This window comes from Cannabis sativa, unplaced genomic scaffold (genome assembly GCF_029168945.1).
Source record: "Cannabis sativa cultivar Pink pepper isolate KNU-18-1 unplaced genomic scaffold, ASM2916894v1 Contig3, whole genome shotgun sequence".
NCBI classification, from domain to species: Eukaryota; Viridiplantae; Streptophyta; class Magnoliopsida; order Rosales; family Cannabaceae; genus Cannabis; species Cannabis sativa.
The window spans coordinates 5,183,417-5,254,684 of NW_026870039.1; the positions used below are offsets into that span (position 1 = coordinate 5,183,417).

Genomic DNA, 71,268 nt, shown 5'->3' on the forward strand with positions numbered 1-71,268 from the left:
TATTGATAATGCTCTGCTACAGAAAGGAATCAAGGGCTAGATATCTGAACGGAAGGAGTCATTATATTCCGCTGCACCCAATGTAAGGTTTCTTAAACTTTATATGTGTTTATTTCATCGTTTTAGAAAGTTCATATTTAGGGTGTTAATCAACATACTTGTGAGTAGATCTAAGATCCTGGTAAAATAATTTCCAACAACATCAACCTGGACGCTGGGTGAGTAGGAAAACGTGTTAGGAATGTATTTTTTGATGCCTAAATTATATTTGGACATCTTTTGGCCAATTTCCATATTTTGGTGAAGTTAGTTACTAGTTCTCAGAGATGTTTTGTAGAAACGGGAGACTCGTAACTCCCTGATTTTCGAATAAGTCACTTTGCCATAAAAGTGAAAATATGAAGTTGTGAATTTGACTCTTTTGGTTTCATATCATAGCTCTCAGTCACTATGAAAAACTAAATAAATGGTCGAGACAGAATCACAATTGGATAAGCAGAACTCAACGCACAAGGCCATATGTTAATCTAGGTGCTAGGGGTTTCTTTTAGAGCTTCTGAGATGATGTTTTGAGACTTTCAAGGTTCTTGAACTCTAAGACGAGGTCTCCTACCTTGTTTTTGACCATTTTGGAGAGAATAGCCGAAGTAGAATTTGCATTTGAGTAATGAAAACCAACGCACCAGGTTGATTGTCAACCTGGGCACTGGCCAAGTACTAGGTCAACCTGGGTGTTAGGACCAATTTTGATGCCCTTATTGTTTTCTTTTTCTCCCTAAGTTTACTTGTATCTTTGTTATTTCTGATGACGGAAAGAATGCCCAAAACACTTTTTCGGAAGCAAGATTGGAAACAGCCGAAGTTAACAATGTTATCCTTTTTTTGCACTATGATGTGGCATCTAGCTAGATGACACGTGTCTTTCGTTTTCCAACTTGGGCAGATGGTTACGCTCCGAGAAGCCCCAAAGGATTGATATAAAGGTCCATATTATCCATACATAGCAGGATGTGTGGGCGGAGTCATCAAGGGACATCTGACCAAGCTCAATCGTGTGATCATCTCACATACATCGACCTAAGCGCTGAGTCCAGATTTAGGCTTCTTTGAAGTTTCGATTGCTCCCCAAAAATACGTGAATCTTAATCTTTGATGAAAATGGATAATATGCCCAGAAGACTTGTTGGAAAACTCCTCAGAATTGACCCAAGTTGACAAAATGTCAACCTGGATGCTGGGCCAACACCAAGTGTCAATATAGTCGCGGGTCCCTTGTTTTGGCCTCTAGGTTGGTTTGTTTATTCCTCGAAATCACTTGTTTTCCCATTTTTGATGAAGCCAAAGAAGATGCTCAAGTAAGATTTTCAGTTTGATGCTTGGAAGTAGCCCAAGTTACCAATTTGTCAACTTGGGTGCTGGGTGCCCGGGCACATAGTGCTTTGGGTGCTCAAAAATTAAAATTCTCTAAATCTAATTTTGATGCCTCAAATATGTTTGTGGTATGTCTAGTTCATGTCTCAGTACAAATTTTGACCCATTTTCACTAAGGCGGTCCCAAAAACTGAAACCCTAGTTCAGCTGTCAACTTGGGTACTGGGTGAAACCCTAGGTGCCGGGTTGATTTCTGTGGTGTTGTTTCGTGTATTTTCAGCTCCCAAACCTTGGACTTGGATGCTTCATGTCTTTATGGTTCAAAATACTAAAAGATAGTGAGTTGGAAAGAACTTGGAGGGATCCAAACACCCATTTTGGAGTTCTCGAAGTCAGCTTGGGCGCAGGGCTAGGGACCCCTCCCAAGTTGACTTGCTATGATTCGGGACTACTGAACTCTAAAATGTTATTTGTCTTGCCACGTGTCAAATATTGATGACCACGTCATCAGGGCTACTTTTGGTGTAAATAGATAGCCTTTTATTTCAGTTAATTTTCTGTTGCAATTTGTACCAAAGCAAATAGCATGTATCTATTAGTGCTATCCTTTTTAGTGTTTCCTATTCTTTTCTTAACTATTCTTGTATTGCTTCTTAATATAAATAATGCAACTCTATAATAGAGTAATTAACTTTTGCAAAACCTTGAGAACTGTCTCTCTATTTTGTTCTCATAGATGGTTTAGCATAGGTAAGTTCATTCATGGTATTAGATTGACATTGATGATTCTCTTCATGGATCCCTAAAAAAAAAATTGATTCCAACACCACTGCCACCACCCCACCACTGATCTGCCCACCACCACCACTCCTTATGCCCCTACTTCTACCATTTTTGCCTGGAATCCCTTCCAAAACACTCTATATTCTTCTCTTATGGTCAAACTCGATCGACTAAAATTGCTTACATGGAAATCACGGATCCTTTTGATTTTCATTGGCCATGGTTTGGATGACATTCTTCTTACAGGTATTCCTCCAACATCACTTCTTGTCACCAAAGCTCCAAACCCTGAGTTCACTATCTGGCAGCCGAAGGACCAGCTCCTCTTCAGTTGGTTTGATTTACCATGATTGAAGTTATTCTTAGCTCACTAGCTCAGCATGAGTCCTCTCACGCGGTTTGGATCACTCTGCAACAAACCTACTCCAGTCAATCTAAAGCATGTGTCCTACAAATAAAGTTGCAGCTCTCCACCCTTCAAAAGGAAAATATCTCCATCACTGATTTTTCTTACAAGATAAAGCTTCGTTAAAAGGGAAATATCTCCAACACTAGTTTGCCTTCAATATCCTTTTGTGGTGGGAATTCTTTTCCTTGTTCCTTTCTAGCTCAGTATTATTTTTTGAATTTTCTATCTCCTTGTCCATGCATTCAGCCACAAAATCTGCTAAGGCCTGACCTTTTATTGCTGTATGGGCTTGATAGGTAATTTTGTATTGTCCCAGTTCAATTTCCAATTTAAGCAGCCGGCCAGAGGCATCCAGATTTCATAAAAATTGGCATAAGGGCTGGAAGGTGTATATTCAGATTGAATAAGCTTACAAATACAGTCGTAATTTCCTTGAGGTTAGGACTAAGTAGTTGGTTGGTGTTATCCTAATCATTCCCTCCCAAGTAATGAGTTGGCAAAACTTGCTCGTTTACCCTGTGGCCCACAGTTTGACTTTGTGACCTTGGATTGGATGGCTTATTTCCTTGGGTTTGTTGAGTGTTTCTAGCTGGATGTTCTTCTAGCATGTACTGAGGTTCAGTGAGGATGTAGATATTTTTCCTTCAGCTTTGATCTTATATAATCAGAGTGTCCGCCACTAATTGTTGACTAATTATTTTATAGGCCCGCCCAATCAACACGGTATCCTGCCTAGAATGATACCCTCTTGTTGAGGTCTCATGATCTCCATTTGTTGATCCATCCACTTTTGGATTTGGCATCTTTGCCCCTCGAAAGTAAAATTTAGTGCTGCTCGGGTATCTTTCTGATCACGGTGAAGAGTGTTCGTTGCTCTTTCATCTACTTTAGAGCAGCTTGTAGATTCTACAGTTTGATGTCATCACAATTGTCCTTTGAGGATTTCCAACTGATGGATTTTTAGTACCAGGGGTAGTTTGCTCGACCTAAGTACTAGTGGTTATAGTTTTTTGCATGCCTAGAGTGAACCCGAGCAGAGAGGTTATCACTCCTAATCCTGTTGATTGAGGACCTGTCAGAGGCCGAGGAATAGTAGGGTCGGGATCCATCTTGACTGGATCTCTTCAATTTCTAGGAGTTTGCACATTAGGATTTTTGACCATTGGATCAGTTGTATCGTTTTAATTACCCTTCCTTGTAGACACAGCCATCTTTGCGTGTCCTGAAAGGATTCAAAACAATAATTGTATTCTTTTGCTCTCAATGAAAGCACCAAAATGTTGACTTCACTTTTAGACAATGACAATGAGTCAATTAAAGTGATTTATAAATAATAAACAATGATAATTAAGCAATAAGAGTACTAGTTTGTAATAGAGGTTTGACCGTTGATGGTGGTAATAGCCTATTTCTCTTTTTGTTGTATTGGCTTGTGAGAAGAGATCAAGAAATTCTTGATCTTCTTCGAAGCTCTTACAATGGTTTTATTAGCTTAAGTGCTCTATGGACTGAATGATTTAGTGAAATGGCTCCACTATTTATAAGAAATAATTACATTAGTTTGGTTTCCCAAAACAAATAAGAATAAATAAAAAAGCTTAATTACTTTCCTAAATAAAGGGAAATAAAATGGGAAACTAAGTAGTTTTCCTTTTCTCTCCAGTCGGTGTAAATATATCCCCCAAAATCAAGGATATAATTGTGACTTGAATACTTGAAGATTTATAGGGCGTATCTCTAATAATGATCCATTTTCATGTACTCTAATCGGTGTATGCAAACTGACTGCTAGTCTGATGATACAGCATACTATGTCCAAATATTCCCAGCTTCCTCTTCGAGTTGGTTTTTTATAAGTAACAAATCACTCTAGACAGTCTATCATGGAGCGTGTGCTATCCGCCCAGATTATGAAATCTTCTACGCATGTCACTTAGATGGATGCCACGTCACCATGTGTAGAAACTAGGATAACAAGTTTGTACCCCCTGAATTACTACTAACCTCTATACCATATCCACTCAACACCTCTAACATGCTAGAGTCGGTAGGGTTAGTTCATACTTATAAGTACAATTAGTTGTTATACCACATACACTCAATACTTCACATGTACTAGTGTTGGTAACACTATGTCGTACCCCCTTGTACTATATCACATAGACTCAGTACCTCCACCATACTAGTGTTGGTAGTAATAATTCATATAATCTAACATGTATACCACATGCACATATGTATATCTTTATACTAATCTTACCTCGCTTTGAATTCAGGTGTACTAGTCAACCTGAGTGGAAATATTGCTTGTTGAACAGAGGCCACATGTTAAATTTACGCAAAAATCAATAAGTGTTACTCTACACACTTTTAGAGACTTGAACTTAGAACTAGAAGTTTTCCTATTGATAAACAACATGGTAATACCCTAAAATATCAAGGAAACACAAAAACCTAGGCACCCGAAAAACACCCCAATCGATTAACTGGATCCCCAAATGGTTTACCATTTCCTGGGATTCTGCCTGGGAAAACAGTTCACCTTTTCTACAGAAACAGTGGATCGTTTCACTACAAAAACCAAAAACTCAAGTTTTCTAACTCAAATCCAACTCAAACTTCACCAAACCTTCCAGAATACCTAATAACACCAATATGAACATAACTTTAGCACTAAACACATCAGCAAGCCTCTAAATACAAATCTACCATTGTTGAGCTAAGTTTGAGTTCATAAACTCAAATTTAGCTAAACAACACAACAACAACCATAAGCCTCCCAAAACCATCACAAACAATCATAAATAGCACCACAAAAATAAAACCAAACCTCTCTAACCCTAACAGAGCTAATTGATAAAAATTACCCACCAAAACCAAACATTAACTTAAAATTCAAGGAAATAGAGGAGCTAGGGCTTACCTTGGGATTTCTTCTTCAATTAACACTTGAATTCCTAGCTGAAACTAAGCTTGAAATGGTTTGACAGGTGGAAAAAGGTCAGTGCTTCCTTTGGTTCTAAGGTAGCTGAGAGAAAGAGCAAAGAGATAAGGGTGGAGATTGATTTCTTAATTATAATTATTCTTAAACTTGATTTTCCTTTATTTTTTCCTAATATAATTAAGCTCAAATAAAATTCTTCTTTCTAATTATTCCACTAAGTGGGAAATGACAAAATCCACTTAAGGCTAATACTAAAAATGCCATTACTTCCCTATTAATTAACTTTAAAATCTTAGGGATAAAATGGTCAAAATCTGTAATCCTGCTCAATGCCAATATTCTAAATATGAAAATAACTTTTCTCCCTAATATCAAGATACTCAATCATATCTTAGTGACTCTATTGGTCAAATCATCGCATTCTACCTTTACCGAGCATAAATCATAAAAATATCAAAATTCATGTTATTTATCGAAATTTTTATAAACTAAATATTTAAGAGCTAAAGAAATGATAATTTGTAGAAATTAAGAGAGAAAGATTTTTTACATGGCTCAGGTGTTAATAAATCTTAGTCCACGAGTCAGTCTATTAGCCTCTATGGGCGGTATTGATGAATCTATAGTAATATGTGAAGGTCTACATATTGTTGTGTTGTACTATTAGAAATTGAGATAAGGTGTATGGGGTTCCATCTCAAAACTAATTGTCTTTATTATTTTTTTGGATCAGGACGTTAAAGGATTTTTTTCTTCTCTGATACCATGTTAAAATTGTAAGATGTATGGGGTTCTATCTCAAAACCAATTGCTTTTAAGATAGAATAATCCCATGATTCTTAACATGGTGTCAGAGCAAAAACAAATATCTCTAACATCCCCCTTCAATAAGAGCCACCAAATCTAAAAAAAAAATCGATCCAAAAAAAGCAGAACCAAAGTCAAAAAGAGCCACTTGTGATTCGGAATAGTGAGCCAAAAAGAGTCACCAAAAATCCAAAAAAACTAATCCAAAAAGTAGAGTCAAAAGAGTCACTTGTGATTCAAAGATAGTGAGCCAAAAAAAAGAGTTGCTTGTGATCGAGCTGTTCAAGATGTTAAGCAAAAAAATAACTACCATCTTAAGGGGGATGTTAGAGAGTCTCACATTGCTAATGTGTTAAAAGATAATAGAATATATAAGATCCACGATTTATACTCATTACATTACCATTGGTTTTAAATGAAACCTCATGATTCTTAACATGTACCGATACATCAGTTTCTCAAAAATATACTTCGAATTTTTTTTCATGATAGTGTTTATATTATAGTGATAGTGAGTCTCCAATCAATTTTTAAAAAATTTTAAATATGTTATAGTTCTAAGAAATTAAAATTCAAATATTTTGTTATATAAGTGCATTTTTTATACACTTGTAAAAGTAACTATTTTGAACTTTGTTTATTTAAAAGTTTTCAAAATTAATTAGGTGAATCTCATAACTATTTTTTTTAAAAAAAAAATTAAAAATTCCTTGTATATTTTTTGGAAGGTAATGTACAATACAGCACAAACACTAGACCTCTTCTATATAATATGTAATTAAAAATACTAAACATTAAAAGGTTTAGGAATTTGTAAATAGTATAATAATTAACAACTACCTAGACTTAATTGTTATTTTTTATATGAGAATTACTAAAAGGTACTATTAGTATTTAGTATTGTTTTTTGGTATCATACCGCTATTAGTGTAATTAAATAGCGAGTCTTATCTAATTTAAAAATAACTTTTAGAGAATATCGCTAACCAATTTTAAAGTACTACCTATGAAAGGTACTAAGCACCACTAATATCCAATGTTATTTTTATATTTATATTCAAGGAATTGATTTGCAAAAAATAGCTACAGGGATGAAATTGTAAAACCCTAATTAATATACTAACTCCATTGAAAAAAAAAACAAACATTATGTAGGGTAGTTAAGTTATGAGATAACTCACTTTAATTTGATCCTGTTTTGAGGCAGTTTTTCCGGGGACCAATATATAGGAACATAGCTACCTTATTTTAATCTCTTTTGTTATGTGGCTGCTGCCATTTTATATGACAGAGATTCTCATGTTGTTGTTTTTTTTTTTTTTTTTCGTTCTCTTTTTTTTTTTTATTATTATTATTTAGGTTAAAATGTAAACAAATAATTTTCCTTCTCAAATAATGTAATGAACATCATGTGATCGCATGATCACCACATCTAACTTTGTTTGGTGAATTTTTTATTGAATTGGGTAAGAAAAAATTGAGTTTATTACTTTAGTGTACTTGGGGAATTAATTTGAAAGTAATAATCTACCTGCTTTCAAATTTTTTGAATAATAATGTTTTAATATGAATATGATATAGAATAGAACTGTATATGAACTTTAATATTATTACTTTAAATAATTTTATATAATGAATGAACTAATTTGAACAAAATAAAGGAAAATGTTTAAATGGGTACAGTGAGTGACTGTGTGTGGCAGTCTGGCTTCAAATCCAATTAACAAACAAAACTTCTTCTTTTTTAGAAAATAAAATAATAATTAATTTAATAAATGGAAAAGCAACTTCGTGAGGCTAACTTGAGTTATTAATTTCAAAGATGGACCCCAAATATTTTTTTTGCCATAATGTTTGGTGTAACACATTTTTGTCATCTATATACAATTGGGCACACTTTGATCCCAAACTTAGTTTGGATAGAAAGATGAGTTGCCTACCAAACAAAAGAATATATTTATATATAAACATATACAAGTTCAAGGTAATTATTTAGTCATTGAACCTATAATATAAAGTCATTTAAATAAGGATAGGGATCCAGAAGAAAATCTAAGGGACCCACCACAAAGGGTATTGCATGTGATGTTGGTGGAGGTTGAATCCATTAACATTTAACAATTTAAGTTAGATCAATAATTAGCTTATTGATAGAGTGAGAAGAGAACCAATATACAATAATATTATTTATAAATTTTCTTTCTTTTATTTAACATTGTCTTTGATATTAAGAAGAAAAAAAAAAATATCTTATGGAAGCTTCTAATGTCTCTACCTAACACCTTTGAAAAAGAAAAAAAAAAGTTGAAAAGTGACCCCTTTTATTATTTGTGGGAAGGGCCATTTTTTTTTCTTTTGTATTTTGGATATTGTTTTGAAGTAGCTATCACTATTGTGTTATCTTTCTCATGCCCATCTATGTCTTAGATTGCTTTTTGGGAATGCAATTCATCTCTTTCTTCTTTGGGAGATTCTTTTTTAGCTATTTTGTCTTCCTCCATGATAATTCTCTTTTTTTTTTCTTTAATAAAAATACCCATTATTTCTAAACTTAATATAACATTAGGTTGGTAAAATCCAATATTTTGTATTATTGTTATTGTTATTTATATAATAAGATTAGGTGGATCATGGATTAGGACAAGTCTAGTTTTAGAAAGCATGGCTCAATTAGATTGGTCGTTCTGGTAAGACCCCAGTGACATAACAATCAATTAATTAGAGGTAGATGAAATTCGGTTGTGGCTATGACCCATTGACCTATAATTTTTGGTCAAATCATGAGCAAAAAAGCATGAACACTCTAAACTTTAAATTAAATTAATTTGGTGTAGACAGTTGGATCTGAAATATTATCACTTTTTTTAGGTCTAAAATAAAGGTGCATTTAAGTGATTAGAAACTGTTGAGATTTTGTGAGCCTAATCTTTTGAGTTCAGTTCTGATTTTCAAGATCTTCCCTATATTCATTGTATAATTGTTTTGGATTGTTTGGTTTTTTATTATTATTATTTTTTTCAATAACTACACAATTTGTCTTCGGAATTAAGAACCCTAGCTATATAGATAGAGATTCCTCTTCACAACAAAAAGATTTGCCCTTACATTCTTTTTATGCTCATTTAGCCCATTGGTCAGTAGAATGATTATTTGATTATTTAACAGGTGCCTAAATGAGTGTTTATTATTATTATTATTGTTATTAGGGGATTTTTCATTTTTACATTTTAAAACAGTTTTTTTTTTTTTGGCATTTTTATAGAATTCTACATAGAAATTCCTATTGTAACTAGCATTGCAATCTAAATTACAACAAAAAATCGTATAGAACCCCTACTGCAAATAGCGCTGGAACCACTTTAAAAACTCAAATTGTAAATTTGAAAAAAAAAATTAAAAAAATAGTATACGGGATAATTCTCCTTATTATTATTATTATTATTATTATTATTATTATTTAGGGCTTTTTTATTTTTAAACTTCAAAACAGTTTTTTTTTTTTTTTTTTTTTTTTTTTTTGCATTTTTACGAAATTTTACATAGAAACCCCTATTGCAACTAGCGCTCTAACCACTTTAGAAACCCAAACCGTAAATTTGAAAAAGAAAAAAAAAATAAAAAAACAGTATATGAGATAATTCTCCTTATTATTACTATTATTATAAGAAATAAAATTATCATAACAACAATAAACTTCATAATAAAAAGAAATGTATATATGTGAGCAATTTAGTAAAATTATTTTTTTCTTCTTTCTTCTACTGCAAAATTTTTTATTTTGATTTTGATTATTTAGTTTAATTAATGGTTAAGTATATATATTTAAATTTTATATGATAACTAAAGGGTTTTTTTTTCAATTTTAATAAAAAAAAATAACAGTATTATAAAAAAAAAAAAAAATTAGCCGGCCAAATAAAAAAAATTACACAAATACCTCTTACACACACACCTTCAACCCACAGTCCACGTTTCCTTGGATTGAAACATTCGTGTGATGCAACCTTCGGTCAACCACCCAACAACCCAACACAACTGAAATGAAACCCAACCAAAAAGAGAACCACTATTAATTCTAGTGACTTTACCTGAGAAGACGATCGTAATCAATCAAATTAGGGACTGTTTCGAATTCATGAAAAAAAGTGGAGAAAAATTACTACGAAACTAAAATTCAACCAGAATTCTAGTTTAATTAATTTGCATAAAACTAATGTCCTGAGTTTAATTTTTAGATCCATGAAATGCTGATCTCAAAAAATTAAACTGGAGTTTCCAAACAATCCAACCTAAGTATAATAAAAAAAAAATACATCAATACTATATATTGTAAAATATTTATCCTGGTACATTTTCTTTGTTTTCTAGATTTCTAATGGTGAATTTGTTCATATTAAATCACGAAGAGACATGTAGATAGAGTTACGTACGTGAAAACAATGTTGTGATTTTTAATGTTTCATAACAGTTGTATTACAGTTGCATAAACATTTTGCTAATAGTTATTTCTCCACATATTACTATTAAGGTACAAGTAATTATCGATTAGTGACAAAAAAATACTGACAAATATTATCTTACAGATACACATTCACATTTAACATTTTTAGTTGCAATTAAGTCGCACCTTAGTTAAATAATAGTTTTGCTACTACAATATCATAGTATTATAAAAATAGGGGTTAGATTGTCAAATATGCGACCTAAATAGATAAAAACGATTGTTGTAATATTGGTTTGTATTAAATATGAGGAATTATTAGCTGTTTTTTAAGTTTTATGTTAGTTGGCTCGCAACAGATATAAATGTTGTATTACAGTTGTCTTGAAGTTAACTTCTTCTTTCCTTTTTGGCCGTCGAAGTTGATTTTTTTTTTAAGGCAAAGACACCTTCAACTTCTTCTTCACTGGACGACGACCACCTTTAGCCATGTGGGGAGCAAAATCGAAGTCATCATCGTCGATGACTGGGCATTACTAGCCTTATTAACAACTGATTTATGATCCATTTTTGAAGTTTTTTTTGGCGATGAAGATGGAGAAGCAGAAGATGGTATATTAGAAAAAACTGATATAGGAGACAGTTGGAAGAAGAAGATGGCAAAGGTTATGGCTGGGAGGTAGTTTTGTGAGTTTTGAACGTGGATTTCAAAAGGGTATTGGCTGGAAGATGGTATGTGTAAGTGATATTTTGGTAAATAAAAGTTCATCAAAGATAAAATTATTTCTCACCCCTTATAGATGTATTTTTGTAAATAAAGTGTCAATTTGTATTTTTCATGTAATAATTCCATAATTAAACATATTATTTTATTTGCATTAAATATTTAATATGTTTATTGCTCATGTTAGATGATGGATAAATATATTAATATATCCAACAATTTGTTTTAAAAAATATAGTTAGTTAAAAATGTGTAAACATGTATATTTTATCTGAAAGGAAAAGATAATACAGACAAATTTTTAAATTAAATAGAAAAATATATTATTTCAATACAAAATAAGGAATGTACATAATTAACTTACTATAAATATAGACTCCAACAATAAAAATAAAAAAAATAATTAAAATTTGTACATAAAAATAAAATATTAATATGTAGTATTATTATAGTAATATTAAATATTATTGTAATAGAAAATATAATTATCCCTTATTATTATTAGTTGGAAAAGGAGTACATACACATACAAATACTTTTTAGAATACAAAAATGATTCAAACCTTCTTTTTCTCTTTTATCTTTTTGTGTTCCCTGTCACATAAAACAGTTTAGTTTTTCAAACAAAGCAGTTAAAATAATAACTTTTATGTACTGATATAATTTGAATAAATGTCAATAATATATGATCTCAAATCTAAATTTTATAATCTATTTACTTTATTATTATTATTATTATTATTATTATGGACAAAATTCAATATTGAATTGTATCAACGAGCATATATACCTCAGTTATAATATTAATTCACAAAATTTATTCCTCCTCTCAACTATTTTAATGAAGAAAAATAGAAATGTTACCAAAAGTCTCTCAATATTCATACGTATGCTCTCATATTAGGCACCGGCAATTTACATGATTCACGATTTTAATTAGATAAATTTTTATTTAATTATGATTTCAAACTTAAAGAAAAATCCTAAATATATTGTCAACTAGTACAATAAATTTTCCTTAAAAAGAAAAAGGATACCATTGAGGTGAGGAATGACAATGAAACAGCAGTTGTCTAATAAGGTGGTGCTAAACTGTTAAAAAAATATATAAAAATATATTATTGGGGTTGATAATATTTTCATTAAAAATTTGATGTGAAGAGAGTGAAAACCAAAAGTAGGGTTAATTGAATGAAGAAAACCCTGAAAGAAAGTGGTCCAAAGTCTTAAAAAAAACAGTTTGATATTTAAATTTACATAAGCTACTTCAAATTAAATAATTGGGATGTAGGCCAAAAGGGAAAGGAAAAGAGGAAAGAAATCTAGTTAGGGTTTCTATTCTAAATTAAATGGTATGGTAGGTTGGCTCACAGTTCAGATCATTAATGCTTGGAAGTTTGGTAGAAGGATGGTACTACGGACAGTTGTTAGTTCCTTCACGCTTTCTAAATAGTTTCTTCAATTATTAATTATTATTATTATTTTAAAAGAAAATAATTCATTTTAATTTCTATTTTCATTTTGCTTTTATTAAAGAAGAGATGATAGGTTACCCACCACTCCATCTTTTCCTGATTTCTCCTCCTCTTAGAGCTTATCCATTGCCCTCAAAATGAAATTTAATCCAACCCTTTATAGCAAAAGACAAACTACAAAAGAATCTAAGGCTTTTCATTAAATATAGAGAATAAAACCCAAGAGATTAGAAGAAAAAGATAATGAGTATGCCATAGGATAAAATACTTGTTAGAAAAAAAAAAGACTGTTTGTGATCCAAGGAAATCAATAAAGACTAGTTCTTTTGGAGAATCTTTTTAAGACCATAGATATGTTTTGTTCATGAAGTGAATCATTTGGACATTTTTAAAAGAAAGATATTAAAGAAGAAATAAGAAAGAAAGAAAAAAGCCATCATTTGTTTTTTGAAAGAGATTATATAGGAATTTGAAAGAAACACACTCATCAATTTCTTCTCTCTTATTTTCCAACAAGCCCGCTTGTTGTGTTGTATGTACTATACTATACTCTCTCAGGTATTGAGTCTTTTTTATCCACTGTTACTTTATATGTATCTATATTGGTACCAACAAAACCTTTTGAGGATGACAACAATAATAGAAAGAGAGAAAAAGAAAGAAAAAAAAAATCAATCTCCATTACACTTTTGCAGATTCATGATATTGAAAGAACAAGAGAGAAAGAAAGTATGAAAAAACAATCGATATTGTAACTATTGTAAGCAAATTTTAAAAAAAATTAAAAATTTTAAACAATAGGAATCAAACTGTACTGGTAGTGGTACTATACTATTATAAACAGCCATACAATTAGAGGGGAAAAGGTAAAAAAATAAAATAAAAATATATGAGATGAGAGCTTTTCAATGAATTAACAATCTTTTCCATTTTCTAAATTCTCTCCAATATTCTGTTATATGCTACATAAGAACACTCCCCCCCAACAAAATTCCTTTTTTTTTTTAATAATGATAGTATTTTATTATTAATAATAATTATTACTATTTCATTTCCAAGCTTCTGTAATCCAAAACACCAGATTTCAAACCCAAGAAATCATAACCAACACTGGTGCTTGGGTTATTGCTATCCATACTTGAAATTGTACAGCAACACTCTTTACTGTTCTGCAAACCCAAACTACAGGCGAAGCAGAGAGAAGCACCGCCGCTCTTCAATTGGTCAGGCTGCTGGCGTTGTTGTTGTTGATGCGGCGGATAAGGAGGGCTAATTCTTAGCTCAAGGTTCAGGTCAGGACACTGTTCTTGATGAACTGGGTTTAACAACAGAACACTTGTCGTTTTCTCTTCTTCTTTAACAACAGAAGCACCAAACGATATTGTGGTGGTTGTGTTGGTACCGGCGGTGGTGTTGGTGGCTGCGGTGGCGCTTGTGGTGGTCGAAGTATTAGTCGTCTCTTGACCTGACTCGTTCAGTGGTCGGTGTGTTGCAGGGTCAATTCCTCTGTTCAAAAGCTTTCTTCTTATGTGGGTGTTCCAGTAGTTCTTTATCTCATTGTCTGTTCTTCCAGGTAGTCTTCCAGCTATTAAAGACCATCTGTTTCAGAAATTTCAAGCAAAACCCATTATTATTTGAGTGGTGAAAAACAAATTTTTTTAATTTCAAAATCATTTCTTCGTGTGAGAAGGGGAAAAAAAAGGAAAAAAAAAAAGCTTACTTGTTTCCAAGGAGACTATGGAGCTTGATGATGAGTTCGTCTTCTTCTTCTGTAAAGTTTCCACGTTTGAGGTCAGGTCTAAGGTAATTAATCCAACGAAGTCTACAACTCTTGCCACACCTTAGGAGACCGGCGGCTTTAGGTAGTGAACGCCAGCAACCCTCGCCGTGAGCCCTTATGTATGCAATAAGTCGATCATCTTCTTCTTTAGTCCACGCTCCTTTGTTTGTGTGAGCTTTCTCACAACAAGGAGACCTTCCCATTGAGCAGGAGAAAGAAGAAATACAGAACTGAAAAAATTAGTTTTCTTTCCAAATTAAAAAATAAACACTTTCTCTTTTATTTTTTTCTTCTTTGTTTTTCTTTTTAGCAGGAGCGGTAGGAAATCTGGTGGCCTTGTTTTTTGTGTTGCTGAAACATTAAGGCCGGCCCTTGGGAGGACTTGGGGTCTGATTTTATAGGCTTTTGACTAAATAAGAGAGAGAGAAAGAGAGAGAGGAGTGACCCTAATTGCTTCTAGATGCGAGTTGGTGAGACAGGTTAGAGGGAGTGGCTGGTGACCTCTCTCACTTGATGATATTAGCTTCAATCATATAATAAGTTAAAGAGACATTAACTACGGGTAACCTCCAGGTAGGTGTAAAGTAAGGTATATTAAAGTACAGGCAAGACAAGGTGTGATTTCTGCCTTTTTCTTTTTCTTTTTTTTTGTCCCCTTTATCTATCTAATCTCTTTATATAGCCAAGTTATTTTAGATTACTAATTTTAAATCTCTTTATATATACACGTAGAATGCAATTATCAGCCTTGTCAATTTGAAACTATTATTCCTAATCAACTGTTTTGTAGAGAAAAGGTCTACCTCAATTTGTTCATAATATCTCTTTATTTTTTTCACTCTTAACTGGTAAAAGTTACCTAATTATATACCGGTTTCTTTTTTTTTTTTTTTTTTTACTTGGCATTGATTACAGTTTACATTGGCTTTACATAAGTCTAAGGATGTTGATTGAGTAATGAGAAGAGTGAAAAAGTTTATAAATTTTTAAGGCGTGGTTAAACTCAATCTCAAACCAACATGTGGTATATTAAATTTGAATAAGAAAATCATAGCTTTGCTTGTATGGTAATACTAAAAAGAAAAAAACTATGTTATTTTAGTAAGTTAGTTGTGGTGGGCATTTGGGAAAAGAAACGTTACAAGTGGTTTGGCTATTCTTATGCACAAGAATAGTGATGGTAGTTCTATTTCTTTATTGATTGATACACTATCAAGCAAGAGAGAGAGAGAGAGAGAGAGAGAGAGTTTCTAGAAGGTTTGGAAGTTGGGTTCAAGGCAGGATGATGATGAAAGAAAAAGAAGAAAGTTGGGAGATAGAAAAATAAAATAAAAGATAATGAGTAGTGTGGTTGTGGTTGTATTGTGGGCTTTGGTTCACCTTCCACTTTTCTTTTCCCTTCTTTTTTCTCTCTCTCTCTCTCTCTCTCTCTCTCTCTCTCTCTCTCTCTCTCTTTTCCTTTTTCTTGTTAGGTCTTGTGGTGCAAGTTTTGGCAACAGAAGTAGGGTTAGAGATTTCGGAATTGAGATTGATTCACCTTTTTGTTGTTATCTCCGTCCAATTTGCATATTATTGTTACCCACCATCACCACACACACACACATGCCATCTCTCTCTCTCTCTCTCTCTCTCTCTCTCTCTCTCTCTCTTCATAAAAATCAAGTGGATGGTAGGAGTTAAAGGATCATGGGCAGAAGTTGTTGTCAAAGGGGGGCTACAAGGAGGTCCACTTGTGTAATTATGTGCGTGTATTTCACCTACCTTTTCACCCTCTTTCTCACTGTCTTTGCACCACTTCTTGCATATTCTTTCTTCTCTCACATTGCTCTTTTTATAACCATGCCAATATTCACTAATTATTTATATCTATATTATACTTGAGAAAGTATTAAAGCTGTGTTTTCTTTTTCCAACCCCCCTAAAAAATACACCCATTTATTCAAATATTGATGGATCTAACATGTGGCAATTAAGTTCATTGATTGGTGCTCTCCCATTTCAAATCTCTCACATGGTTAGGTTGGTTGGCTTGCACTTGAGATTATCCTAATAAGTGTTATGTATGTAGTGATAACATTACCAAGCTTTGTATAAGGAAAAATAATGTGATATGGAATTTCAAAAATTATTAAGTTTTGAAAAAAAGAAAAGAAAATGAATAAAATTCGTTACGTAAATAGGTTTAAGGGACACGAGAGCATGGCTCTAATTGGCAATTATATAAAAGAAATAGCTAAGTCCAGCCCAGCAACACGTGTGGATCATGTGCTTAGGTATCGAGGAAGAGTCGTGGGGACAGTGTTTGGTACTACAAAAGACTACTCCTACCTACCTCTTTGCCTGTCTTCCATGTGTGGTCCTCCCAAAACTTTTGGCTTTACCCAAAACTACTCTGATTTTTGGCTGAACCCCTTTGCCCTTTGCTTTTTGGCAGATAACACTTCTCACCCTTCATCTCAGTCTTTATTGTTTGGTGTCATCAATTGGCATTTACACCATCTTACTACTACTATCTTCTTCAAGCTGCCTTATTTAGAAATTTTTACTTTGTTATGACTTCAATTAGAACATGACTTGGTTAAAAACTTGATTAATTGTAAATAACATTCTTAGCACACACTTGGAGAATCAATTTTTTTTTAGTGGGTTAGGGAAGAAAGAAAGAATCAAATTACTTTTTAGGTAGGGAAACTTTTTTAGTAGATGTACCCTACCTACCATGACTATGAGTCATAAGATATTTTTCTGTACACCCAAGGAAAACCATTAACATAAATACATAATTGTCTTCTTTTTTATATGAAAGTGATTAAGTACTCAAGGAACAAATGATTATTTTTGCTCCATTATGAGACTCAAGCAAATTGTGAAAAAGTATATAATAGCTCTTGGTTTTTCACAACATGATTAATTACAGGAATGACAAGTCTATTTCATTCTTTTGTGAACTTCGTAGAAGTAGCTTAGGACCACCACAGCCGCAGCAACAGCAACCCCTACTGCACTCTGTGCCAGTATTATGCTATCAGTTGCATTAACTTTGGAGCTAGAGGAACTTGTAGAAAATCCAAGCTCAGAAAGCTTCTTGTGTGATTCAGCATAATCTCTGAAAAATGCATCCTCATCCTAATAATAAAAGTCAAATTTTGAGGATGTAGTTTATTCAAAAAGTAATAATCATAATCGTGTAGGTGTAGGTGTAGGCTGTAGCTGCTTTATTATAAATGATCACATGGTTCACCTCAGGAGTGAGTGAACATCACACTTGATTTAAATCTTACTGTACATAAATTAAAAAAGAGAGCTGCTAAGACTTTTTAGGTGGGCTTCGTATCAACTATGAAGTTGACCCAATAAAAGCGGCTTACCTTAGCATACAGCTCAACAAAAGGACGGAACTTGGGATCATCCAGAAGAGCTTTATCCGTTGGAAGTTTCAACAACCACTCTGAATCTCCTTTCAACAGCTCACTGGTACCAACAAAATAAGTTTTTTTTTTTTGAAAAAAAAAATCATTAACACTATTTAGGGCTTTGTACCCCAACTTGGGTTTTCATTAAAACAGTAACTTGTAGGTTTAACTTGAATCTTACGCAAAATATGAGTTATCAAACTTCAGAGGCTCATTTGTCCATGGACCATCAAAACCAGATCTCTCCGGATGTGCTCTTCCCTGTTGAAAAAATAAAGATTGAAGGAATTATTAACTATGCCAAATGAGACCTACATAGGTGAAGTGAAAAACAATACCAGTGTATGGCCGCCTGACAGGGCAACAATATCCTTATCCGACAGGCCCATTCGGTAAAAGATATCCTTAAGATGGGATGCCCCTGTCACATAAAATTCCCGCCAAAAGGGAAAATAATCTCAGGTGGTAGTAGTCGAGCATAAATATGAAAAACATACTATGCTAAAGACTTCCCAGTGCTATAGTACATTAGCAATGGCTGTCCAAAGCATTAACAAAAAAAAAAAGATGGGATAATGGTTTTATAGTATATTTGTGGTGTGACCAAACAAATTTTCTGTCTAGTTCTCATTTTGACATACCATCCTATAAATTGTCGTTAAACAGAAAACTTTCCACAGATGAATCCATGGCTTCAGAGGTTGTGAGAATTCCTTCTGCTTTTCAAGCAGAAGACACTATTAAAAAGAAACTAGATACGACCTACCACACCAGTTAGAATATATACAAAATGGGCGTCTTTATAGGCAAGTGTTCAAGCTCTATTTCAAGATTTTTGGTTGTAAATGATACTTTAAATGTGTGACACCTTTTTTAGCATCTGGAAGCCGCCCTTCCTTGGGAGAAATTCTTGAATCCTAATGAAAAATCATGAAAGACAGTGATACTTAAATTAGCTTTCTTTGATAATTATTTTGTAAGGACTATATAATATGACTTATATTAATGTTATGACCTTAAATAGTAGTAGTATACCTTTCTGCCGGGCACAAAATCAATGGTGGGGCCTCCGGTGACCTCGACTGCAACAACACCAGCAAGCTGAAAAACAAAATTGTTTAAAGGAAGTTGCCAAATGAATTTCTAGATGTCCATAGATTAAAGAATTCCAGATAGTTTTAGAATATGATTTTGAAGAACCATTTTTTCTTAGTGCAATTTATGTTCCTTCTCATTTTGGACTACTTAACCAAGAATTATAAAGAATATAACTTTCTTCCTCTTAATGTAATCAACTATAAGGGCTTGAGAGAAGAACAAAATAGTCAAAGCTTATCATCTTTACACACTAAAATCCAGAAGCTGGAAAGGAATTCACCAGTTGGGTCAATTCAGTTGTTACTAAGAACTTTCAGAGTTTCTAAGATGCAAAATTTCTGATTTACTAATGCTGATCTTTTCCTTTATAGTTTCTTTGGGAGGAGAAAAGAACCTTATTTTGTCTGTCCAAATGAAGGGTGTCAAAACCTTATCTAGCAAGTTGGACATGTAATAAACTTGAACGGTAAGAGTGTCAAAACCCTATTTGGTTAGTCTCCCATGTAAGAAACTCCAATGTTGTTCCACTGAGAAATAACTATAAAGTTGGCTGAGATCTAATACCAAAAACACAATACCAAGTATTCCTATCATTCTAAGATTTAAGTACAAAAAATCACCTGATATAGGTCAGCGTATGTTACTTTTGGATGTTTAGACTTCACTTCTTCTGATATCAGAAAGAAAAAAAAATACTTATCAGATAACTAAGTGAAGAAAAGCTCCATTCAATAACACTAACATAAAAACCATTTTAATCGTCCCCCATAACGTGAATCTGAAACATGACCCACAATTGATTCTCTTACTTGCCACAGTGAAGTGACTCTTGACAGTTATATGAATGTTTATTATCAAGCAGCTCATGCCTCAAACCCATAATATGCCAAATAGGTCGATAAGCTTTTTAATAGTTAGAATTATCTTATCCGACTACATACACAAATTGCTCAAATTACTCAAAGACTTTTATTGATTAAGAAGCAGAAGATTACATCCACGAGCATTCGAGAGGCTTGTACTCTACTATTTCACATTTGAGAGGATTGGACTCTCCAATAATCGAGATAATTCTATAGAGTTCTTTCACAGCCCCTAAAAATCTCCTCCTCCCACATATATGGTTTACAATAATCCCTTCCACATCAGCAACTTACTAAAACTAACCCAATACAGCTTACAGACTTAAAAAATTATTAAAGCTATGTTTGGAAGTTGGATTTTTGTGAGGAGAACAAAAAGGTAAGAAAAATGTAGGAAAAAAAGTGTGGAGAACAAAAAAAAAAATAAAGCAATTTTTCATGTTTGATATGAAAAATTTTGTTGAACTAAATGTTTTTCCATACAATTTTTCTTTCCATACCAAATATGAGAATATATTATTTTTTATTTTCCACTTTTTTTTTCTTACATTTTGCTTACCATTTTCTTTCCATGCCAAAATCCAACATCCAAACATAGGATAAATGTCTTAAAAGTTAAAACAATTCTAGTAAAGCCGAGTTGGCTTTCCTTCTATGGTACACAAATCTGACCAGGGGCTTATCATAGGTTCTACTTTCTTTCTGTTCCTTTTATTTACTCAACAAATAACAATACAAGATAGAGTCGCAAGTCAAAATAAGAAACGAAAACAAGCATAAATAATTAATAAAATGAACTTCCCAAATAATAGCATGATTACAACAATAGCTTGTTATGAATAAAAGAAATAAAAATAATGGACAATCTAATTCGGCTTGTTTGGTTGGAAAATGAGGCATTATGATAAAGAGCCTAAAATGTAGGTACTTTACTTAATAACCACATGAACACCATATCTTTCATAACCCAAAGCCAAGCAAGTAACAATCATTCATTCAAGCCATGAAGAACTACAATTGATGAGCTATAACATGTATCAGAATAACTTTTTGAGATCAAAGTTGGTTAATTTAATGTTGAGTATTGCTAATAGCTATTGTTGAAGGCATACCACAAAAATCAATAGCTTTCTTCAATCCATTATTGGAACCGTGATTATACTCTTCTTCAGTCCTAATCGAACCATTTGGCCCACCGGTTTTCGTTTTCGCATCGTAAGTGCCAGCATCATGCCACCTGCAAATTCCAAATAAATTTCGTTAAAAATAGTTAAAAACAAAAATTAATTTTCTATCTTATACTTGTGATTACACAAAACTTCATTTCCTTCTTGGGATTTTTTTTTTTACGGGAAACAAACAACAAGAGAGAGTTACGCTAAGCGGAGCATAATTGGGGCGCAGCTTCTGGCGGAAATAAGGGCACGGAGATCACGACGAGCCTTGTCAATCTCCTTGAGGTAGCCGGCGTCAACCACTGGAAAAGCCATCGGAGCAATCAACGGAGATCGAGGACAGCACCGACTGAAGAAGTGATGAACTTACAGTTCCCTCCCTGAACTCACCGAGTCAATGCAAGTGACTTACTGAATTTTGTGTTTATACACCCTGAGCGAAATAGAAAAATGGGAGTTTTTTTATTTTATATAAAATATTTGGTGCTTTGCTAGTACAATATACTCATATTAAAATATTAAAATGAGCATTATTATTGGCCACCAGTACCAATACTTTTTATAAATGGTAGCATAAGATTAGTTAAGCAATATAATCTAAAAGTTATTTTTTTAAGTTTTAGAGCACCTACTACTTAATTACACCAATAGGGTTATAACACGAAAGAAGGTGCTAGACATTAGTAGTGCCTTTTAGCAATTCTTTTTTATAATAGATGCATTGATATTAACTTGATTTTGACGATGCGGGATCGGAGGATGGATACTAATATTGGGAGACTGATTCCGATGCGAAAATATTCCTACTAGTGCTAGCTCCTCATATACATGGAGTACTCGAACATAGTAATAGAGAGGGGTAACGACTATGGAACCTCCAAGAATCGTAACTTGAAGGGAAGCTGTGACACCAAAGGATACTAGGCGAGATGGTGCTGGTGCTTCGGACCTACTGGTAAGTGACTACTAGTGGAAAAGAAAGAACAACTATTTAAGTAAACCATAGCTAGTCCGTAGGTCCGTTAAGGAAGTGGAACGAAGCCAAAGCTTGACTTTACTAAGCAAGCGAGAAAAGCCCTTTCTACGTTAGCTTAAAAATTCGCTAGAATAGCGGGGAGGTTTTCCACATCATATTGATGCTCCAAGAGCTCTAAAATTTCCTGCAAGCAGTGTGCAGCAGGAAGTCGCAATCCATCTTCTTTTCGCAATTCGCAGATGAGATCGGCTACTTTGTTTTTGCAATCAGTAACCCATTGGGATTCTAGTAGACCCTCGATGGGCAATTGCCTCGGCTAAGCTTACTAAAAGGGGTTCCAATCTCTGGAAGCTGTTCTCAATTCGTCTCTCTTCTAGAGCCTTCACCTTCTGCAATTTTTGAATCTGTGATGAACGAAGGGTTTTTTTCTATTGTATCGTCGCAATTTTCAGTTTATTCACTGATATGAAATTGAGTGAAAAAATAAGCCTTAATGACGAGAGATTCCTAGTCCAAGCTAATGAAATTTTCTTATGATGAGAACCTCATAATAACATGTCTTGGATCGAGTAATTCAATATGAACATGTTTGGTAAATTATAAATTTTTAAGTATTTCCCAAGATTTTTGAAAACAAAATAAGATAATAAGAACTGAAATAATAATGGACAGAGAAAGTATAATAAGCGACACACAGGTTTCTACGTGGTTGGGCATTAACAAATCTTAGTCCACGAGTCACTTTTATTCAGTAATGTATAACTTATAATAATCTCTCAAGTACACATACACATAGTGTATATTCGTATATTCGCCTGAGCAAAAGTACGTAAGAGAATTCAACCCCTAATCCATGAGATTAGTTGGGTATTTATAGTGATTGGATAATTACATTAGTGTTTCTCCTTTTCCCTCTATTAGGGAAGTTTACAACTGAATAATGTCCATGGGCTCACTCAGGAAGTCCAGCCCATGAAGGATACAATTTGTTGACTAAGAGAATCGGTCTTGAGTTGATCAAGTCAAAACTGTATCCGATCATAATGGGAGAATATTCTGAAATAACTGCATTGCGCTTGTTATGGGAGGTTTCCTCTTTACTTGCGATATGATATTATTTCCCAATTTGACAGCTGTTGTTTCCTTATTTATAGGGGAAACAAATTGGGAAATCGAAAGAGTCTTCCAGGAATGATGCATCTTCCCCCTCCAAGCTCATGACTCCGAAACTGTCTTCTGGGCTCGATTTGTTGAAGGCGAAAGGTATCCTGAGCACGGAACCAAGATAACTCTCAGAAGGACACATCTGGATGGGCTTGGCTCACTTTTTCCATTATTGAGGGTCCCACTGATGGGTCTGGAATGCTGATATGGAATCCATGTGTCCCATTCTGGAAACGCGGATAGCATTTACCCCCCCCCCCCTCCAATTTTTTAGGATGCTGCTCATGATGGAAGCTTGCTCTGATCTCTTAATCTTGACATGTGGATATTAGAGGAAGAAAATAATAACTCTTCCCAAGTTACTTTGACCATGGAAGCTAACTTTCGTGTGATGATGGTGTGTCCACGTGGCAGTCGAGCATAAATCAAGGCATAGTTATCGAAGAGTCATCTTCCAGGAACGATTATATTTCAGCAGTTGTTCACTGACTGGCACAAAAATCGAAAAAGGAAATTCCCATCATTACTTCACACCTTGATTTTGAAAGGCCTTAAATGCAGAGATACTCATAGATCTTTGGTCTCCATAACCGTTGGATGAGGATTACACTTCATTCTGAAAAGATCGTGGCCATCCACTCCTTCCTCACGTGGATCATCGTCTTGGGGTATAAATACCCTTTGTAACCTTCAGTTACCACTTTTACTTTCTCTTTCAAATTTTTAAACTCTCAAATCGCATCAGACTCCCTACCATCCTTAAAGCTTCGAATCGCATTCAAGGTGAATCATCTTGGAGGACACAATAGATTACTACCTTCGCCTATTGCTAAGAATTAGGGCTCGAGAATATCCCCATCTTCCATCTCTAATGATCAGGACTGCTACTATAGAGGAAATCACAAGTCTGGACTTTGGAAAGGAAATTGACTCGCTGATCACCTCCGTTTCTCGTCTTCAAGAGAGGTGTGGTCATCTTCCTAAGCTAAACCCAACAACAGTCACCTTAAACCTCCCCTTGTCTTCATCAGATATGTCCTTTTTATTTGTGTATTGTACTTTATGAACTTGTCGCTTTAATTTATATATGCATGCTCTGTCTAGGGATGAAATTAGGGTTTTCCCGTCTGTACAAACACCACCGTAGGTAGGTCTAGGAGTTATAGATTGCTTTACTTCTCGAATTTTGCATTTAGGAATTTCATCAGATGTGCTAGCCTAATTTTCGCCCAAAATCCTTGAGGTTTTAGGTCAAATTCCAGTTTGTGTCGTTTCCCTTTGTACATTGTTCTGGGTTTCAAGTCTGGAACGAATAATTCCTCGAAACTATTGTTTCTAAGTAGCATGTCTAGTTGGGACCTCCCCAAGCAGTTTATAGGGGGGGGGGATGATATTTAATTAGACATATTTTATTAAATATGTAATTATTTCGGTAATGAAGTGAGATTATGATCTTACTTAGGGTAATTAGTGAGGATTTATTAAATGATTATATAAAGCATAATTTATTAATTATAGAGATTATATTGAGATATGTGGGTATCGAGGATACCATATTTAAAATAAATATATTTTTTGGGCTTGGCGACTATGGAAACTTGGCGATGTGGTCAGAAATGTCACGACACTAATGGATGGATTGAGGTTGACAACCCTGGCAAGTCAAGAAGCTAACATTCAAATGAGCTTCAAAGAAGTACTCTTTGTAAATAAAAACCGCAATCGACACAAGACATGCATCGTCGATCTTGGAAGGAAAAATGGCCCCAGCTCGCTATTGAGATCATTGGAACCAAGCTTCTATCGAGCCAACTCCAGAAACAATAATTAAAGACGTGTTTAAAACACGATCATTTTGACCCAGTAAAAGCAGGAAAATCATATCTATATGATTTTCAAATCATAAACTGCATTTACACTACGTGATAAGTGATCAAATCTTATGATTTTAGGGATGATTGTTGTAAACATATTACAGTCAACTTTGTAATTAACTGTCTACTATGCAATTATAAATAGTGACAAAGAAGATCAAAAAAGAGATGAAAAAACTCATACAAGAGAGGTCCTAAAAAATAATCAAAAATCTGAATAAGACTGACTCGTGGACTATGCGGATTTTTAACTGCAAAACCAAGTAAAAAACCCTGTGTTCATATTTTTATTTTTACAGCTTATATATTTTCAGTGTGAAATCACTACTATGAGGGTCAAATTTGGTTAACGAAAATCTGCGTTAACACTTTGATCCCCAAGATTAATTGCCCAAACACAGTCAAGGATTTTAGGCTAATTGCTTGTTGCAATGTTATCTATAAGATTGCAACCAAGTTTTTGAGCTCTAGAATCAGGAAAATCTTACATGAAATAATATCTCACTCACAAGGTGGCTTTATTAAGGGGAGATTCATTGGGCACAACATAATGATATGTCAAGACTTGGTGAGACATTATGGAAGGAAATCCAACAAACCAAGTTGCATGATTATATTAGATCTTCAAAAAGCGTATGACACTATTGAGTGGGCTTTCATTGAAGAGATGTTGACAGGTTTAAAGTTCCCTAGCCCTTTTATTGAGCTCATTATGAATTGTACTAAAACCCCTAAATTCTCTCTCATGTTCAATGGAACCTTTATGGTTTTTTTTTTTTTAAATCTAAGAGAGGGCTTAGGCAGGGGGATCCTATGTCCCCTTTTTGTTTGTACCGGGCATGGAATACCTATCTAGGTTAATGAGGAAGATAGGTGAGAAGGAGGATTTTCACTATCATGACAGATGCTCGGATCTTAAGCTAAATCATTTAGATTTTGCTAATGATGTACTTCTTTTTTGCAAAAGGGAGATTAGAAGTATAAGCTATATGCTGCAGGCCCTAAAATTGTTTTCCCTAACATCTAGATTATACCCTAATGCTAATAAAACTACAATATATTGCAGTAATATGCAGCAGGACGTTATAAACTAGGTGTTGCAGCTGTCTAGTTTCACAAAACATGAGCTGCCTTTTACTTATTTGGGGATCCCAATATGTTCAAAGAAAATCTCAAGGAAAGAATGTGAGCTTTTGGCTGAGAAGATGACTGCTAGAATCAAAAGTTGGAGCTTGAAAAATCTGTCTTTTGCAGGGAGAATCACTTAAATCAATTATGTACTAGTTGCTATCCAAGCATACTGGAGTCAAATGATGATCATGCCAAGGAAAATTCTGAAAAGCATAGAAACAATATGTCAAGATTTTCGTTGGAAACGACAAGCATTATTTCATGTAGTTGGAGCAGTTGCTTGGGAGGATGTTTTTCAACCAAAATCAGCTGGTGGTTTAGGCATTAAAAAGCTTGAAGTGTGGAACAAGGTTGTAATGTGTAAATACATATGGGCCATTGCAAACAGGCAAGAGAGTTTGTGGATGAGATGGGTCCATAGTGTGTACATTAACAGGAAGGACTGGTGGAGCTACTCTGCTTCTGTCCATTCCAGTTGGTATTGGAAGAGGCTAGTAGCTTTAAAAGAGCATATTAAATCACTATATGATCTTACAAGTTTTCAGGCACAGGTATATAATATTGCAGCAGTGTACAAGTTGATTTGCCCTCGTCGAAATATGTTATATTGGAGTCATGAAGTATGGGAAAGATTGAATATTCTAAAGCATAGTGTTATACTATGGTTGGCAATGCTTAACAAGTTAAAAACTAAGGATCGACCGGTTAAGTTTGGCTTGCAACTGACTGAGAATTGCAGCCTCTGTACAGTGCAAAAGGAGAATAGTCAACATCTATTCTTTGATTGTAATTTTGCTGATCAATGTCTTCAGGAGGTTAAGAAGTGGTTGTCTTGGAATGCAAGGTCCAATAAGCTCCCTCAGCTTGTAAGGTGGATAGGTAAAGCAAAGATTAGTAAGTTTAGGAAGCAAGTGCTTGCTGCAGCAGTGGCTTCTCTAGTTTACAGCATTTGGGAGGCTCGAAATAATATCTTTTGGAATGGAGGGCAGTTAGCTGCCACCAGATTACTTGAAGATCTCAAATGGAAGCTCAAAGTCAGAATCTCCTTGTTTTTACCAAAGAAAATTGCATGTGTAGATAGAGATTGGTTTCTTGCATTATAAGAATATACATACTTAGTTAGAAAAGAAGAGGAAAAGAAAATGTATAGATTAACTTGAGGCTCCGATTTTGGAGTACTTTTAGTGTGTAAAAATTTGATTTGAGCAATACAACTTCTTGATTTATCAAAAAAAAACTCTATCAAAAGCGTTACTAATATCAAGTTTAAGAGCTGCATAACACATTCTACCATTAGTTAATAAAATTACATTAAGCACATTATATTTCATTTGAATCCAGAAAATGAATAAATATGTTAATTCCATTTTTGGCATATTTAATTGACAAAAATATTTTATTATTTAATGTATATTTCGGCTGGCATATATTGATTTGGTTTCCATATTTGTGTAAATCAAACTTGAAAGGAAAGTTGTCTAGCTTTCCTATTTTTGGAAAAAAGGTAAAAATGGTAAGTTTGGTTACCCATTTCGTTTTTTATCTAACCAGCTGTTATTCTGATCTTGTGTTGAGTTTCCCATTTTCTAAGATCAGGTTTCTTGAAGAGAAAACCGGAGCTAGACTTTCCTTTTCTATAAAAGGAAAGTTGTAGTTACTGCCCACGATTCTGTATGTACAGAAACGGAAATTCCTGGACTGATTGAAGAATTATTTTAGGGAAGTTTCTAGTGGGTTGAGGTCTTGTTCAGACCGAATGTAAGCTGTCTATGAGATGTATAATCATTATAAATACATCTTATAGCTGCTAGGTTTTGTATCTCTTTCATACACTTAGAATTGGTTTCATATCTTAAAGAGTGTCTTTGTTGAGTACCTCTCTTGGTACCTCTCTTGTATCTTTGAATTTCATTCATATCTTTAGAAAAGAGAGTCTTTGATTTGTAGAGAAGAGTTGTTCTACTCTTACTCTGTTTATTTGTTGTTTGTATTGTCTTGAGTCTGTATTCAAGTCTACAACGAAGAAGAACATCAGTGCACCTTCGGGAGAAGGGTATTACAAGCTTTCGGGAGATTGCTTTTGAAGTCTTGCATCGGGAGGATACAAGCACACAACCTTCGGGAGATGGTTGTATAGGCTTTCGGGAGATAGCCTTTAAGCCTTGAATCGGGAGGATTCAAGCACTCTTCAAGGTGATCAAAGGGAGTTCGAGCTCTTGGAGTTTTATCAAGATTCGGTTAGTAGGTGGAATACATCAAGCTTGCGGCATACAATAAGAGGGAGTCTATTTATGCATAAGTCAATTACTTTGTATTTTTGATACCGATCTAATGAATCTTATCTCTGGCGTGGCCCCGTGGACTAGTAACAATCTGAAAGGATTGTTGAAACCACGTACAAAAATCTTGTGTGTTTTTACTTTTATGCACTGTTTGTTTTTCTGGGTTTCTCTGGAGTTACAGAGTTGCATTACGTAACTACGTAAAATCGTTTTCGATACCGGTTTATTATTCCGCATTTAATTAAACATTTAATTAAATAATCAAACTGGGAATATTAAAATACGGAATTTCAATTGGTATCAGAGCAAGTCACTAAATTCTTAGTGAGATCTTGAGGTTATTCCGTTTAACTTGTTTTGTGTGAGATGTCTTTGTTTGCAGAAGGAAGTTCCATCTCTAGACCTCCTCTATTGAATGAGTCTAATTATCCTTATTGGAAGGTCAGGATGAGAGCTTTCATCAAATCGCAAGATGAGAAAGCATGGAGAGCTATTCTTACAGGTTGGTCTCAACCTACTGAAAATGATGAAAAAGGTAATACTCAGGTAAAATCTGAACTCAGTTGGACCACTGAAGATGAAAAAACTGTCTGGTTATAATAATAAGGCTTTACATGCTATTTTTAATGGTGTTGGTGAAGGTTTTATTAAATTAATCTCATCTTGTGAATCTGCAAAAGAAGCATGGGAAATCCTTCAAATTCAATTTGAAGGTACTGCTGATGTAAAGAGATCACGATTTACCATGCTTCAAACTAGATTTGATGAATTGAGAATGTCAGATACTGAAACTTTAAATGATTTCTATGAAGATTTATCTGATATTTCTAATGAGTTTTTTGCCTTGGGAGAAAAACTAGATGAATCTGTCTTGGTTCGAAAAATTGTTCGAGTTCTTCCCGACGGAGTTTGATACAAAATTGCTTGCAACGGAAGAGGCAAAAGATTTTGGCAAAATGAAGGTTGAGGAACTCATGGGATCTTTAAGAACCTTTGAGTTGAATCAACAAATCAAGAAAAAGAGTAAGCAAAATCTCTCGAATGAGAAAAGCAAAGGTATTGCCTTTAATGCTTCTGAAAATATTGTTTCTGATGATGAAAATAATGATGAAATGGTTCTATTGGCAAAAAATTTCCAAAAATTCTTGAAATCTGGTGGAAATAAAAAGTTCTTTTCAAAGAACCCAAAAGGTAACATTTCTGGTAACATTCCCTCTAAACCTTTTCCATCTAACAATAAAGGTATTAAATGCAGAGAATGTGAAGGTTTTGGTCACACTCAATCTGAATGTGCTAATACCTTAAAGAAAAATAAAAAGGGATTGAATGTTACTTGGAGTGATGATTCTGAGAGTAGTGAGGATGAAAAAGAAAAAGTTGTCCTAACAAGTGTTTTGTCAAGAAATTTGCAGGAAAAAGGAAAAAGCATTTGCTTGAACAATATCCTGATCAATGACAACAAGGAAGAATCCAGATCCGAATCAGATGAGTCAGAAATTGATGAGGATTCCATGATTGAATCCTACAAGGTAATGTTTGGTAAGTGGTTGGAAACTAGTGCTGAAAATCGCTCCCTGGTTAAAGATAATAAAATTTTGTGTAACAACATTAATGAGTTGGAAGATAAACTCAAATGTTGTGAATCTGAATTGTCCTTAAAAGAGTCAAAAATTATTTCTTTAACCAAGGAAATTGATAACATTAAAAAGAATGTTAAAATGTTAAATCCGAGTTCCACCATCTTTGAAAAAATTCAAAAATCGCCAAACCAATCATGCTGGGCTGGGTTATGTTCCAAATCAACCTGTGTCTAATACCACTAATAGTTTTGTTTCTGGAAGAACTGTTTCTACCTCGCAGGTCTCTGTCTCGACAGCAAAGCACTCTGTTGTTACAGAAAAGAAGCAGCACGGTAAGTTTGACAACTTCAAAGGGAAAGGAAGACGTTTCATTCCTATTTGCCATTTTTGTGGAGTAAAAGGTCACATTCGACCTAAATGCATAACCATGCATAACATGTTTAAATCTAATTACATTGGAAATAAACATGTTTTACAAAAACAAAAATGGGTTGTCAAAAACAAATGCTTGGTAGGTTCTACTTGTTTTAAAACTGTTGCTTCTAACATGTGGTATTTTGATAGTGGTTGTTCCAAACACATGACAGGTGAAAAAGAATTTCTTGTGAACATAAGACCAATGGACTGTGGAGAAGTTACATTTGGTAACGGTCTTACTGGTAAAGTTATAGGAATGGGAACTCTCAAGTTCGAAGGGCTTCCTAAACTAAAGAATGTCATGTTGGTTGAAGGACTAAAAGCTAATCTACTTAGCATTAGTCAGATTTGTGATCAGGGTTATACTGTGAGCTTTGATAGCAATCATTGCTATGTATATAATATTCTTGATGAAATTGTGTTACAAGGGCTGCGATCTAGTGATAATTGTTATACTCTCACTACGCATGCCACTTGTCATTCTGTCATTGAAAATGTTACTGACCTATGGCATGAAAAACTTGGTCACATTCACTTTAAAAATCTGAAAAAATTATCTGTTTCAGGGATTGTTCGAGGATTACCTAAATTAGGTAAAGAGTCATTGGGAAAATGTGGTCCATGCCAGTTAGGTAAGCAACTGAAAATTTCTCACAAGAGTGTCCCAGATGTGAATACTTCCAGAGTTCTCGAACTCTTGCACATGGACTTAATGGGTCCAATCCAGGTAGAAAGCTTAAATGGTAAAAGATATATTTTTGTTTGTGTTGATGATTTTTCTCGATTCTCATGGGTGGATTTTTTGAGAGAAAAATCTGATACTTTTGAAGCTTTCCAAACTCTGTGTTTGAAATTACGAGTTGAAAAAGATTGTAACATTGGCAAAATTGTTAGGATTAGGAGTGATCATGGTAAGGAATTTGAAAATACCGTATATGATGAATTTTGTAAAGCTAACGGTATTTCTCATGAATTTTCTGCTCCTAAAACTCCTCCACAAAATGGAGTGGTTGAAAGAAAGAATCGTACTCTGCAGAAATGGCTAGAGTAATGTTGAATAGCAAGAAGCTCACAAAGCGCCTTTGGGCCGAAGCCATTAACACTGCTTGCTATACCATCAACAGAGTATTCTTGCGCCCAGGTACTCACAAAACACCATATGAAATCTGGAAAGGTAAGAAACCAAATGTAAGTCACTTTCATGTGTTCGGATGTAAGTGTTATATTTTACGAGATCGTGATTACATTGGTAAATTTGATTCTAAAAGTGATGAAGGTGTTTTCTTAGGATATTCCACAAATAGTAGGGCATATCGTGTGTATAACATGAGAACCCAAACTGTTATGGAATCTGCTAATGTTGTTGTTGATGATCTAAAAGATTTTTCTGAGTTTTCCACAGAAGAACAGATTGAAGATTTGCTTGAAAAACCTGTTGCTGAGGAAAAGGAACCTGACGAAGCTTCAGAAGCGATCGTCGAGGTTATCGTGCAGAATCTGTTGCTACGTAAAATCCAACAACAAAAGAATGCGAGTATCCTTTAAATTCAATCACTGATCCAATACAGAGGGAACCATCCTCCAGGGTTAAAAAGAATCATCCTTCGCATCTCATCCTTGGAAACTTGGATGAGAGCATGGTTACAAGAAGAAAATATGCCAATATAATTCAATTTTTATGTTTTATTTCTTCTTTAGAACCTAAATCTGTAAAAGAAGCTTTAATGGATGAAGATTGGTTTTTAGCTATGCAGGATGAGCTTCATCAGTTTGTTCGAAACAAAGTCTGGAAAATGATTCCAAGACCACCGTTTGTGAACATCATTGGAACCAAGTGGATCTTCAAAAATAAGAGTGATGAGTTTGGCACTATCATTCGAAACAAGGCAAGGTTGGTTGCCCAAGGATACACTCAAGTTGAGGGTGTTGACTTTGATGAAACATTTGCTCCAGTAGCTAGACTGGAATCGATCAGGTTACTTCTTTCCATAGCTTGCATTCTTGGTATTAAATTGTATCAAATGGATGTCAAATCCGCTTTTTTGAATGGGCTGTTAAAAGAAGAAGTGTATGTGGAACAACCTAAAGGGTTTGAGGATCCACATTTTCCTGATCATGTTTATAAGTTAGACAAGGCTTTGTATGGTCTAAAACAAGCACCACGTGCTTGGTATGAGCGTCTAACTGAATTCTTGCTTTCTCATGATTACAAGAGAGGAAATGTTGATAAAACACTTTTCATCAAAAACATTAATTACGATGTGATTGTTGCTCAAATATATGTTGATGATATTGTGTTTGGCTCTACTTCTAACTCTGAAGTGCAGGTTTTTGTTTCCCAAATGCAAAAGGAGTTCGAAATGAGTATGGTAGGTGAACTCACTTATTTTCTCGGTCTTCAAGTGAAGCAATCTGATGAGGGAACTTTTGTCACTCAAAGTAAGTATGCGAAGAATTTGGTGAAAAAATTTGGCCTTGAAAAAGCCAAACATACCAACACTCCCATGAGCACAACTTTGAAATTAAGCAAAGATGAACAAGGAGTAAAGGTAGATCAAACTTTGTATCGAAGTATGATAGGAAGTTTGCTTTATCTTACTGCTAGTCGTCCTGATATTTGCTATAGTGTTGGTGTTTGTGCACGTTATCAGGCTAATCCCATGGAATCCCATCTTGCTGCTGTGAAAAGAATCATTCGCTATGTAAATAGCACTATTGATTTTGGGATTTGGTTTTCAAAAGACACTAATTCTAACCTTGTTTGCTTTAGTGATGCTGATTGGGCAGGTAATGCTGATGATAGAAAAAGTACTAGTGGTGGATGTTTCTATCTTGGAAACAATTTGGTTTCATGGCATAGCAAGAAGCAAAACTCAATCTCTCTGTCCACAATGGAAATTTGAGTACATTGCTGCGGGTAGTTGTTGTACCCAATTGTTATGGATGAAACAAATGATGGCAGATTATGGGTTTGATTTGAAAACTTTAACCATTTTTTGTGATAACACTAGTGCTATAAACATTTCTAAGAATCCTGTTCAACACTCTCGCACTAAGCACATAGACATTCGTCATCACTTTATTAGAGAGCTTGTGGAAAATAAAATTCTTGTCTTAGAATATGTTGAAACTAGCAAACAAATTGCAGATATTTTTACTAAAGCTCTTGACTCGGTCCGATTTATTTCTCTAAGGAAATCCTTAGGGGTTTGTACTGTTTAATGCTTTTATTTTTCCATAATCCTTGATATTTGAGTTGTCTTAGAGTTCATAATGTCTTGTCTTTGTCCTAGAAGAAAATTTCAACCTTATAAGAATTTCAGTCACTATTTTATTGCTAATGTTGTAATATTATGATGTCATACAGGTTTGTCAGGAAAATTGTCCACTCCTCACAGGAATATTCAGGTTCATCAAACAGTGTTATGTAAGCTACCATTTTCGAATTTTGTTGTTCAAAAAACTGTGTATTCAAGCTCCATTGGATGAATAGAGCTACCTATCTCAATGTGTGAAAGCCATCTCTGAGTAAGTTGGAACTATGTAATTAGGAGTTATGTAGAAGATACGCTACCATTGAAAAGGGCTACCATTGAGGTAGTGTGACAGCGTCTCCTATGGGTACAATTTATCAGAAAAAGTCTTTTTGACAAATTGGGCAATGTTCCCTGCTTACACTTTCACACACTAATGCTTGACACAGTTTGTGGTAAAATTTGTTTATTCTCGAAAATGGTGTTATAAAGCTATTACATACTGTTTGATGTGCTTTAATATTCTTGGTGATGGAGTCAATTTTTCCTGTGAACCGGTATGACCTCATTCTATTACTTCATTAGTTTGATAAAATAATTTCTGATTATTCTTATGAGTTTGATTTTTTCATCAGGGACAAAGACAAATGGACACTGTGAATTCTAGTTGCAAAAATATCAAGGTTATTTTATTTTTCTGTCTTTTAATCAAAAAAAATAAATAAAAAAAAAAAAAAGGGGTTCGTGATCGAGTTGTCAAGTGAGCTTTGTTAAAAATGTTGTTATTTTTTTTGTTATGTTTCATTATATTCTTAGACACAATTTTTGCTCTTAAGTGGTGATTAGTGACTGTTGTGTCTTGGTGTGTTCTCTTGTTTATTATTTGCATTTTTTTTCTTTGGGGGGCATTTATTGAAAAAATAAAAGAAAAAGGGGGGCATTATTTTTTTTCGAAATTCTTTTTCGAATCCTTGTATATATTTTTTTTTCTTTTATTTTTTTTACTTTATGGAAACATGTTTTAATTGTATTTATTTTAGAATGTTTCCTTTATTTGTGGAGATTTGGTCTTTTTGGTGTGTATAGGAAACTTGTAATTAAATAATTAACTATTTGTTGGTTTCCTTTTTGGTGGCAATTTCGGTTTTGGTAAGGGGCTTTAAATTCTTAGATTTTGTGGGGATTGTTGGTTTCCTTTTTTCATTTAAGGAAACATTGACCAAACTTTGAAAAATGTTTTTTGGTTTCCTTTTTCCTCTCCACACGTGGGTCAAAGGTAAGGAAGTTCCTTCCTTTTCAGTTTTTTTTTAATTTGGGCATTTAAAATTGGAAGTTATATATTCTCAACTCCCCATTATCCCACGATCACATCTCTCTCTTCTCTTTTTATTGTTTTCTCTCAAAAGTCTAACATTGTTCAAAGTAAGAGGGTTTGTGTTCTAGGGTTTCAAAGAAAAAATGGCCAAAACTAAGAATGCCCAACCATCCAAGAAGCCCATTCGTGGCTCTGCTTCTGCTTCACCGGTGTCTCCACCTGCGCCGCCTGCTCCAGCAACCGGAGCTTCTGGTTCGTCCTCTGCTCCGACGAAGTCTGCCAAGAAATCGAAGACCCAAGCTCGAAAATCAGTGGCAAAATTTTCATCTCCTCTTGTTGGTGCCTCGCCTATTGCTTCTCCAACACCTGGGTTGGGTGATCATGATGAATCCCATTCATCCGATCACACATTGTCGAAGTCCTCTTCTTCGAATGGTGCTCCTAATGTCGATCAAGCTTTGGTGACTTTGCCCACGGTGAGTTCTCGAACAAGGTCCAAGGTTTCCACTCCTTCAAAGCCTCAAGTGGTTCAACCTAAAATTGCTTCCAAAGGGAAAAAGGTGGTTTCTTCATCTTCAAAGGGCAAAAATCTCAAGGAGAATCCCCCTTCGGTCTCTTCCTCGGATTCTGAACCAGAAGAAAGTGAGGAGGATCATGATTCAGAGGGCTTGTCCGATTCAAGTGAAGAATTTGTGCCCAAAGATCTTCCTGTTGTTGATAATTCTGGATCCGAGAGTGAAGAACCAGAAACTGAACCTGTCACTACAGAATCTGCTCCAGTGCCTCCTGCTGTTCCAAAGAAGGACAAAGGAAAAAGGCCCATTGTCTCTAATCCTGTTCTTCCACAGAAAAGAAAGAGGCCCTCTGGTATTTCTCTTGATAACTTCAAGCCTCACTCTCATTATTTTTGTTATAATGATCATGCTAGAGATATGAAATTCTATGAGAATAGGAATTTTACTGTGGAGAAAAATTTTAATGTTATTGCTCATAAGCCTTTTGGAGTGTATAACATGTTGAAAGAAAGACAATGGGTAGATACCTTGATCGGTTTTGATGGGTATGTGGATAGAATTGTGAAGGAATTTTATGCTAACATCACTGATGAGTTTCTCGATGAGGACTCTTTCATGTTTGGCAAAGTTTTTGTCAGAGGACACTGGTATTCCTTCACTGTGAAGGATGTTGCTGAGGCTCTCAATTTGCCTATGGGAATTGAGCCAACTGATGTGGAGTTTGATCGTCAAAAGGTGTTCGGTTATCTCTCTGGTGATAATGAAATTGAACTCTCCGACACCATGCATATGTCTCAACTCACCTATCAACATGCTGCTCTCATGAGGTTTGCCCTATCCAATTGGTTTCCTTGCTCCAATCCGGTAAATGTTTCAAATGAACTTGCTTTCTTTTTATATAAAGTTTCAATTGGTGCTAAAATTGATTTGGCTGACATGATTTGGGAGCAAATTGTCTCTCTTCGAAAAGGTAAGAAACCTAGGCTCAATCTCATTTTTCCTCACTTAATCTATAAAATTTTATCTGATCAAGAGGAATTGATTCTTGAGAATGAATCAATTGAGATGCCTGCTGTTGGAACCACTTTCAAAATTCCTGAGAAGCCTCCTCAAGGAAAAGTTGCTCAAAGAAAGGCTCGGTCTGCTTCTCCTGGTCTTACAAATGATCCTGCTGTTGGATCTGCTTCCACTTCTGCTCCTGCAGAAATGGCAGAATTCAACTTGCGTTTGGGAAGAATGGAGACCAGTCAGGCCTTGCTTCTTAGGAAGATGGACAGCATCATGAAATATTTCCGACCCAATGATGATGAATAAGTGGTTCAATCTTTTATCTTTTGCTTTTTATTAATGTTTATTTGAACTTATGACTTTGTCCATGTTTGTTTTTGTTATCTTTGGCTCCTTGATAGACAAAAAGGGGGAGTAGTATTATTTTTTGGATTCATTGAACTTTTTGTTACAACTCTGGACCCTTGGTTTTAGGGGGAGTTGCTTGTTTGTGGTTTATCACTTTTCCGTTTAAAAAGTTGTGTTCTTCGGTTTGCAAGCTTTTCCGTCCAAAAAAAGTTCTTTGTTTTATGTGTTAGAGAGCTTTCATGCAGGGGGAGTATTTTCTATACTCTTGTATCTTTAAAAAGCTATTTGCTTTGGTTTCTAACACTTGATGCAGGTTTTCTCATAATAAAATGTTTTGTCAATCAAAGTGCCAAAGGGGGAGATTGTTAATTCCATTTTTGGCATATTTAATTGACAAAAATATTTTATTATTTAATGTATATTTATTTGGCATATATTGATTTGGTTTCCATATTTGTGTAAATCAAACTTGAAAGGAAAGTTGTCTAGCTTTCCTATTTTTGGAAAAAAGGTAAAAATGGTAAGTTTGGTTACCCATTTCGTTTTTTATCTAACCAGCTGTTATTCTGATCTTGTGTTGAGTTTCCCATTTTCTAAGATCAGGTTTCTTGAAGAGAAAACCGGAGCTAGACTTTCCTTTTCTATAAAAGGAAAGTTGTAGTTACTTGCCCACGATTACGTATGTACGAAACGGAAATTCTGGGTGATTGAAGAATTATTTTAGGGAAGTTTCTAGTGGGTTGAGGTCTTGTTCAGACCGAATGTAAGCTGTCTATGAGATGTATAATCATTATAAATACATCTTATAGCTGCTAGGTTTTGTATCTCTTTCATACACTTAGAATTGGTTTCATATCTTAAAGAGTGTCTTTGTTGAGTACCTCTCTTGGTACCTCTCTTGTATCTTTGAATTTCATTCATATCTTTAGAAAAGAGAGTCTTTGATTTGTAGAGAAGAGTTGTTCTACTCTTACTCTGTTTATTTGTTGTTTGTATTGTCTTGAGTCTGTATTCAAGTCTACAACGAAGAAGAACATCAGTGCACCTTCGGGAGAAGGATATTTACAAGCTTTCGGGAGATTGCTTTTGAAGTCTTGCATCGGGAGGATACAAGCACACAACCTTCGGGAGATGGTTGTATAGGCTTTCGGGAGATAGCCTTTAAGCCTTGAATCGGGAGGATTCAAGCACTCTTCAAGGTGATCGAAGGGAGTTCGAGCTCTTGGAGTTTTATCAAGATTCGGTTAGTAGGTGGAATACATCAAGCTTGCGGCATACAATAAGAGGGAGTCTATTTATGCATAAGTCAATTACTTTGTATTTTTGATACCGATCTAATGAATCTTATCTCTGGGCGTGGCCCCGTGGACTAGTAACAATCTGAAAGGATTGTTGAAACCACGTACAAAAATCTTGTGTGTTTTTACTTTTATGCACTGTTTGTTTTTCTGGGTTTCTCTGGAGTTACAGAGTTGCATTCTGTAACTACAGAAAACTGTTTTCAGTACCAGTTTTATTATTCCGCATTTAATTAAACATTTAATTAAATAATCAAACTGGGAATATTAAAATACGGAATTTCAAAATAGAAGAAAGTATTAACGATATCTAGAGCTTGTGAAATTAAAATTTGTTGACTTCTTATTAAAAAAAGAAAAAAATTGTTGACTTCATGTTTGAGTATTTCAATTTTTATAGCAGTAATTATTAAATAATTTTTTAAAAAATAATAATAATAATAAAAGATTCTCTAGGTGGCGATAAGAATAGGAATGAGAATGTGAATAGGAATAAGAATGGATTAAATTTTAAAATGCATAAAAAAAAATTGATAAAAAAATCATTAAATTTTTTCTCTTGTTACATTGGAATGGTCTTTCCTTCCTTTTTAAAATGGAATAGTCATTCCACCAAAATGGTGGAAAGAGCATTCCATTAGAATGTCATTCCAATATTTTTTTTTTTTTGGGAGTGATTTGAATCAAACTATGACAATCATCGACGCGGAGGAGCTTCCAATCAACAAGCTAATTGTCAAGCCAAAGATATACAAAGTCAGAATATGAGTCACTCCACACAAATCAACTTATATAAGACCAAGTTATCTCATAAATTTAGACAAAATAACTTTAGAACACCTTCAAGAGGCATCTGATATAAACAACCAATTAGACCAAAACTACTTACAAAATAAATAGATATAAAAATGTGGATTAGCACATTATACAACGATAATAATGTAAATTTTTAAATTACGTATAAAACACAATTATTATTTTAACGAGAGAACTTTTCTTTGAAGTCTTTTTTCACTCAGCATGTCACCATTATATAGATACTAATTTGTTATGTCCAACTATTAGAGCAAAGTCTTGTAAGGTATAAATATACTAGTCAATTAAATCTGCACCATACATAAGATTTGAGAGATTAATCAAATTTAATAAATCAAATCTCAACTAAAATTAACTATTTTGCCAAACAAGATAACAGACCCAATTTGCTAGCAAAAAATGATAAAAATAATGATATAAAATAAAAGAAGAAAATTCCTCAAAATTATTAAATATAATTAAAAGTAAGATTTAAAACTTATTGGTGAAAATCTGTAGTAGCACTCTTTAAGGTTGTAATCACTATCAAACGAGCCAACAATATACAGTAAAATAGCCAAATAATATGGTACAAAAAAACCAAATAAAATGGTATAAACTAGCCAAAAAAAATAGCACAAACTATAAAAATAAGCCACAAACTAACAACAATAATAATTTTGAATGTAATCCAATTTTAATGAGGCAATAACATATTTAATGAATTTACAAAATTAATTAACAAAAAAAAGCTCGAAATTAAATATATTAATAGCTGATAATATCAATTAAATACTAAAATATTAACTTAATAGCTTAATAGCCAAGTAATAAATTTATAAGAAAATAGTATAACACCAAAATAAGATATAAATCTACGAGGAAAAACCTAAAATAGTAACTTAATCACATAATTAAATTAGCCAAAATAATTGCACCAAAAAATAAATATTTAAGAAGAAACAGCCAAAAGATAATATATAATAATAAAGTATCAAAAAATAAATTACCATTATAAAAATCTATTTAAAAAAATATTCGTACTACATAAAAATGTAAAAGAAAAACGTAAAAAATATTGTTAATACTCATATTTATAATAAAATTAAATACAATAAAGTCAGAAGATTATATATTACTAAATATATATTTGAGATAATACCACTATCATAATAAAATAGGATTATTCCTATTAAATACAAATAAAAGACTACAATCAATTTCAATACTTTAAAATGCAACTAAATAAAAGAATGGAATGAAATTTATTTCTTTTCCATCCCATTCCATTTCATTACTTCTAACCAGACACCACCTGCTCAAAATAGAACTAATGGAATCCATTCACATTCAGGAAGTTCGGTTTCATATGAATAACCCGTTTTCTTTTCCATCTCAATAGTCAATAGCATCATAATCAATTCATCATCATAATCAATTCATCATCATCAACAACAGTTTTAAATGTTTACTGTTGCAATTAGCTACCAAACTCCTCAACATCATCATTATCATCATGTACATATGAACACGAATATCCCAAATAAACTAACGTGTATGTATTGAAAAAAGATCAAACATGAAAATAAGACTGAGCCTTGTCAATCACCATCTTCAGACACAACACTATGGATGGACCATTACAACACTGAATACAAATTAACTGACTTCATGACGATGTTCTCCATTGCAGCTCAATCTGGATTCGACCATTCTTTGAATCTATGAGATGATATCTCTCATTAATTCTTTTGTTTGAAACGACATCTGAAAGACTAATATCAACATATCCCAGACATTCCTGATTCACAAGAACAAAGACAAAAAATAGTCATTTCACTGCCTAAAAACACACCCAACAGCTGAACTTGTTCCTGAATGTTTTGCGTCCAGAATTAGATCAATAAGAGAACTTAATAGTTCCCTATCTTTCAATTAACAATATTGTCATGCAAATTACACTTCTGGAAGAAAAAGAGAGAAAAAACAGAAAGAATGAACATATGCATATTGGAAGTTAACTAGCATTTGATTCTCTTAACAGCGTTTTGATGCAACCCATTATAAGACGAGTAGAATAGAATTCATGCCCATGATCCATTTTCTAGAAACTTCACTGAAAAAATTTATATAAATATATAATTAAATATGTGTGTCTGCACACACTAACCTTTGGATGTAGTAGGCCCATTCTTGATGAGGTACTGACTACTTCTACATGCAATTTGTCATTAGTAGGAGGCTCATCAACCATGAACTGGAACTCTTCATCCCACCTTGGATCTCTATTTTTCTTCATAGGCTGTGACATCATCGAAGAAGTTTGAAAGAATCATTAAAACATTACCATGATATGCTTGCACACTATTTGTTGAGCATATAACATTGTTTTCTGTAAATTCAGATTTTAGAGTACTAACAGTTTATCCACATTTACACTAAAGTAGATATAGAACTACCTATCACAAGTTTATTACAAGAAATCTTTTTATAGATATTAGAAGGGAAAGTTAAAATGGCAGATGTGATTGTACCTTGGTCCTTTTCTCCTCCCCTCTAAACAGAAGTCGGACATGTGGATTAGTATGGTGTTTTCCCTCAACCTCTTCAGCTTCATGAACTGTGACAACAAGTAGTCCTCCACCAGTAGGAGTTCCATCAGGAGCATTCTGTACTGTCTGAGTATCTTCATAGCCTTGTGGCATCTCATCTTCCTTGAAAGGTTTATATGTTAATTCCAGAACAAGCTGTCCACGTGATTTCTCATTTTGAACATCATTCAACTCCATAGTTTTCAGGAGGTCAAGAGTAAGAACTTTTGTCTCTTCAGGTTGAAGTTCTTTCAATGGAACTACATTCATACCCATTTTGTCATGTTTTCCAACCTTAAAAAACAGAAAAGGGAGTTAGACAAGGAAAATAGAAAACAACAACATAATTGTTTAGAGGTACATCAAGATAAAGTAGTACCTGCTCCCAGTCATAAACAGTAAACTCTAACACCTGGGTTTGTGGGTCTTTCACAACCAAATTAAACTCCTCATTCCATTCAGGGTTCAAGTTCTTTTGCTTGACGGTAGTCTTCTTTGATGGTAGCTTATCTTCAGTGAGCTTAAATTTGACATAAGGGTCTGATGCACCAAGGAGATCTTTCTTTTTCAGCTTCATTGCCCTTACAACCTTCACGGTTAGAATTCCAACAGGCCTCTTTGATGCCCTGCAACAATCGCATCAATTATTCACATCAGATAAATCATTTGCCACAAACAAAATATCAGGATAATTCAGAAACCTACTTTGCTGGGTCAACAATTGGCACATCAAGGGTTTTGGGCCACAGGTACATGTTTGCAACTTGATCCTTAATGAGTTCCTGCAGAGAAAACCGCAATCATTGATCACATCACTAACTAGTGAAGCAAAACTTCCTATAACATCTAAGAAACATAATGACTGAAGCAAACACCATACCTATATCCAAACTACTCATGGATCAAAAAGGAAAAATGTGAGGAAAGAAAACAGTGGACAAATCAATGAGAATACAATTTTTAGGCACAAACAAGTTAAAAGTATGGCACCTGGACAAATCTGTAAAGGCCGGGTATTGACATCAGATCAGCCCCTGCAAGCTTTAACCCAAAATCAACATGCGGCTGATAAAAATGACAGAAAAAGCTGTTAGAAGAAGTATCTTGGCCTTTAATGGTGCTCTAAGAACTGAATCAATCCAATTAAAAAATTTAATGATTAAAGGTATTTAAAAATTGTGAACTTGTGAGTCTTGAATTATTTAGTTTGGAACACTTTTATGTCTAAAAATATCTAAACAAGAAAAACCTGAGCTAAACTTTTTAAATACATACAATACAACCTTATCCATAAGAGACACGTATATATTCGCAAAACAAGGAAAGCTTGGAACCAAGGGCTTCAGAGTTATGCGTGGAGAGGCAAAGACTTGCAAATCTACCACCTGAAATGAAAGAACAAAATGTTAACATGCAGCAACTCTACCCCACTGTCATGCACTCAAAAGTAAAATTAACAGAAGCATGGTGCTGAATAGTAGGATAAATCAATAACCTGAACAGTTGCTTTTAACCCAAAAGCCTTAACAGCAAGAGTGATATTAGGGTTTCCAGCCCATTTTATTGAAGGTTCCATAATCAACTCCTTTTCCTCAGTGGTATACACTTTCATACCTGGAGAATGTACATTTTGAAAAAGAAAAAAGTCAAGAGGTTTCCATAATCCAAATACATTTATGAAGCTCTTATTTCCAGCCATATACTATAAACAAATCAAATCAAGGATACACAGATAAACTATACAAACTTTACAAAGATGCTCAGCATATTTTCTAACCTTGAAAAGTTGGTGGTAACGACCCTAGAGTGAGTGTTTCAAATTCAACAGACTCAATCTTGTATTTAGGAATTTGCTCAGCAATTATGGGCTTTGCAATAGTCATTGCAGTCTTGCAAATGGCCTGCATAAGAAAACAGAACAAATTGTTGACACAAAGCTCATTAAATGATATGAAAAGATAAAATGTAGAAATAATTTTACAAAATAGCAAGAAATAGAAAAATACCTTGTCAAGATAAGGCCACATATATTCAATGAACTTGTTTAGCCAGTCAACCTTCACCCAAAACCAAAGCAACAACAAGAAAGGATATGAGAGAATGTAAAAAATGCTAACAAAACTAAGATAATGTTGCAGCAAAAAGAAGCAGCATACTCGATCATAGTCTGGATTTTTCACCCAGAGTGGAATCTCAGGGAACATGCGCTGCAATGTCTCTGAATCTTGCTCAACCAAAGGACGAAGTACAGGATCCTGACCAGTCCAAATGGAATTAGTTACACTTCGAAAGACAATGCAGACAAACAAATATGCGATCGTCAAATATCTGCATATTGCAGCAGAATTGACATTCCTTTTTCAATTCTCTTCTACAATATTCAATTGTCTTTGGTCATAGGTTTCCAAAATTGCAAATGTCCTAGTTCCATATCTCTACACCTTAATTCCTATAAAAAATTCATACAAATATACTACATTCCTTGTTCTGATAGAAACAGTATACGTTTCTTTTGAAATCCTAAACTGTACCATGTTTTTCGTTGGCCATGTGCTTCTTTCTAGGTTCCTATATGCATTGTCCAAATTACCAAACTAAAAACTTAAAAGACAACAAATAAATACTAACTTTCTCTCAAAACCAAATTCATGTTGAAAGCAACATAAGGAACAAAACATGTATACGCATAGATAACAAAATAGCCAACAAGGCTCCCTCGTTAACATTTTATTCCAAGTTATCTCAGAGCTTCTTAAACATATAATTCCTTGTGAAAAAGGCCAATTTTCACAATAATATAATCAAGAAAAAAAATCAAATCACAGCCTTTTCGTTTCTTGAAACCGTTCTATTTGGTTCAAACAAATTTAACATTCCAAACAAAGGCCTATAAAATAGAGAAAGAATAAGAACCTTAACATCGCTGGGTTGGAAATATATGAAGAGAAAATACCCAGCAACGAGACCGATAGAAATCCCAACTCCAAATCCACAAAAACCCAACACAGTACTGAAAAAACCCATCTCGAATCCAACTTCCAATCCTAAAAGAGCGAAGCACAATTTTAAATCAAGCTTTTCTTCTTCTTCTTTCAGAAACGTTCTGAATGTCCCATTTTTGCGAATCCCTCGATCTCTCAGATCACTAGCGAGTTTAAAACCAAATATAAATAATTAAAGATAATATTAAATTAAATAACAAATAAATATTTATCGGAAAACTACAAAAACTAGTTGTTGTCACTATTGATTATTGGAAAGATATATGTGGAGAGAGAGAGAGAGAGTCATGAAGACAGGGACGTATTAGAAGGCAAAGAATCGCATTAAATAAATAAATAATTAATTAAGAAAATTAAACGTAAGAAAACGTATTTCCATTTTTACAAGCTTGGCCAGGGTGCATGTTATTCTTTGTTTAATTGTTTGGAACAACACCACCCTTTTCATCTTTCCTTCATTAATTCATTACCATTAATTAATTGTTTACATTAATTACTTATACCCGTAATGAAATTAATTGTGTGTTTCTTATACCTCGGTAAATAAATAAATGTCATTTTATGACAAAAGTCTGGTAAATATATCTATTGATGTTGACTTACGATACCACGAATAGGTCTTGGAAAGGTGCCACGTGGCAAATCCGAGTAGAAACCCTTTTTCTCTTATTACAGAACTGTCATAGACATTGACTGCTACTTACGTACTTTCTTCAATATTTATAAAAAGATCGTTGTGAGTGGTTTCTCATATTTTATACTATTTTTTTCTTTTTGTTATTTATGAAATTATAATGTGTTAGATTTTTTTTAGAAGAAAAATTTTTTTTTTTTTGAAAGAACTTGTGCTTTATTAAAAAACATAGAGGCTTTATTAAAAAACATAGAGCAGTACAAAGCAAATAAAGCTATAAGCTATATGGAAGGTAAAGAACCATTCCAAACTAACTCATTATCTAATCCAAGACCAAGCTTAGCTAAATTATGAGCAAGAACATTACTTTCCCTAGGAACATAAGAAATAACTAGCCTCGGACTAAAAGATAACAAGTTCTTGACATTAACCAATACATCATCCAACACATTATTATTCCAATTACAAGAATTAAGCTTTTCTACTATTGATTTACAATCCGTTAGCAAGACATCTACAGGGAGAGAAATCATCTGAGCCCATTGAATTGCCTGGAAAATAGCCTTAGCTTCAGCAACAGCAGGCGGCACCAATCCAGGGAAAGGAGTAGAAAACCCAGCTTTGACTGCATTATCAGCATCTAAAACCACCACTCTGATACTATGCCTCCGATTAGCTGAGTCAATGGCTCCATCTGTGAATATTCTAAGCCCTGTAGAAGGAGGTAGCTGCACTTGAGTCGAAGGAGATGCAGATTGGGAACCTGTGACATGATGTTGCTGTGCATCCAAAAACTTAAAGAAAAAATTAAGACTCCAATCATACACTTCTTTTGGAGGAAAAGTGTACTGATTATGAACAAAACTATTCCTTTGATTCCATAAAGCCCATATAAAGCAAAACAAAATACCAATATCATTTTTGTCCAATGTTTGAAGAAGACCAAGAAAAAACTCATCAATATCCAAATTTTTAAATGTATCATAATAAGCAGCAAACCTGGAATATCGCCAAGCTTTCCTGACCCTGGAGCAATCTAGCAAAGCATGCTTAATAGTCTCATTGTCCATCTTACAAACAGGACACAAAGAAGAATTAATCACACATTTTTTAAACAAAGAAGAAGCTACAGGGATTGCCTTAGACAACAAACGCCAGACAAAAAGTTAAACCTTAGGAGGGGCAGTAGAAGACCAGATTCTTGTCCAAAACTTCTTAGAATCAGAAAAAGAAGAAGAAGACGGAAGGTCCTGATTAGAGAAAGCCAAATGATAAGCAGACTTAACAGTGAAACACCCAGAACTCTCCTTTTCCCAAATCAGCTTATCATGACCATAACTTCCAAAAACAGGGACCGCAAGAATATCATGGACCATGGACTCATCAAAGCAAGACTGCAATTTACCCACATCCCAAGTTCCCGAATCAGTAATAAAGAAGGACAAAGAATGGGAAGAAGGGGGAGGATTATTTGAAGTAAAAAACTTGAATCTATTATTAGGAAGCCAATGATCACCCAGAGTTTGAATCCCATACCCATTAACCACTTTCCAAATAAGTCCAGAAGCCATCAGGTCCCTACCCCATAAAATGCTTCTCCAAGAAAACGAGGGACTATGACCAGGGACAGCCTCAAGAATAGAAGAGTGTGGAAAGTATCGAGCTTTAAGGATCAAGCTAAGCAAGGAATTAGGGTTTTGGAAAATACGCCAAGCCTGTTTAGCAAGCATGGCTTGGTTGAAGTGCACAAGAGACCTAAACCCCAAACCACCCTTAAACTTAGACTGACAAAGAAACTTCCATGATTTCCAATGAACTTTCCTAGTTTCCCCAGTAGAACCCCACCAGAATCTAGCCATCGCAGCCTCAATTCCCTTACAAATTTTAACAGGAAGCCTAAAACAGGCCATAGCATAAGCAGGAATAGCCTGAATTACCGCCTTCAAAAGAACCTCCATTCCAGCCCTAGAAAAACACTTAGAGGACCAACTTCTCAGAACAGAAGCAACTTTATCACAAAGATAGGTGAAAGAATGATATTTAGATCGGGTAAGACACTGAGGAAGACCTAAATATTTACAACCAAAAGGCCGATCCTCAAGGTTAAAAGTTTGAAAAAACAAAGCACGAATATCTGGTTCAGTGTTAGGAGAGAAAAGGATAAATGACTTAGAGAAATTAATGACCTGTCCAGATGCCTTAGAATAAATATTAAACACATCCTGAAGAGCTAGGCAAGAATTCCTATCAGCAGTACAAAACAAAAGACTATCATCCACAAAAAATAAATGAGAGATAGCAGGAGCATGTCTAGAGATAGCAATACATTAAGAATATGAGCTTCCTGCCGCATTCTAAGAAGAGAGGATAAACCTTCCGCACAGAGGATAAAAAGATAGGGGGACAAAGGGTCTCCCTGTCTAAGACCTCTCGAAGGCTTAAGAGATCCATAAACTTCACCATTAAGAAGAAAAGAAAGATTAGTAGTAGTAAGACATTTCATAATTAAGTTAGCAAAATTGAGAGGAAAGTTAAAGTGGAACATAAGACTTTCCAAAAAGTGACATTCAACACGATCAAAAGCCTTAGCCATATCAAGCTTAAGAGCAGCCCAGCCACGTTTACCATGCTTTCTATTATTGATGGCATGAATTATTTCTTGGGCAATAAGGATGTTATCAAAAATAATACGCCCAGAAATAAAGACACTTTGAAAAGGAGAGATAATGTTATCCAGGACTAACTTAAGTCGATTCGCTAAAACTTTAGAGATGACTTTATACATAGTAGTACAAAGGCTTATAGGCCGAAAATATTTTAGAGAACTGGCATGCTGCTTTTTGGGGATTAAAGCAATAAGAGTAGTATTAATATCCAAAAAATCAACACCCTTATTTAAGCAATCTAAAACCGCATTAACAAAACTAGCTCCCAGAGTATTCTAATTTTTTTGATAGAAAAAAGCATTTAAACTAGGGGTGTACATCAAACCGCTCAAACCGCCCGCACCGCAAAAAAATGCGTTTTGAAATTCTTCGCGGTGCGGTTGCGGTTTGAATTTTTCCCAAACCGCGCGGTGCGGTGCGGTTTGCGGTTTTGAATTATTAAACCGCGATTCAAACCGCACCGCACCGCATCTTTTAAAATTTCAATTTTTATATTTATTTTATTAAGCCCATACATATGAGCCCAACCCAAGCCTATAAATCTTAGGGCAAAATCCATAACTCTTCACAAACCCTCTCTTCTTAGCAACAAACCCAAGTCCATACATGTGTATTAAAATTTGGAGTTGGAAGTTTGTGTTTGTTTTATTTTTAATCTATTGATGTAAGTATGTTAGTTGTACATTTATATTGTTGTTAGAACTTAATTAGTTTCAAGTTTGTTATTTTGATTTAAGTGTGTTGTTGAAACTTTAAAAAGATTATTGATTTATTGTTGTTGTTATAACTTTTATTAGTCTCAAGTTTGTTGTATTTTCTTAAGTGTTTTGGAATAATTATATTAATGATAGTTTAATTATTTTATGATTATTTCAAAAAAAAAAATTGTGATAGTTCAAACCGCATAAACCGCAAAAACCGTACCGCACTGCATCATTTTTTGCGGTGCGATTTTTGCAGTTTTTTAGTATCGCGGTGCGGGTGCGGTTTGGAAAATTAGAAAAACCGCATGTGCGGGTTGGTTTGAAAAAATGGTTAAAAACCGCACAACCCGCACCGCGAACACCCCTAATTTAAACCATCCAAACCAAGAGCTTTATCCCCAGAGAGGCTAAAAACCGCTTTTTTCACTTCTTGAGTTGTATAAGGGCTAGCCAAATAATCAATATCAGACTCATCTAGGGGAGGTCCTAAACAGTCTAATATTTGATTAGTTGCCTCAGCATCACAACCCTCAGAACTGAAAAGATTGGTGAAAATAGAAGAAAATATACCAAACATAGCCTCAGGATCATTGGTGCTGTTACCAAGATCATCCTTTAAATATTTAATAGTATTATTCTTCTTCCTATGAGAAGCAAACCTATGAAAAAATTTAGTATTCTTATCACCAGCTCTAACCCAATTAACCCTAGACCTTTGCCTCTAGTAGATCTCCTCTTTGTAAAGAAGAGCATCCAGCTAAGACTGGAGATACTGAACTCTTAGAGCAGACTCTCTATTACAAGAAGCAGAAGCTTGAAGCCTAGCAATCTCCTTTTGAGTATCCTAAATTCTAGATTGAAACATCACCTTAGTTGATTTATTCCACGACTTTAAAGCTGAAACACAAGCATCTTGGCAAAAAAGGAACTCACTAAAAGCATTTTCATGAGAAGAAGCCCTAGAAGAATTCGTCCAAGAGTCATTGACAGAATAAAAAGTAGGGCTTTGAAGCCAGATGTTTTCAAATTGAAAACGCTTCCTGAAAGGGTGAACTCTAGACACATTAGACTCAATAAGAAAAACCTTAAGAGGACGATGATCCGAGCCATAAAATGGCAAGTGATGCAGATTAGCATTAGGGAAAGGTTCATCCAAGATTCAGATCCAGAGCCCAATCAAGACTTTCATGCACAGAACGATTATGCCAAGTATACTTATCCCCCTCAAAAGAAAGGGGAGAGAGGCAGTACTTATCAAGAAAGTGGGCAAACCTCTCCATATCATTATGATTATAATAATTACTCCCTATTTTATCATCAAAAAACAAAAAACTATTGAAATCTCCCATAATAAGCCAGGGAAGATTTGGGGCATTAGAAAAAGTTTTTTCCAAGAGATTCCAAGTAAAAAAAACGATTAGAAGCAATAGGGGAACCATAATAACCAGTAAAGTGAAACATTTCATTATCATTAAAACTAATATTACAGTCTATATGATTGCTAGAGTAGGATAAAATATTTACATATACAGTAGCCTTCCACAAAAGAAGAAGTCCACCTCCAAAATACTTCCTAGGGACTTCAAATCATTATCAAAACCTAGAGCTGCTCTAACACGATCCACAGGCATAACAGGCAATCGGGTTTCCATCAAAAAAACTATATCAGGGCAGTGATCCTTAACAAGCAGGGAGAGCCTCTTGAATGCACGTGTACTCCCCAAACCACGTGCATTCCAACTTAGCACACTCATTTTTCTGGTTCCAAGTTATCAGCAGCAAGGGAAGATTCCTCTTCTCTATCACCAGCACGAGCGCGTTTCAGTTGGGACCTCATAGAGCTTTCAACCACAACATGATGTGGCTGGAAGGAAGGTCTCTTAACTCCAGAGGCAGAAGCTAAGCCCTTCCCACGAACAGTAGGGTCAGGAAGACCTTGAGAAGAGTTAGCACCCATAGCAGGATCACCACCAGAAGAGGAAATCTCAGAAAATGACACAGGATTAGCAGGGCCAGTAGAAGAAACATGCATGTGGTCAACTGGCTTGTCAGCCACAATTAAGGAATCAGTGGAATAGGATGTAAAAGCTGAAGGCCTCAAGGATATGTCAAAGTTGGGGGCGAGTAGACTGTGAAGAAACAACAGAGAAGTTGGGGTTCAAAGGAGTAGGCATCATAAGCACATCAATAGATGGAGGAGAGGCAAAAGGACCAGTGAAGTTATCATTAAGGCTGAGAAAGGAAGGGAAAGTCATAGTTTGATTAGAGAAGTGCTGGGGTGGCAGATTAAGGTTGACAGGTTGGTAGTTGACCATAGTAATGGTTGGAGGATGGGGATATTGGAAAGGCTGAGTCTTATCTGTGATCTTTTCTTTGCCTCTAAGAAGGATGTTATTGTTGGAATTATTTTACCAGGATCTTAGATCTACTCACAAGTATGTTGATTTAACAACCTAAATATGAACTTCTAAAACGATGGAAAATTAAACACATAAAAGTAAGAGAAATCCTACATTGGGTGCAGCGGAATATATGTCTCCTCCCACTCCGATCTCTAACCCTTGATTCCTTTCTGTCGCAGAGTATAATCAAGATCTGAGCCCGAATGTCCTTCTTTGTTGAATCTGAATTCTACACAGCCTTCCTCACTATGATTGAGGTATTACTTGATGTGTGTGGGCACTACTCTATCACTTAGAGAATTTTGAAAAACAGAGAAGGTAGAGAGAGAGAGTGTGGCGGCTTGGGCAAAGTTTTTGTGTGAGAGAAAATTTTGTCAAAGTGTTTCCAAAAAAAAAAACTGAAGCCTTTACCTTCTATTTATAGAAGACCACATAGGGTTATGGTTGAATTACTTGGCATTTAAAAATTGAAAAATCAATTGGAAAAGGGAAGCAAAGTGGCCGGCCTAGGCATTGTGGAAACAAGGCTTTCCACTTTTCCAACTTTCCTTTTCCTACATTGCTAGTTTCTTATTTTGTCAAAAACTGCCAATTCCTTTATTCAACCACATAAATATCAAATCTAATTATTTAATAATTAAAATTAATTATCAAATAATATATTGTCATTTATTTATTAATAATAAAACCAATTAAAGTTTCCCAATTAATAAATATACCCTTCAAATTCTCTATTTACTGTTTTGCCCTTAATAAGTGATAAATTCTCAAATAGACACAGTCTAACTTGAGAATTATAATTGATTAATTAAAATCAATTAAATGAGTCTTACAAGTAATATTGTCTCAACTAGTGAGGGGATCATGGGTCTGTATATCCGAGCTTCCAATAAGCATATCAATAATTTACTACTTAAATTCACTGACTTATTAATTCTTCGTTGAATCCACGCATAGAACTTAGAATTGCACTCTCAGTTATATAGAACGCTCTATATGTTCCACCATATAGACACGTCATTAGTTATCCATTGTTATAATCCTAATTTGATCAATGATCCTCTATATGGATGATTTACATTGTAAAGGAACTTAATTACCGTAACACCCTACAATGTATTTTATCCTTAAAACACTTAACCCTGTATAAATGATATTTCAACTAAGTGAAATGAGTACTCCACCATTTATCTTCGTTTGGTTAAGCTCGAAGGAAATCATCCTTTGCTTACTATTCGCCAAATAGAAGCTATAGATTCCATGTTTATGTTAGCGCTCCCACTCAATTGCACTACCGTGTTCCCAAAATGTACGTATCACCCTAACCCAAAAGTAGGCTTAACTAACAAATCAAAGAACACGAATAATACTCTTGAGATTGAACATAACCATATCAGGATCTAGATCATTTGATCTAGGATCAACTTAGTGATATTGAATTGAATAGATATTACGGTAAGTTTTATAAATCTATTTCAAAGTTCAATATTGGTCCATTCCAATGCATACACCATGCATCCAACCCGAGTTTTACTTTAATCAATGTTCTGGAAAGAACATAACATTTCTCCAAATGCAAGTAAACTCTGTTGTAGATTGTCATATCAGTAAAACCCAATGTTCTGATAAATCTAGGAATCCTTTATTCACATAGTCATGATTACTTTCCACTGTGTTGACAACACAATAAACATGATCAAGTATGTGAAAAGGGTTTGAATGAATTTATAAATCAAATAGACAAACAATTGATAAGGTGAACCAAAACATACACAAATGAATGAAAAATACTTCTGTTACTTTATTGATATTGAATAATCTGGATTACATTGAAATGAGGTTTTATTTAGGGCATAAAACCCAACAGTTATAGGGGCACAAAGGTTCAGTTAGAAGCTCATCACATCTCTGTAAGAAAGCCACACAAAATTTTTTTGTATGATCTAACTTCCCACAGAAAAACAGAAATCAGGCAGGCGCTCATACTTAAAATCAATCCACTTAACAAACTCATGCCCCATCCTAATAAATTTAATGTTCATACCCCTCCTAACAGGCAGGTTAACATCCATAAGAACTCTCAGACGCAAATAAGGACCAGTGCCCTCCTTAATGGTGTCCTTATCAACCTCAATAAGGTCACCAATCTCCATAGCTATAAATCTAGTAAGATCATAAGACTTACACATAAAAGGAATGTCATACACTTGAATCCAAAAGGGTACATAATGGAGATTATCAGGGGTAAGAGGGAAGGAACTATCTGGTGCAGCAAAGATAGTAAGACACTGGGCAAAATGCCACGATTGACCCTCTAAAATTCTACCCTTATCCCCTTCACAGTCAAAGGAGACAAGAAACATGCCATCAGCATGCTCAGACACAGTAATAGGGAAACGACATTGCGATGACCAGATACCCGAGAGAGTTTTCATCAGAGAAGGCCTATTGTAAGGACGAATAGTATGAGTTTAAGAAGAAGACTAATGGGGGCAGGATCAAAACTGGAAGAACCCGTATCATAGGTGAAAACAGTGGACTCATCAGGGGGAAGAACAAGGGCATTAGAAACATTATTTAAAAACTCATCCATGTCAACAAAGAGAGACAACAAAATTGTATAAGCAGGAATAAACAAGGTGAAAGGAGGGTGATGAAGAAAATAGTACCTGAGTTTGGAAATATATATAAAGAACCAAAGGGCACGGATGATACACCAGAGAACCGCCCTAGTCACGTCTGAAGTCGCATCCATTGAAGCCGTAATGATGAGAGGAACCTGAAGGACTTTGGGAAACCAGTCGTCCGCCTCCAAATTGCGATATTCAAGGGGGTTTTTCTGGGTATGGATATGGGAGATCAGGAGTAAATGGCGAGAAGACAAAATGGAATGATGAGAAAATTTAATTAGAGAGGGCAGAAGGAAGGGTTTAGAGCAATTAATGCTCTGATCAAATTTAATGGGATGTGAAATAAAACCATAATAACCACTAGAGCATTTATTACATAGGAAAGATGGGGAAGTATGCAAAAAAGGATAGTTGCAATAAGTCAAACCACCACTATACCAGTAAGGGTGGACGAGATCCTCCATGAGAGGAACCAAACACAAAAGGAACGAGAAGATGGACCGCATACCTGCTAGAAGGCTCCAGAGAGAAAAAGCTTTTTTTTTTTAGAAGAAAAATTATGTTATGATAAATTTAAGAAATGTCATTAATTTACATTAGGGCTATTTTCAAAAATAGAAAAATTATTAAGATTATGATAAATATGGCATAAAAAGTAAATGCCACTAAATATGGCATTATCTAACCAATCAAACTAAAAATATGGTTTTTTTAAACATTAAAAAAAAAATCTGAATTTAAAATTCATAAAAAATAAAAACTTAATTAAATTACCATAAAAAATATTAAAATTCTCTTCATATTTATTTTTTTAAAAAAATAAAACAAATAAAACTATAGTGATCGCCGAAGTTGTCACTTGTGCCAGAAAAGTCACCGGAGTTTACTGTCGGCACCGAAAAAGTTGTCGGAGTAGCCGTCGGTGCCGGAAAGTCACCGGAGTTTCTGTCGGCGCCGAAAAAGTCGTCAGAATTAGCATTGTCCCTAAAAAAATCACCAAGAAACTAGTTTCTTGATAAAGAGGTTTCCTTGGAAACCAATTTCTTTGTGATTTTTCCGGTAATTTTACCTGTGGACGATGCCAAGTCCGACGACTATTTTGAAGTTTGATGTCGGTGCCGAAAAAGTCGCCGAAGTAGTTGCCGGTGTCGGAAAAATCGCCGGAGTTATTGCCGGCATCAAAAAAGTCGTCTGAATTGGTATTGTCGCCAGCAAAATCACTAGAAAAATCACCAAGAAATTGGTTTTTTCATCAAGAAACCGGTTTCTTCACCAAAAAAGTGGTTTCTTCATCAAGGAACTAATTTTGTTACACAACAATAATAAAGATTATGAAAACAAAATAAAAATGATATACACTGAAAATAATTGAAACTAGTTTCATCAATCAACCAAATAGAGAAAAAAATACAAAAAAATCACCAAGAAATTGGTTTCTTGATGAAGAAAAAAAACCAGTTTCTTGGTGATTTTTTCGGTAATTTTTCCGGCGACAATGCCAATTCCGACGAATTTCCCAGAGTTTACTGTCGGTACTGAAAAAGTCACTGGAGTAGATGTCGGTATATTAGTCAATAGAGTTGCTACCAACGCCAGAAAAGTCGTCAAAATTGCCATTGTCGTCAGAGAAATCACTGAAAAAATCACCAAAAAACTGGTTTCTTCATCAAGAAACCAGAAACCAGTTTCTTGTTAATTTTTCCGACGACTATGCCAATTCTAATGACTTTTCCGAAGTTTGTTGTCGGTGCCGGAAAAGTCGCCGGAGTAGCTGCTAGCATCAGAAAAGTCGTCAGAATTGGCATTGTGAATGGAAAAATTACCAAGAAACCGAAACCGAAACCGAAATCGAAACTGAAATCGGTTTCTTTAAGAAGAAACTAGTTTCTTGGTGATTTGTTCAGTGATTTTTTTCGGCGACAATGTCAATTCCGACGAATTTTCTGGTGCTGGCAGCAACTCCGGTGACTTTTCCGGCACCAACCATTTTCGGGCACCGGCAGTAAGCTCCGGTGACTTTTCTGTCATCAATAACAAAGAAAACTTCCTAAACAAATGAAAACATTAAATATGGGATTTGAAAACCTAATTACATATATATGGCATATCAAATACCCTAAAAAGACCTAAAAACAAAAAAATACCATACCACTTGGTCAAATTTAAATATGTCATATTTATCATAAAAACTTTTAAAATCTTATAGTAAGTGTAATTTCCTCTTTAACGACAGAATAAATTAGATTCATAATGATTGGTGGGCTTGGACACCAGTACCCACCAAACTCAACTCATTTGAACCATTTACTACTTCGCCCGTTACCACATCATTCCTCACATGGACCCCATCAGTATCTTCCAAGGCCGTTCTTCTCCTTTTCGTGTCAAGAACCAAAAAACAAGCCTCCTCATTAATATCTTCAGATAATCCCTTATGTGTTTGTTTTATTAATATATAAAAAAATACAAAAAAATATTCCAAGTAGATTCAAAAGATATTATTAAAAATATTTATTTATAATGTATGAATTTAATTTTATAATAAATATCAACTAAAAATATTTAAGTAATTTCATAATAAATATTTTTAAATTTTAAATTTAAATTTCTATTTTATCTTTTTAAATTTTAAAAATATTTTATTTATTAATAATAACTCAAAAAAATTATAAAAAATAATTTAAAAAACAAAATATCTAAAGCAACTCACAAAAATAAATATTTAAAACTACCGCACAAAAAGCAGTTATACTAACTAGTTATTTTAATATGCATATTTTAGATTAGTGTTTCTGAACACTTTTTTTTCTGAAAATGGAACAACTTACTTTTAAAAATAGTTATGTGTTTGTTTTTGTAAATTAATATTAAAAAAATAAAAAAAAACCAAAAAATATTACAATTAATTAGATTTAATGGATATTATTAAAAATATCTATTAATGATGCATCAATTGTTTTTTTTTGTTTTACACTTCAAATATTCTTTTTTTTTTTTTTTTGTATTTTTTAACGGAACAACTTAAAACACAATAAAAATTCATATAACAACCCATATAAAATCTACCGGAGCAACCCAAACCGTAAATGTAAAAAAAAAAAAATTAAAAAATATTTTATTTATTAATAATAACTCAAAAAAATTATAAAAAATAATTTAAAAAATAAATATTCAAAACTACTGCACAAAAATCCGACAATATACCTAGTTATTAATATGCATATTGTAGATTAGTGTTTTTGAACAGTTTTTTTTAGAAAATGGAACTACTTTTTTAATTGAGCTTAAATTAGATTTATATTGATAATTGAACTTTTAAAAATAGTTACTAAAATACTGAGGACAGTATTTTGAAAGAAAAAAATCCAATATAAACACACAGTGAGTACTTTTTATAAAATATGGATGTAAAAATTGAGAAAGAAAAACAAAAATAGAAGTGAAAACAAATTGTCTTCAACAAATTAAACAACATAAAAATTCAAATAATTAATAAAAAAAGTCAAAAAAATAAAGTAAATAAATACCCGTATTTTTGCAAATTATTAATGTAAAAACCATAAAATAAAAAATCTCCTATAACCAATAAGAGTTTTGAATAATAAAGGCAGATGAAAATATTTCAAATGTTAGCTCTTTCTTCCCTTTCAATATTTATGCAAAGCAAATACATGTATTTTAGCAGCCAAATGAGTTGACCAAAGAAAAAAGGAACAAAAATAAAAATAAAACCCATAAATGCCTATTTTATTTACAAGCAGCCGGAAAAGAAAGAAAGAAAGAAAGAAAAAGAAAAAAGTTCTTGTGGATTTTCCTTTACAGCCTCTTTTAAGAATGTGGTTGTTGTCCAAACTAACCTGAAACATTGATTAAGAACAGTATAGATTTCATAATAAAAAGTGAAACCAAATTAAGACTAGTAAAAAAAATAAACAAAGAGACTACTGACCTTGACAAAGGCACTAGAGCTTACAAGGTCACCAAAAGAAGCCTTTTATTATTTAGCAAGTAGGACTCTCCAACTATCCAATTTCAACATCAAAATTATCCCAGAAGGCAAGGGGGAAATGACCCGGATTGTTGTGGTGTAATATACACAGGTAAAATGAGTTAGTCCAAAATCTCATCAGGACAAATCAAAGGATCCTTGCCCTTCACTAATTGCATAGACCAGTTTCTTGTACATGATTTCCTGTTCATATTAAATGGCATACAGTACACATCAAATTGATTGACAAATAAAATATTTAAGTTTTCATCTCATGATGCATTGATTAGCATAAAATAATAATAGCTACCTTGGTAGAGTAAGGAGGAAGCTTCAGATAATTAGCACATGTCATGACACTAGGTAAGTCATCATCTGCTGACTCTGAAGGCCCTGTTCCATTAGATGCCGCATTACTTGGGGAGGAGGAATGCTGCAGAAGGCTTTCAAATCATTAGCATTTACAAAATATAAACCAAAGAATGAATGAAACATCGTCATACCAAAATGAGAAAGAGAGAAGGAAAGCCACATCAATGCATGTACAAGCAATCTTGTTTTTACGTCATCACAATGAAGAATACAATACATACCACATACAAACAATATTTGATGAAAATCTCAGCTTTGATATGTAATTTTACAACACATACGAAAAACACCAATCTGATGAGACATTTGATGCTAAATTTTGTAATATATATTACCTTTCTGACAATGGTCAATTTTGGATTTAGTACTGCTAGACCACCTGGTGGAAGCCTAGGTGCACCAGTGACAAACTGGCAGAAGGCCCGCTGCTGTTCAGGTGTGAACTCTCCCATAATCTCAAGCAACTAAAATAATAAAACAGGCCTCAGCATCAGCATCATCAAAAAGTTAAATGCTTAACTAGCAAAGCCACAACTGTGGAGCTATAAAACTTACATTCACAATTGCAGGACTCTTGGCAGTGTAACCATGATCGAACTTTAGGTGATCAGAAAGTGTTTCAGCCTGCATATTTTAAAACCATGAACTTGAACTATTAGTACTTTTGTATAGTGATGATAAGTGATGGTAATGAAGTTACCGATTCCAAAGGCATTTACCTCCCACATCTCTCTACGCCCACAAAGTAGATGGTCCAACTCATATGGTGTGAATATTTGTAAAGATGAGATGTCAAATACCTGATTGTTATGAAGAGTATATAATTTACTTGAAAGTAGAAAGTAACATTTCATAGAGAAACAGATGATATAAACAGTGTAAAGTAAAAATGAACTGTCACAACATAGTGTAAACCTGATTGTGGCTTAAAATATACAATAACGAAGAAAGCAACATCATAGAGAGAAGCAGATGATACAGTGTGAACCAAAAATGAAATATGTCACATGTCTGGGAGATTGTGGCTAAGAGTATAAAATACACAATAACGAAGAAAGCAACATCATAGAGAGAAGCAGATGATACAAACAGTATGAACCAAAAATGAACTATGTCACATGTCTGGGACAGCTACCTATCAGATTGACAAATTCAGGATCATCTTTAAAACTTCATGCACATAAAGGCACATGTACATATCGACAAATTCAGGATCATCTTTGAAACTTCATGCAAATAAAGGCACATGTACCTAAAGCCTACAGATTCATATTGATCACTACAAAAACTCTGCCACTGCACTTATCCTTTAGCTTATTAATTAAAATTCACTCTTAATCAAAATAACAAGTCCCATGACCCACTTCTCTGATAATAAACTTCCACCAAAACCAAGAAGGATCACAAATGTACCCAAAATCACCTAACCACTATCGAATAAAGTGCCAATAGTTGGTCCCAATCAAATTGAAAAGGAGAATAATGATGCATATGAAATGACAATCATGTTGTTAATTAGATCCAAATAGATGTAAACATGTCATGTGCAATACAAACTCGCAATTGTTATTTAAACCAGCAACTTTATTTACCTGATTGAAACCAGCCCTAAATGCTTCCAATTGCCGCACAATTCCAGTCTTGACCGTTGCATCAACAACCAAGGATATGTACTCTTCCAAGTTGGTAATATCAACCTGAGAACATTACAACCGTTTAAACAGTATTCACAGCAAATTTAAAGTTTTTAAAAATAAAATCAAAACGTATTTTCATACATTTTCATCTCCTCCTTTCAGCAAATAATCTGGAAAGCCAGGAAGTGTGAAATCTAAGCAGAGATCTTCAATTGGAGCCCCACGGAAACGTAAATCGGCAATTGCACTGCCACTGACACCATTTGATTCTAAATATTGCTTGCGACAGACAAGGACATGCAGTTCTTGCAAAGTCCTCCCCAGCTCGGCATCAAAGGAAATAATATCGTGCAAATCAAGATCCTGAAATATGTTTAAAAAAATTACAGTGAAAATCAGTAAAATCTACACAAAAAAAAGAAAAAAAAAATTCAAGGCTAACAAACTAAAAACATACACTTGTTTCTATAATTATAAGAGTACATATATCTTACCTGACCAAGTATAAGTTTGTAAAATGCTGTGGACAGAGGAAGGTCCAACAGCCGTCCATCTTGAAGAGCCTTAGCCATAACACGCCCAACTAACCGGAAATACTCGATCACTTTAAAAAACTGACTCCCGTCAGAAGTGTCTGCATTTGGAGGCCATGGACGAGGGAATAATCCAAGGGGAGCTTGGACAAGGTCCCCACTGCCAGCAGCGTAACGAAGTTCAGAACGATTGTTGCTTTTTCCATGTTTCTGTTCATCAATATCAGTTTCCATAGAAGGTTTGTCCACTGAAAAATTCGACCTCCACATGTTGAGTCCAACCTTCTGTAAATCATGGCTCAAAAGAGTATAAAACTCAAGAGTAGGACCCAGCCCAGTGCCTACTTCGCCAAAGTATTCAACTTCAAGCACAGCCTTTTGGCTTGAATACATTTCCATTACTTTTGCTGCCGAATCCAAAATGCGGTTTCGAGAGACCCGAACCTTTTGGCGTTGCAATCTCCCAACCCTCACCTCTCTAGAATTTGCTGACCCATGCCCATCAGCTCCCTGCTGTTGCTGAAGGCGATACAAGGCACGAGATAATCCAAATGCAGTTGAGTAGAAATACTGTCTGCGAGTTTCAAAAGGAAACAAGAATGGGCATGCCTTTGTCAGCTGGTAGCACCATGAGGGAAGACTTCCACTACACAATGCAAGAGCATCTTGAATTTGTCGAGCTAATTTGGGAGTGAGCTTGTTGTTAACAAACTCCTCAAAAGGAACCCGAGAACCTGTAGAAATCATGTTTTCTATATTTGAAACTCTCCCCTCAGCAAAATTGTCAGAAATTGTCTGAGCCCTCAAACGAGGTGCAAGCTGATTTAAGCCCTCCAACACACGCAGTAGCGCCAATATATTGTACGTAGAATTAGATTTCTCCAAATCACATGGAAGCTCACCCTGAAGAATACTATCCAGCAGCGACATTCTATCAGAATTAGAATTGGAAGCAGAAGCCAATTTGGTTGATTTGGATGTAGTAATAGAGCTTGATCCTCCAGCTGAACCCCTTTCAGCTTGACTATCTGCCCTCTGGTATGCAATGGTATATATATCACTCCACAACCTGCTTCCATCACTTGACACAAAATCACTACCAGTAAAACGCTCTTCATCGTCCTCATCCAGCACAAGCTGTCGTTGTATGGCCTGATAGATAGTCAAATGCCTATTCAGTTGCTTCCCACCAGAAGTAAAGATCAATTTTGGCGGATCACTAGAACTACCAAAAAGAGGACGCCCATGTCGATCTCGACCTCCTCTAAGGCCTCTACCATTAGCAGATCCAAGACCAGCCATAGCAGCGGCAGCAAATGACATTGCACCCCTAGATCCATAGGAACTACCACTCCTATGATCTGTGGAATCCGAGCCCCTAACTGCAGCAGCTCTACTACTAGAGCCAGATGCAGGGTTAGACAGGCTATCGCTTGTTGCTTGAGCTGTACTGCTATCCTCGGCTGCATCACCCAATTTGACATCATGAACTTTGTCCGGAATGGGCATGCAATCAGGTAAAGAATCATCTCCAAGAACCTAGCAAAAAATAACACCAATTTTCAGCCAAAATAACTCATCAGTCATCACATACGCATATCAGGCTATCTCAGCCTATGCTCCGCCCACCTTTCCCACAATTACAAAACAAGGGAAAAGACAGCAATAAAGAAATAGATAACATACATCATCATGGTCATCATCTTCATCGTCTGAGATATCATCATCTTCAATTACCAAAGCCTCATCAATCTCAACAGGTGATATATCCAATTCATCATCCTACAAAAGAAAACAAAACATGCTATCTAACTGAGGGGAATATATAATCATACATATATCTGCATATTTTACTTTAGGGCATGAAAAAAAAAGGAATTATTTATTTATACATATATTTGCATATTTTACTTTAGGGAATGAAAAAAACACTAAAAGAAATCCTACCCTAGAATGGTGTTTTTTGACTGACACAAACTGATAAGGAATGCCACAACATGATTTGACTTGAATAGATATCTATACATATCAAAATTCAGAAATGCCTATTGCCACACATACCCTATGGCCTATGCCTGTGTTTTTTGGCTGATATTGGTTACCAAAACATGACTTGATTTATAAAATATCTATTTATATCAATTTGAAATCCTACAGACTTCATTTAAACCCCCCAAAAATAAAAATCCTACAAACCTAGATCAGTTAACCACACATCCAAAAATCAAAAACTTAACTTGATCTAGTAAGAGCAACCAGCTTATGAACATAGCTTATCAACAATTAAAGTTCCAGCTTCATAATTTAAACCTGTAAACTAATCCTCAAAAGCAAGAAAGAATACCTAGATCAGCTAACCACACATCCAAAAATCAAAAACTTAACTTGATCTAGTAAGAGCAACCAGCTTATGAACATAACTTCTCAGCAATTAAAGTTCCAGCTTCATAATTTAAACCTGTAAACTAATCCTCAAAAGCAAGAAAGAATACCTAGATAAGCTAACCACACATCCAAAAATCAAAAACTTAACTTGATCTAGTAAGAGCAACCAGCTTATGAACATAACTTATCGACAATCAAAGTTCCAGCTTCATAATTTAAACCTGTAAACTAATCCACAAAAGCAAGAAAGAATACCTAGATCAGCTAACCACACATCCAAAAATCAAAAACTTAACTTGATCTAGTAAGAGCAACCAGCTTATGAACATAACTTATCGACAATGAAAGTTCCAGCTTCATAATTTAAACCTGTAAACTAATCCTCAAAAGCAAGAAAGAATACCTAGATTAGCTAACCACACATCCAAAAATCAAAAACTTAACTTGATCTAGTAAGAGCAACCAGCTTATGAACATAACTTATCGACAATGAAAGTTCCAGCTTCATAATTTAAACCTGTAAACTAATCCTCAAAAGCAAGAAAGAATACCTAGATCAGCTAACCACACATCCAAAAATCAAAAACTTAACTTGATCTAGTAAGAGCAACCAGCTTATGAACATAACTTATCAACAATTAAAGTTCCAGCTTCATAATTTAAACCTGTAAACTAATCCTCAAAAGCAAGAAAGAATACCTAGATCAGCTAACCACACATCCAAAAATCGAAAACTTAACTTGATCTAGTAAGAGCAACCAGCTTATGAACATAACTTATCAACAATTAAAGTTCCAGCTTCATAATATAAACCTGTAAACTAATCCTCAAAAGCAAGAAAGAATACATAGTATCAGCTTATACTTCTCTTATCCTTCTCTTACTTATTTTTTGACTTCACATTAAGTTTATAACTAACTACATAAAGGAAAGTGAATGCACAACATTTGAAAAACTCAAGTTCTTTCTTCTTCTTTTTTTTTTTGTGTAATTCAAAATGAAAGCAAACCTCTGAAGTAGTGTCCCCATTTGTGTGTTTAAGTTGAGCATCTTTATCTACAGCTGCTCTTCTACGTGCAGCATTTCTTGTTTGGGGTCCTCTTCCCTCCTCTTGAGAAGGTTTCAAAACTGCTTTACCCTTTCCTTTCGATGAGCTTGCACTCTTTTCTTGTGGTGGTTCCTTTCTAGACCCGTCACCTATATTGACAGATGTTCTAGAGCGAGTAGTACGACGAGTAGTGGAAACAGGAGTAGAAGTAGATGGAGATGAAGCACCAGCTCCTAAGGGTGTAGTTCCAGATTCTGAGTTCCCACCAGATGCTGAAGGCTTCTGACCAGATTCACCTCGTTGAACTCGAGGCCACAAAAACTCTTCTACAGCAGCTAAGCTTGCCAATGGATCAATCAACACAACATTTGATGAATAATCACGTAAGGATTTGTCTCCTTGGGACCGACAAAGACGCAACTTAAATGGCTGAGACAATGCACTAAGCCCAGAGGATAGTCGTGCACTTCCAGTGGATGATCTTGATGAATGGCTCAGCACAACAGGAAAACGTTCCAATGAAGACAAAGCATTCTGAAGCTTCTGAATTAAAACAGTCATAGGAGCAGAACTCCCTTCAATACTAAAAGGAAGAGCAACAGCAACAAATGCCTTGAATCTTCTCAGTGCTTGCTGGCGAAGCTTTGGTAGGTTAGCTTCTGAAACCCGCTCCTTAGAGAAGTATCCACAAGAAAAATAGTTGAGCAAGGCTGCAACAGCACCACTACCAATGAACTCAAAAGTGGACACACCATCCCCTTTGCTTAGTTCTGCTAGCATCTCAGAAATTACCCCAATCAAGAATTCTTCTTTATTTACAGAACAATCTGCCAAGCGAGACCCAGAAGCTTTGGATTTTCCCTTTGCTTTAGTCTTTTGGTCATCAACACCGGAATTCAACTTCAAGCAAAGATTCTTTAAAAGCAAAAGATCATCAGTCACTCCAACCTCAACATTTCCAGAATCTGACTGGAAATATTTATCTTTAAAAGCTTTGGCACACGCACTTACTGCCATTCGAATATTAGTATTTACGGTTGGTATCTCCACTGAACTTGGGGGTGAACCAACTACTAAAGAATTCTTAGTATCCTCCACCGAATTACCATCAAGATTAGAGTTACCACCACGTCTTCTGTATCGCCTAGAGCGTGATGATCCCGTCACAGAATCGTTGTCCTTCTCTGCAGAAGATGCTTGAGCAGTGACTGTGTTGGGGCTACCAGCTACAATAAGTTGATCCACCGCATGAACCACACCTTCCCTGACAAACATCTTGGAGAAAGTTCCAGGAAGTTTTTCCATAAGAATCTCAGCAATTTGAAGTGCAGGAACTAATACATGTGGATCCTTCCATGCCAAAACACCAGCTAAGAAGCTACAAGATCATAAAGTAATAAAGCAGCAGTAAGTGTGTGTACAGCAACATAGACATGGACTTGAATCATGCAACAATAACTAGATTGAGGAATACCTTGATACGTTTGTCACACTTAACAAGGACTGAATCATCTCTGCAGGACTGAAGTACATCAATTTCCCAATAACAGAAAGACACTTGTGGCGAACAGGACCATTTACACTAGAACCATAAATCTGTTTGACAAGTGAACCAAATTTAACGAAACAAGAAAGCAAAACTAGCAACTGGAAGTGTAGAAATACTACATAATATACGAAAACAAGAAAATGACGCCAAATAAAAGCAAACCTGCACTAGAACAGGAAGAAGATCAATTCCAAATTGTCGAAGAAGCTCAGGCTGATCATTCAATAATTTCTCACGAGCTGAAACTTCACTATTGTTTCCATTTAAATCTTCTTGTTTCCCAGAACTGCCAGCAGAAGACTTCTTTGCAACAGGTGCCTTCATGAATATGTTGAAGCTAGATGGGAGAGAAATTGTTCCTTGGGGCAGTGGGGGAAGAAGCTCATTTGCCAAGCTAACTATCTCAAAAATCTTCCACAAAAACAAATGCCAGAAGCATAGAATTTTATAAATAAGTACTGACAAAATAAAATTTACAAGTAGCTAAAATCATCAAGAAGCACAGAAAGGAATCTCCTTATTCATAAACAACCTAATTGAAAGCCCATGGAGTTAATATATATGCATATAAATACCTGCTCTGGTGGCCTACTTAAAGCAGGTGAAACTGAAGAGTTAGCAGAAATGCCAGAACCGGATAGTATATCTTTAAGAATACCACTGATCCCCAAGAGAAGTAGTGTTTTAGAACCCAATGGGGACCCACTTGCACACGTGGAGAGAAGTCGAATTAATCCCTGCATTCAAGGGAATCAAAAATAATTGAAACCTGAACATATAACCAACAATAATTGAAAGCATAATATGAAAATTACCGTATATGTAGGTGTGCTAAGAGAAGATTGTCCACCTCCAGAACTGCTGGTTGATATGAGGGAGGCGGCTTGTGTCACAAGTCCATGATTACATAACTCATCTAGTTTATCAGGAGAGGTTGCAAATGCTTCAGCAATCCGAGTCAAACAGACAGAAGCATGCTCCAACACCTAAAAACGTCATATGCCCACTTAATGAGAGAAAAGAAAACAATTTCCCGCAATGTAGACAAAAAGTAGAAAATTTACATTTGAATCATGATATTGAAGTAGGTTTGTCAACAGTGGTACAGCTTCCATTACAAAATCGGCCGCATCAGAGGGAAGTTTCTTGCACATGTTTGCAGCAGTAGATAAGGCCACACGCTGGAAATCAGCAGGTATTCAATAAGGCTCTGAGAATATAATAATGTCCTCATTTGAAAACATTGTATTCCTATCAGTAAGAGAAATTGTTAAAAAAATGGATTACCTGAACTCCTGTAGAGAAGAAATCCAGATATGAAAGCACTGCCATGAGAGCACCAGCGCGCAAACAGGCAGTTGGGTGCTCCTGGGAAATTTTTTTCAGAGCTTGCAGAGACTGTTTCAAGCAATAAATAAATGAACATCAGAATGCAAAACTTAAGAAGTGGGATTAGCTCCAGCACTTCTTTTGAAAATATATATCTAACAATTTTAAAAATACAAGACTACTTGAAGCTACTCACTATGAAGTAACACCTAACATCTCAGTGAGCTAAGAAAAATTATACAACGAACCTGTTCAGCTAAATCCATATACTCTATCGTTAGTAATCTTGCACAAAAGCACGAGACTGCACCATAATGGACTACCGCAGCACAAGATGAGGGCAGCACGTCACACAGATGAGTGAGAGCCCTGGCAGCAAGAAGCATAATATCGGGATTGCTTTCGTGATTAAGCAGTCCCACGAGAACCGGAACAAATGAATCCACCGAAAATGTGCTGAGCGATTCCTCAGTCCCAATAGAAAGCATTTCACATAGTTGCGTCAAAGCCTCCACTTGCTTTCCTTCTTCCCCATCAGCTCGCAACCCAGATAGAATCTTCTTAAGCCGACCACTCTGGTGCGATGAAGATGCTGATCCCATGGCCGATGAAGGTAGTAGATCATCAAGCCCAGCTCCGATCTTCCGAAGAAGCCCTTGAAGTGCACTACTTGCAGAAAAGGTCAAATTTTGGTGCAAATTATTCATACCACCTTCACTATCATTATCATCGTCGTCCCCATTACCTCCACTCTCCATATTCAACCCCAAATTTCTTTCCACTTCCCTCTCTCTTTCTCGTTCTCTTTCTCTTTCTCTCTCTCTATCCCTAACCCTAACCTCATGTTCTTTCTCCTTTCCTTTATCTGAACCATCCTTGTCCGAATTCTTGGAGCGACGATCACGGCCACGCGAACCAGATGATTCATTGGTGGAATCCATGGGAGCAGAAGAGGGCAATAACTCGTTGAGAGTCCTAGAGGAACGAGAACGGGTTGACACAACGGCAGAAGCGATAGCGGTGGCAGCGTTCGAGGTCGAAGAGGCAGTAACACGGGCACGCTTGCTAGAACGGGTAGCGGGACCAGAAGACGAAGATGAAGGGGCAGCTGAGGAGGCCTCCGCCCGCTTCCGGCTCCGAGTTTCCATACAAGAACCCCAACCCCCTCAATTTGTTAACTCGCTCGCCAAGAGCGGCGATCAAACCGTCCAAGATCCGATTATCACTTGCATCTTTCTCAAACCGAATCCAAACTCCAACAACCCACACAAGAAAAGACACAATCTTAGTGAGAACCAGCTAGCCAAACTTGAAACCCCAGATTCTTCACTCCGCTAAAATCAAATTGAAATCCCAACAAAAGAATTGACAGAAATTCCAAAACCAAAAGAGCTATACAGAGTCGAAATGGAGAATAAGAAAGGGACGGGTTCAATTGAAACCCTAAAAAGTGGCGAAAGAATAAAGGTAGAAGAGGAGAAATTTATATAAATTTCTTTTTAATTGTTTATTTTATTTCTTATTAGTTAATTAATCTCGACTAAAAGGAAAATGAAAAAGTTTAGTGATATTGAAGAGAATAAAAAGACGTAGCCATGGCGGTGAGTTACTCAATAGTCCTTCCTAGAGGGACAAGTGTAACGAAATTAAGGGCTTTACTAAGTACACTAGGGCTTCAAATGAAAACATTACTTTTGCTACCAAGGATTTAAAATAATTTGAGTACTTAGATAGAATAATAGAACAGAGAATATGATTTTATGGAAATTTATAACTAAAATATTATTTAGTTGAACAAAATAATTTTAATAAATTTTTATAAATATTAATATATTAAATTGTGGTATTAAAATTGAAGGATATTTGATATGATTGTCTAGAAGCTTATAAGTATGTGTTAACACAGATTTTTGTTAACTATCTTAAAGCTTAAATCGTGATAGATTTGTACAGAAAATAATAGCAGTAAGGAAAAAATAAAGAACACAAAACTTTTTACGTGGTTTTGCAGTTAAAATTATGTGTAGTCCACGAGTCTATCTTATTAGATATTTCTGATACAATTTTAGGGTTTTTTCTCTTAAGGATAATCTGTCCATTTTTCAATGTAACCTGCTCCTATTTATAGTTACATAGGAGAGCAGTTAATGACAAATTAGACTGATATCTTACAACAATAATCCCCCGAAATTATGGGATTTGACTACATCCCACGTAAAATAAATGTGGTTAATATTTGAAAATCACACAGCTGTGATATGTCCGCTTTCACCGTGTCAATTTAAACGTGTATTAAATACGTTGTAACGAGTATCGTCTTGGAAAATCTCGTTGGGAACATAACAACAATAACCGTCATAGCGAGCTAGAGTTTTTCCTATGTCTCTTCGATGTTGATAATGTGAATCTCGTCATTTATGCTATTGAAGACATAACGCTCCATCTGACAATCACAGTTCTTGGTGATAAGGTGAACTTCAGCCGTCAACAACAATTTAATATCAGCTTCTGTCTGAGAGAGCTGACTCGACGGAGCAGTGGATCTCATTGAAAGATGTTTGGAGCTGATTAGTGAAGGTACCATAAGTGTACTTCCCTATAGCGAGATGGATGCCTCACTATTCGTTATTTAGATTCGTTCGACTGTTATGCTTAGTTTGTATAATGTATATTATACGGTAAGTGTGACAGTCAGTAGTCCTGTGATCCGTAAGGGAAAATACCGGGTAAGTTGTGCAATCCCACATCGCTTGGGGAAGGTCAAGTGGGATGATTCTGAGATTGTGTAAGTATGGGACTACATAGTTGAAGAGGGCTTAATGGATTGATTGTTACTACTTATATCAACAAGGTGCATCTTGTTTTTTGGTAGCCCATCTCGAAAGAACTCCACAGTTAAGCGTGCTTGACCTGAGGTAATTTAAGGATGGGTGACCTTCTGGGAAGTTTTCCCAGGAAGCGTGCGAGTGAGGACAAAGCACGCTGGAAACACTCGTGTTGATCTGTAGGGTCAGTCATCAGTCCATGAAGCAGCCAGAGTGACGTACTCGTGTATAAGAGCCATTCATTCCGTGGGTGTAAGGGCCCAGTTGAGGCTTGAAGCAGGGATGTTACAAATGATATCAGAGCCTTGACCCAGCCGGAAGTGTGCTCGACGAGGACGTCGAACCCCGTAAGGGGCGAGGGGTGATTGTGACCGTCAGTAGTCCCGTGATCCGTAAGGAGAAATACCGGGTAAGTTGTGCAATCTCACACCGCCTGGGAAAGATCAAGTGGGATGATTCTGAGACTGTGTAGGTATGGGACTACATAGTTTAAGAGAGCTTAAATGGATTGTTTGGTACTACCTATATCAACAAGGTGCATCTTGTTTTTTGGAAGCCCATCACGAAAGAACTCCACAGTTAAGCGTGCTTGACCTTGGGCAATTTTAGAATGGGTGACCTCCTGGGAAGTTTTCCCAGGAAGCGTGCGAGTGAGGACAAAACACGCTGGAAACACTCGTGTTGGTCTGTAGGATCAGTCGTCAGTCCATGAAGCAGCCACAGTGACGTACTCGTGTATAAGAGCCATTCATTCCGTGGGTGTAAGGACCCAATGGAGGCTTGAAGCGAGGACGTTACACTAAGTGTTCTAACAGTCAACATGTCTCGTCTTCATCTCTTTATACGTAGCGAGGTTGATGCCTCGCTTTGTATTAATGATGTCATCCTTGCGATCATATCTTCATATACGAAATGGTTTTCTCGTCAATACGTGACTTAATAGTTTGTACATCTATGTGTCGCTCAAGACTTTTCAGTTAGCGAGTTGTAGATATACTCTACCAGTTCAGTATCTAATGAGTTATTCCATTTTAACATCTTTTAATATAATTACTATTATATTTGTTGATTCATATTCTCCCAAGTTAACACGTGTCCTTCTTTGAAGTGTCAGCCGAATTTTGGGTATAACAATTGCCCCTTAGAAAGTTCTTTTTCTTTTTTTTTCTTTTTTTTTTTATAAAAAGTACTTTTTAAATAATTACGCATTTGGTGGAGTTTTGAGCAAGAAATGGAGTTTTGGGGTGAACTGGTGTAAACCGGCTAGCCAGTTTCACCAGTACCATTAGAACTGGTTAGCCTGTTTTTGCAGGGTTTTCCGAATGTTAAATTTTCTCAATTCTCGTGCATTCCAGTGCCGCAGTTGGGTGTTTCTCTATTTCCTGAGTTAGTGTAATCCATAGAAAGTATAACAGAACTTAGAGTGGGGGGGTTGGGTTTCCCGGATTAGGGTTTTTGATCATGCGATTTACCCGGATTCATTATGTGATTAGGACATCCATTTCGCACAAGACTTTTCGTTCAGGTCGGCCAGCACACTTGAATTTGAAAAGAAGGTAAGAACTATATATAATGTGTGATATGGATATTCGAATGTATGTATGTGTTAATGTATATGCATGCTTGTTGTGATTTATACACTACCAACACTTGTACGGTAGCAGTACATAATGCATTAGTAAATTGTATGATATCTGAAGAGTACATCACGGTGTTACCAGCACTAGTACGGA

The 71,268-nt window shown here is 35.0% G+C and overlaps 5 protein-coding genes across 6 annotated transcripts; all 5 read right to left on the reverse strand.

Moving 5' to 3' along the window:
• Positions 1–13,752: 13,752 nt before the first annotated feature.
• LOC133033257 (myb-related protein 308-like) lies at positions 13,753–15,421 on the reverse strand. The gene is made up of 2 exons (XM_061107947.1): positions 14,675–15,421; positions 13,753–14,553 (listed from the first exon to the last, which is right to left on the reverse strand). Exons 1-2 carry the CDS (start codon positions 14,935–14,937, stop codon positions 13,998–14,000), a joined length of 819 nt encoding a protein of 272 aa, XP_060963930.1. The 5' UTR covers positions 14,938–15,421; the 3' UTR covers positions 13,753–13,997.
• A 2,079-nt stretch (positions 15,422–17,500) lies between these two features.
• On the reverse strand, positions 17,501–21,809 carry LOC133033256 (L-ascorbate peroxidase 3-like). 2 transcript variants are annotated; one of them, XM_061107946.1, is made up of 9 exons: positions 21,486–21,809; positions 21,221–21,345; positions 19,866–19,915; positions 19,183–19,248; positions 19,016–19,064; positions 18,486–18,568; positions 18,329–18,408; positions 18,103–18,205; positions 17,501–17,860 (listed from the first exon to the last, which is right to left on the reverse strand). In XM_061107946.1, exons 1-9 carry the CDS (start codon positions 21,596–21,598, stop codon positions 17,663–17,665), a joined length of 867 nt encoding a protein of 288 aa, XP_060963929.1. In that variant the 5' UTR covers positions 21,599–21,809; the 3' UTR covers positions 17,501–17,662. The 2 variants fall into 2 exon arrangements, with proteins under 2 accessions (XP_060963929.1, XP_060963928.1); XM_061107945.1 differs by having other exon boundaries at positions 19,183–19,252; positions 19,867–19,915; positions 21,486–21,736.
• An 18,794-nt stretch (positions 21,810–40,603) lies between these two features.
• Positions 40,604–45,246, reverse strand: LOC115704756 (synaptotagmin-1). The gene is made up of 12 exons (XM_030631963.2): positions 44,745–45,246; positions 43,988–44,086; positions 43,838–43,888; positions 43,609–43,732; positions 43,327–43,445; positions 43,115–43,216; positions 42,822–42,896; positions 42,537–42,613; positions 42,211–42,457; positions 41,775–42,125; positions 41,411–41,542; positions 40,604–41,041 (listed from the first exon to the last, which is right to left on the reverse strand). Exons 1-12 carry the CDS (start codon positions 44,853–44,855, stop codon positions 40,910–40,912), a joined length of 1,620 nt encoding a protein of 539 aa, XP_030487823.1. The 5' UTR covers positions 44,856–45,246; the 3' UTR covers positions 40,604–40,909.
• A 502-nt stretch (positions 45,247–45,748) lies between these two features.
• On the reverse strand, positions 45,749–50,591 carry LOC115717528 (uncharacterized). Its single transcript, XM_030646516.2, has 6 exons — positions 50,368–50,591; positions 49,213–49,496; positions 48,033–48,371; positions 47,794–47,921; positions 46,640–47,689; positions 45,749–46,537 (listed from the first exon to the last, which is right to left on the reverse strand). The coding sequence occupies exons 1-6, from the start codon at positions 50,589–50,591 to the stop codon at positions 45,749–45,751; spliced, it is 2,814 nt and encodes a 937-aa protein (XP_030502376.1).
• Positions 50,592–57,487: 6,896 nt separating this feature from the next.
• On the reverse strand, positions 57,488–68,261 carry LOC115704772 (E3 ubiquitin-protein ligase UPL3). Its single transcript, XM_030631980.2, has 18 exons — positions 66,959–68,261; positions 66,669–66,779; positions 66,446–66,562; positions 66,197–66,367; positions 65,957–66,118; positions 65,544–65,792; positions 65,307–65,428; positions 63,794–65,210; positions 62,086–62,181; positions 60,361–61,938; positions 60,008–60,229; positions 59,822–59,926; positions 58,949–59,029; positions 58,785–58,853; positions 58,565–58,693; positions 58,168–58,290; positions 57,819–58,061; positions 57,488–57,726 (listed from the first exon to the last, which is right to left on the reverse strand). Exons 1-17 carry the CDS (start codon positions 67,856–67,858, stop codon positions 57,996–57,998), a joined length of 5,718 nt encoding a protein of 1,905 aa, XP_030487840.1. The 5' UTR covers positions 67,859–68,261; the 3' UTR covers positions 57,488–57,726; positions 57,819–57,995.
• Positions 68,262–71,268: the final 3,007 nt, after the last annotated feature.

Excerpts from the sequence above, each read along its gene's own strand:
- LOC133033257 (XM_061107947.1), bottom strand. The coding sequence starts at position 14,937 with ATGGGAAGGTCTCCTTGTTGTGAGAAAGCTCACACAAACAAAGGAGCG. Across the intron at positions 14,554-14,674 it reads CATAGTCTCCTTGGAAACAA|ATGGTCTTTAATAGCTGGAA; the intron begins GTAAGCTTTTTT and ends TTTCTGAAACAG.
- LOC133033256 (XM_061107945.1), bottom strand. The coding sequence starts at position 21,598 with ATGGCTTTTCCAGTGGTTGACGCCGGCTACCTCAAGGAGATTGACAAG. Across the intron at positions 19,253-19,866 it reads ACATACGCTGACCTATATCA|TCAGCTTGCTGGTGTTGTTG; the intron begins GGTGATTTTTTG and ends CAATTTTGTTTT. Across the intron at positions 19,065-19,182 it reads ATTTTGTGCCCGGCAGAAAG|GATTCAAGAATTTCTCCCAA; the intron begins GTATACTACTAC and ends ATTTTTCATTAG.
- LOC115704756 (XM_030631963.2), bottom strand. The coding sequence starts at position 44,855 with ATGGGTTTTTTCAGTACTGTGTTGGGTTTTTGTGGATTTGGAGTTGGG. Across the intron at positions 43,733-43,837 it reads TGTGGCCTTATCTTGACAAG|GCCATTTGCAAGACTGCAAT; the intron begins GTATTTTTCTAT and ends TTTCTTATGCAG. Across the intron at positions 43,446-43,608 it reads GTTACCACCAACTTTTCAAG|GTATGAAAGTGTATACCACT; the intron begins GTTAGAAAATAT and ends TACATTCTCCAG.
- LOC115717528 (XM_030646516.2), bottom strand. The coding sequence starts at position 50,591 with ATGAGTGTGCTAAGTTGGAATGCACGTGGTTTGGGGAGTACACGTGCA. Across the intron at positions 49,497-50,367 it reads TTCTTTTGTGGAAGGCTACT|GTTTGCTTCTCATAGGAAGA; the intron begins GTATATGTAAAT and ends ATTTTTTCATAG. Across the intron at positions 48,372-49,212 it reads TAAAGCTCTTGGTTTGGATG|ATTGCTTAAATAAGGGTGTT; the intron begins GTTTAAATTAGG and ends ATGCGGTTTTAG.
- LOC115704772 (XM_030631980.2), bottom strand. The coding sequence starts at position 67,858 with ATGGAAACTCGGAGCCGGAAGCGGGCGGAGGCCTCCTCAGCTGCCCCT. Across the intron at positions 66,368-66,445 it reads TTCAATATCATGATTCAAAT|GTGTTGGAGCATGCTTCTGT; the intron begins GTAAATTTTCTA and ends TGACGTTTTTAG. Across the intron at positions 58,694-58,784 it reads AGAGTCCTGCAATTGTGAAT|TTGCTTGAGATTATGGGAGA; the intron begins GTAAGTTTTATA and ends TTATTATTTTAG.